Source organism: Impatiens glandulifera, chromosome 1 (genome assembly GCF_907164915.1).
Source record: "Impatiens glandulifera chromosome 1, dImpGla2.1, whole genome shotgun sequence".
NCBI lineage: Eukaryota > Viridiplantae > Streptophyta > Magnoliopsida > Ericales > Balsaminaceae > Impatiens > Impatiens glandulifera.
The window spans coordinates 42,440,663-42,512,751 of NC_061862.1; the positions used below are offsets into that span (position 1 = coordinate 42,440,663).

General features: G+C 31.1%; 5 protein-coding genes across 6 annotated transcripts; 2 read left to right on the forward strand and 3 right to left on the reverse strand.

Annotated features, from left to right (window-relative positions):
• The first annotated feature begins 4,440 nt into the window (after positions 1–4,440).
• Positions 4,441–10,092, forward strand: LOC124922569. Of its 2 annotated transcripts, none has more exons than XM_047463293.1 (16): positions 4,441–4,761; positions 5,050–5,187; positions 5,278–5,394; positions 5,511–5,595; positions 5,761–5,869; positions 5,950–6,017; positions 6,103–6,228; positions 6,305–6,407; positions 6,758–7,382; positions 7,872–8,072; positions 8,173–8,233; positions 8,786–8,899; positions 8,980–9,093; positions 9,180–9,266; positions 9,556–9,616; positions 9,697–10,092. In XM_047463293.1, exons 1-15 carry the CDS (start codon positions 4,691–4,693, stop codon positions 9,580–9,582), a joined length of 2,046 nt encoding a protein of 681 aa, XP_047319249.1. In that variant the 5' UTR covers positions 4,441–4,690; the 3' UTR covers positions 9,583–9,616; positions 9,697–10,092. The 2 variants fall into 2 exon arrangements, with proteins under 2 accessions (XP_047319249.1, XP_047319248.1); XM_047463292.1 differs by having other exon boundaries at positions 4,442–4,761; positions 6,701–7,382.
• Positions 10,093–11,056: 964 nt separating this feature from the next.
• LOC124921481 (small acidic protein 1) lies at positions 11,057–11,484 on the reverse strand. The gene has a single exon (XM_047462149.1). It carries the CDS (start codon positions 11,422–11,424, stop codon positions 11,236–11,238), a length of 189 nt encoding a protein of 62 aa, XP_047318105.1. The 5' UTR covers positions 11,425–11,484; the 3' UTR covers positions 11,057–11,235.
• A 7,278-nt stretch (positions 11,485–18,762) lies between these two features.
• On the reverse strand, positions 18,763–19,831 carry LOC124925904 (secreted RxLR effector protein 161-like). Its single transcript, XM_047466034.1, has 2 exons — positions 19,295–19,831; positions 18,763–18,855 (listed from the first exon to the last, which is right to left on the reverse strand). The coding sequence occupies exons 1-2, from the start codon at positions 19,829–19,831 to the stop codon at positions 18,763–18,765; spliced, it is 630 nt and encodes a 209-aa protein (XP_047321990.1).
• Positions 19,832–36,756: 16,925 nt separating this feature from the next.
• On the forward strand, positions 36,757–37,810 carry LOC124921460 (MYB-like transcription factor EOBII). The gene is made up of 3 exons (XM_047462126.1): positions 36,757–36,954; positions 37,029–37,158; positions 37,233–37,810. Exons 1-3 carry the CDS (start codon positions 36,783–36,785, stop codon positions 37,597–37,599), a joined length of 669 nt encoding a protein of 222 aa, XP_047318082.1. The 5' UTR covers positions 36,757–36,782; the 3' UTR covers positions 37,600–37,810.
• Positions 37,811–40,336: 2,526 nt separating this feature from the next.
• On the reverse strand, positions 40,337–41,012 carry LOC124922374 (membrane protein PM19L). The gene is made up of 3 exons (XM_047463107.1): positions 40,862–41,012; positions 40,623–40,800; positions 40,337–40,559 (listed from the first exon to the last, which is right to left on the reverse strand). The coding sequence occupies exons 1-3, from the start codon at positions 40,986–40,988 to the stop codon at positions 40,337–40,339; spliced, it is 528 nt and encodes a 175-aa protein (XP_047319063.1). The 5' UTR covers positions 40,989–41,012.
• Between the last annotated feature and the right edge of the window lie 31,077 nt (positions 41,013–72,089).

Sequence of the window (72,089 nt, forward strand, 5' to 3'; positions counted from 1 at the left end):
ACATTTATAAGTAATAAAAACTAAAAAACTATTAATAAGTCAACAGAAAAAATAATAAGAAAAAGAAAAAAGAAAAAAGAAATAAAAAATATTTGATAAATAAAATAATTGAACATAAAAATAAAATAGTTAAATTCATAATTCAACTAAATTATAGGTAAAAGAGATATTAATTATGATTTAAGGTCTAGGTTTAGAATTTAGGTTTAACAAAAAAAAATTATTTAATAAATACACCTTATATTTTATTTAAATATATTATTAAAATATTTAATATGAGAGATTGTTTCAGTTATTTTTATTTTATGAGAGATAATAAATATTAAAGAAATGAGTGAAAAAAATTTATTTATTAATAATTAGTTATAAATAGAGAGAAAATAATTAATTGGTAAAGGTAAAGAGAGAATATTTTGGTATTTAAAGGGAATTCTCTATCATTACTCATAAAATATATATATATATATATATATTATATGATCAATGTAATTATATTATGAAATGAATAGTCGTTTAAGCACACAATGACAAAAGCATTCATTTGTGAAAAAGTTACACAAATAATACAAAATTAACGTATGCGAAGAGCTTCTAAAAGAAAAATGAGCTTTCCGAATGAATTTGTCGACTCCCTACATCGAATCTCATATGATGTTAGGATAATAGCATTATGAAAGATTCGCAATGGTTGTTTGAGATTGTTGAAAGTTCTACGATTTCTTTCCAACTAAATTACTCTCAAAAAAATAATGGTGATATAAACCCATTGTTTCAGGCCCGCGAATTTAGCTGCCTCAATCCACGTTTCCCAATACGCACTAATGGTTCCCGACATAACCTAATGAATACCCGTAATACTCCAAATCCTACAAATGTAAAAGAAGATGAGGGGTCGTCTCAACATCATTAAGACACAGACGACATCGACTAATTAAGATAGGACCATGGAAGCGATGGTCGTACATACCTTTGATTGTGGCATCTCTACAAATAGTAATAGAGGCCGACACGGGGAAGAGAACAACATAAATCTTACTCCCCACACCATGCATCTTCCCCAAAATGGATAGATGAACTATCACTCACGGTAACAAATAATGTTCATGATAACTTTTCCACATGATTGATATGGCACGCCATATGCTACATCTCACGGGGCGATTGGATATTTTTGTAAACCAACCATACCAATCCAACTCATATTTGCTTCTGATCATATTTACCCACAGACTTCCCTATTCCGAACCAAAACGAGCACACCACTTTAATAATAAGGCCTTACTAAAAGCACATAGGTCACGGAAATTCAAACCTCCTTCATATTTGAGCATTTTTATTTTGTCCCAACTAACAAAATGTGAAAATGAAGACTCAGAAGACCCCCATAAAAACTTACACATCAATCTCTCCATTTTTACTACCACGCTTTTTAGGAATCACAAATAATGACATCATATAAGTATGCATAGATTCCAACGCGCTCTTGATGAGAACTATACGACCTCCATTAGAGATCAACTTGTTTGTCCATATAAGGAGTTTTTTTCCATCTAAGAGATAATTGGATCCCAAGATATTTTAGATCGAGCATTTGCATCTAGTGGAAGACAAAGATACATGACCGGAAAACATCTAATATCAAATCCCAAAATACCCGCCGAATGAGATCTTCTCCTAGCCAACACAGAATTAGAGAAGAATATTTTTGACTTACCAAGATATAAATATTTATAAAACGAGTTACTCAAACTAAAAATATAAAGCTCAAACTCAAGCTCGATTACAAAATCGAGCTACTCGAATTCGACTCGAGCTCGATCAAATCGAGTTCGAGTCAAGTTTTGACCGAGTTACTCACGAGCAACTTGACTCGTTTACACCTCTAGGTCCAATTATTAAAATAAAAAATATATATTTGACTTAATTTGAATTGTGAGTTTGTCGGGTCGAGAAATGTGGTTAATTTAGATATATATGTGAGAGTAAATGGATACTTGGTCGGATCGTGAGTTGACCCGTCCATTAATTTGAAACGGTTAAAATTAAAATTAAAAATGCTATATGTATATTTTAAACTTGCAACCTAACAAAACAACAACTTTTTAACCAATCAAGTTAATAAGGCTTTATATTTAAATTTAACACCAAATTTGATGAACGTGCGACATTCTTAACCATATAAGTTAATTTTTTTTAACTAACTAATATATATATAGTAATAATGCTTAATTTGAATTTGTTTAGTTTGTCGGGTCGAGAGTTGTAGTTAATTTAAATATATACGTGAGATTAAATTGATATTTGGGTCGGCTCGTGAGTTGACCCGCCTATAAATTTGAAACGGTTAAAAATAAAATAAAAAATGTTATATATATGTTTCGAACTTATAACCTAACAAAACAAGTACAACTCTTTAACCAACTAAGCTAATGTGCGTGAGGTCACGAGATTAAATGTTGATTGTGATATGTGGGTGATTTTCGAGAGGAATATGAAAAAGTGTGAGTTACAAGATAAGAGTTTGATTAGTGATAAAAGATGTCGCGGTAAGAGTAAAAATCATGAGATGAGATGTGGGATTTGTGGGGATAAGAGGACAATAATAAATGAGATATCGATGGTTAAAAATAATATGAATGAAATTTTGATTGACTGAAATGTGAAAATATGTGAGCTCACGATACTAAATGTCGATTGAGATTGGTGATTTATCGAGTGTGATAAGAGACATGTGAAAATGTGAGGTCATGATATGAGAGATCGATTGAGATTGATAATTAATTTGACGAGAGATGATATATGTGTGAAAGTGTGTGAGATCACGATATGAGACTTGGATTGTATGAGACTTGGATTTGTCGAAATAGTGGTAAAAAGATCGCGATAATATATAAGAGGTCGGTCTAACATTACTTTAGATAAGAACAAAATATATGATACAACATTAAATAAAAATTTTGGATATCTATATTAACTATAAATTGTATAATTAACTTGATTTTTACTAAGATAAAATATACATTTCTTTATAAGTGTTTTTTAAAATTATAAATTTTGTTTTATTTTAAATATTTAATTAATTTTAAAATATATGCTAACATTAAATTTTGAATGAAATTTAATTTTTACAAATTAAAATTAATTTTAAATTAATTAAATTATTTTAAATACTTATAAATAAATAATATTTTATTTATACTGTTACCGTGTCAAATAAACAAGATACTTAATAAGGACAATCAAAAGTCACTTGAAATATTTATAAAAAATAATACATTTTAAAAAATTGTCATAAACTTTTATTATAATGAATTGTAAAAAAAAAAATTTATTGTTTTTTATTTTAATTAGTTTGACATTTTGTTAGTTTCATAAAATTTAATATATTTATTTTATTTTATTAATATATAATAAAATAAAATATAAATAATATAATAAATATAAAATTAATATACATTTCAACTAAATTTATAAATTAAAAATTAATTTTCAATTAGATTAGTTCATATTAAATGTACCATAAATACATAAAAAAAAAATTATATTTTGAATTCTCAAAAGAGCCACCTCATATTTAAACACACATACATTTCAAACCGGACCAATTTAATGATAAAAATACGTTTATTTCAAATAAGTAAAAATGAAAAGAGATGAAGGTGACTTCATTAAACTTTTTTGAGACATGATTATTTGTCGAAGATAGGTAATATTTTAATGTTAAAGTTAAGAAATAATAATAATAATTTAATGTTAAAGTTAAGAAAAAATTAATATTTTAATGTAAAAGTTAATAATAAATAATAATATTTTAATGTTAAAGTTAAGAAAAAAAACATTTTAATGTAAAAGTTAATAAAAAATAATAATATTTTAATGTTAAAGTTAATAAAAAAAAATAATAATAGTATATGTAAGAGGTTCAAACTTTAAAAAAAATTATTTTATTTTTTATTTAAATGACTTTCAAAGCAATGACAAGTCATAAATACATTTTCAATAAAACAAGTATATAATACATATTTTTTTAAATAATATTTAATCAAATTTTACTATAACTAATTTTAAATATATTTTTTTATTAGGTTACATAAAACCGATCAAAGCTTGACTTCAGTATGACTTTGATCAATTTCGAATCGAGCTCAAGCTCATTTAATAATGTTCAATAATTCGTCGAGTTTTTTCGAGTCAAATAATAAATAATATATATTTTTTTATTTTTTTTTATATTAAAATCTAAAATTTTATAAACTCGTTTGAGTTCGAGCTAATAAATATTTAATAGAGTCGAGTTCGAATCGAGTCAATAATTTAAAAGAGAAAAAGTTAAAGTGCCCAAACCAAAATAGAGATAGAAATGAGGACAAAAATACCAAATATGATCTAAGATGCAAAAAGAACTCCGGCGAAGGGTATTTTGGGGCGTGTAGGGTGTAAACACAAAATTCAGGTAGGAGGGATAATTGGCCGGTGGAGGGGACGGACGATCCAGTAAGTAAATCAGACCTCCTCCTCCTCCTTCTTCCCTCCACCTTATCGCGGTGCTATTTTGTGTTCCCGTTTTGCCCTCTCCGACCAGGCTACCTAGAGATCTCCAGCAAGAGCCACAATTTTCCTTCGAAACTGTGAAAACTGAGGTCGTCGTCGTTCTCGATTTCTGTGCTTTTCTTTATCCTGATAAGTCAAAATGAGGCCGTCTCAATGGAGCGAGGTTCCTAATGCAGTGTCAACCTCAAAACATCCGAATCATAAGCACAGGTCACCTGTTTATTTCTTCATAATATAATGGAAAAAAATACATACTTTATCTGTATATATAGTGAAGATCTTGAATTCTTCCATGTTTTCATGTAATTTAGCTTTTATTCTCGATCTTGTTCCCTTATTCTATAGGACGTTTAGATTACTTTGAATTCAAAATTTCACGAGGTCTATATAGATAGATCCCGAACGATCCCATTTAGGTGGATTTGGAATATAAAGCTTTATCCTCTTTGAAGCATGTTTGATACTCTACTGATGCTTCCATTCATGTTGTTTTGTCAGTGGAAGCAATGTTTTCCGATTGCTAGTGCAAAGGGAGGTATCACCCAGGACAAGGCATTTGAGAAAAAGTTTATCAGTTGATACCTATAGGTTAAAATGTGGTGCCAAAAAGGATGCAAGAAGTGGTCTTGCCTCATGGTAATTAATATTGGTTGATTGATCAGAATTTCTTTAGTATTCCTAGCCTTCTTTTTTCTTGGACTTGAAAATTCCTTTTTCTTGTATCAGGTTGGAGGCTGAGTCAATGCTGCATTTAACGGCCAAGTATTGCCCTCTCGCCCCTCCTCCTAGGTCAACTATTGCTGCCGCCTTCAGCCCTGATGGGAAGACACTTGCATCAACACAGTATGTTACCATGTGCTTCTCTGTTTATATGATTTACGCTTAATTATTTGAATTCATTGAATCTGTATCTTAACATTTTAATTTCTGCAACTGACATCCTTTTCTTTGATTGACAGTGGTGATCATACTGTCAAGATAATTGATTTCCAAACTGGGAAATGCTTAAAGGTGTTGACAGGTCACCGGAGGACACCTTGGGTGGTAAGTTTGTGGCTGTAGATTAATTTGCTAGATTATCTATCCCCTTTGATTTTTCTTGTTTGTCTGGTTGTAATCATTGCAAACTATAGCAAACCTGGGGTCTTTTTTACCTCATTGTTTCATTTCAATTACTTCTTTTGAATCTGTACTGTGATGAAATTGCAGGTCAGATTTCATCCTTTATATCCTCAGATACTAGCAAGTGGAAGTTTAGATCATGAAGTTCGGCTATGGAACGCACATACTGCAGAATGCATTGGATCGCGTGACTTCTGTGAGTTCTATGGGCATTTCCTAAGCAATCATCTTTGACAATGCTAAAATATTCTTATTCACCAATGTTACTCCGTGCAGATCGACCTATTGCATCTATTGCTTTCCATGCTCAAGGGGAACTTTTGGCTGTAGCCTCAGGCCACAAAGTAAGGAATCTACATTGAGGACAATAAATAAAATCATATTCTTATTTTCGTATAATCAATAACTTACTCTTTGAGTCCGTGTTAGCTTTATATGTGGTACTACAACAGGCAAGGAGACGCATCATCACCTACAATTGTATTAAAGACACGTCGATCACTACGGGCTGTCCATTTTCATCCTCATGGTGCCCCCTTTCTTTTAACTGCTGAGGTACATTATGATTATTATGGTTACCACTGCTTCAAAACCAACATTTTTGTTTTACTTTAATTTTGTTGATTTGCAGGTCAATGATTTGGATTCTTCAGATTCGTCAATGTCATCAGCTACTTCTGCTGGTTATTCTAACTATCCTCCCCCTACTCTATTTCTGGCAGATGCTCACTCTGGTAATTTTTCTAACTTGACAGTTGCACCATCTCTTGGGCCTGTTTAAGTTGAGGTGGTCTTGAATTACTTGGATTTAATCCAACATCACCTCTTATAAAATCCATAGTCCAAAAACATTATCTAGACACTTTATGTTTGATTATATTTCAAAATATTATAACATAACAAAATCACCTGAAATCACAACTATTATCCACACTAAACAAGGCTCTAATTCTTTTTTCATTTATATATTGTTCTCAATTTCTTTAGTAGCAGAATTCTGACCACGTAATTGGTTGAATTAGTACAGTGCAGAGAGTAGAGGCTGCTTCCTCAGTGCGGCTCCTCACATATTCTACTCCCTCAGGGCAATATGAACTTATACTGTCTCCTATTGAACTTGGTCACTCTCTTGCACAAAGTGAGCCTCAGACTAATTCCTTTCCTGGAGAAATGGACAATGGTGTAGCCCAGCCTGCAATGGATATGATGGACACTACTGGAGCACATCCTGAAGAGAGGAGCAATCAGTTTCTTCCTTACGTCGATCCAGCCTATTGGGAATTGAGGTTCTTACATGGCTGGTTGGTTGGCCATAGCCAAGCTGGCCAAGGAACAAACCATCTTCCCATTGGTGGTCATCATGAAGGTTCATCTGCATTTGGTCACCTAGAAAATCATACTTCAGGCATTCCAGTCGGCATGCCATCCAACTTGGGCCAATCTAGACTCCAAGGAAGATCTGGCTTTGTCTCAGCAACTAGAATTGGTGAATCTCATGTTTCAAATAACAACATACGCAATGAAAGTGATGCTGCTCATTTCTTTGTCAGCCGAATTCATTCTGAGCTTGCCACATCACTTGCAGCAACTCCTTCCGAGTTACCTTGTACTGTAAAACTTAGAATTTGGAAACATGATATAAGAAATACTTGTGCACCTCTTGATGCTGGGAAATGCCTCTTAACCATTCCACATGCTGTACTTTGTAGGTATGGATCCATGCAAATCCATCTCTCTGCCTCCCCCACTTTCATTATTCCTTAGTTGATTTGTATAGATCATATAAAAATATGATTCGCTCACTATATTATTTGTGTTTTAAATTCCTGTGAGTAACGACACCTATATCATTTTAACATTTTTTCTTACTACCTGTCAAACTAAGAATCAATGTAGACTTGGAGCTCGTTTGAAGTAGTCGTTTTTCTTTTCTTTTCTAAATAAACCATTTTTTTGGAAAATAAAATCTTGTTTGATTTGATGAAGTGAATTATTTGGAGTTACTTAGGTTGAATGATTTAAATATTCTTTGTATTTAATATCTTAAACTGATTTAGTTGATTATTTCATTAAGGACATTTTAGTTAATGATTTGATTGATGATAGGATAAGGGGTTATTTAAATTAAATTCAAATAACCCTTCATCAAACTAGGCTTTATTTCGCCAAATTTCCTTAGATGTGGGATTCTCTTGCAGTGAGATGGGTGCCCATTTCTCACCTTGTGGCAGATATCTAGCAGCTTGTGTTGCATGCATGTTGCCTCATGTAGAAGTTGATCCTGGACTACTTAACCAGGCCAACCAGGAGACTGGGGCTTCAACATCCCCAACAAGACATCCGATCACGGCTCATCAAGTCATGTATGAGCTTCGTATATATTCCCTTGAAAAAGCAACGTAAGTTGAAAACCAACTTTACATTGGGTACAAATATTTATCATGATTTATTTTATGATTCTAATTAGGCTCTATCTCTGTTTGTTGTTTCTAAATTCAGATTTGGTTCAGTACTTGTGTCAAGGGCCATCAGGGCTGCTCATTGCTTAACATCGATTCAGGTTACTATTTACTGGCACTTTCTTGTGCTTGCTACTTTTAGCATTTAGAGTAACTATAACATCATGTTCCAATGTGATTCAAGTTATGCATTTGAACCATGTGGAACTCTATTCAGCATAGAACTATTTCTGCACGGACACCATTCTTGTTGTTTCCTGCATCTGATTTGTTGTTTTTTTGTATAGTATGGTTGGATATTATTAATCAATGCCAAAGTATCACCTTTGGCTTTAGATATAGCGAGTCATGCTAAATGTGTTATGTTTGGTTGAATGTTATAAAATAATTTGATATACTGTAAATAGTGACATTTGATAGTTAGAGAAGCGTCTAGAGATTGAAGCTAGAGAGGTAGGTCCTTGGCAAAAGCTTATTATTATTCCCTTTTCTCTTCTACCAGTCAAGGAGTGGCATGCGATAAAAGTTGTATGATAAGATCAAAATTTTAAAAACGAATTATAGAAGTAGATGATGTCTGGTTTACATTTGATAGGACGCAAACAACATATATTGAGCATATATCAAATGCATATTTGGTTTTATGTTGACAGTTTTCACCCACGTCCGAACATTTGCTACTTGCCTATGGCCGTCGTCATTGTTCACTTCTTAAGAGTGTTGTGATTGATGGAGAAATGACAATACCTATCTACACAATTCTAGAGGTAAGCATATTTCATTCTTATTTATACTAGTTTCTTATATTTCTCTATTAGTTTACATTATCATTATCACCCATACTCAGGTCTACAGAGTTTCGGATATGGAACTTGTGAGAGTCCTTCCAAGTGCCGAGGATGAAGTTAATGTAGCTTGTTTTCATCCCTCAGTTGGTAACGGCCTTGTATACGGAACAAAGGTAAACATAGACCGACTTGAATAAATCTCTTATTTTATAAGGAGGGGCAAAACTTCACTTGTATATTTGTCTTCTACATATTACAGGAAGGGAAGCTTCGAATCCTCCATTGTGAACGTTCTCATAGCATAATTCATGAGAGATCCAGTGATATTGATGAGAACATGCTTGAGGTATAATATCAATTTTCTGGTTAGAAGTGTGAGATTGTTGTTTGCTAAGACATTCTCTTTGTTTGTTTGAAAAGAACTCATTTTTATGAATTATGCCCCTATTTGGAAACCCTTTTTATTTATTTATTTTTGTATTTGGATACATACATGATTGAAAGCTAAACTTAGTCAAAGATTGATTCAGAAATTTATGGGTTGTTTCTCATTTATTTAGTAATATAGTAACTAGATTAATAGTTGTTTTTCATTTACTCTGTTAACTGGATTGCTCTTGCTTTGCTGCTTCTAGGTCCCAAGATATGCACTTGAATGCTAGTTAACAAATAGCTGACGGATGATGATGACATGAGGTGCTAGTCTTTACTCGAGAATTAGGTTTACAAGTTCTTATTGTGTGTGGATAGTCAATTTGTTTAACTGTTACTTTCAGGTCTACATCAAGAACTTAGTGATGGGCAATCATGGACATTGACAAAAATACAATCAGATCAAAATGAAAAAAAAAATTAAAAAATTTGCTTGACATTGATGACTTGGAAGAAGAGGGAGGGTATTTGCTTCAAGTAGAGGAGCTGCTGGATGAAGTCAATTGAGGGTTTATTATTTATCAAGTACATATACATACAAGAAGTAAGATTATGAAACTTGAAATTATAAGTTCAAAGTACAAAACCCATCGTCCAAAATGCTGCTTCTACCCTGGCTTTGTGCAGACTTGTGTAGTTGTAAATTGGGTTAGTGTTAAATCGATACAAGCATGAAGCAACTTATTGTATGGATATATTGTTATTATTCTATGAAGAGAAAAACTTGAAGCTGGTTATAAACAATCTATCCTCTGTTGTTGATTATCTTTCTTTTTTTATATGTAGTTTTCTTCTTCACCAATTTTTGTTATGAAACTTGATGATGGATGAATCTCAATATTTTGCATAGACTATTCTCAATCATGTTATGTACATTCTTCAATTTTCAAAGGAAGATTCAATAGAGGTTGATAATAAAAAATGCAAAGGGATAAAGCTAATTAAAACAAAAAATCTTGGGAATGAGTTTTAAAGACTTACAATCTTCAAACTTAGTTTTTTGAAAACATCATATGGATTCATGTTGGGTCAAAATTGTACAAAAATTTCTAGAAGAATAGGATTCTTTTAAGTGGTAACATAAGCCGATATGGTTCTTGGTGTTGGCATAACCTCATCTTTGTTAGAGATTTTATTGGTAAGCATAAAAAATCTTTCACCCATTGCCACAAATGAAAGTGATCTCATGAATCCGGAATGATAGTGCTATTCGGCCACATATGAAAAAGACGAGTTACCATTAAATCGATCAGCCGTGATCTTTCAACATCTTTGGTGAGTTTTTGGAAAGGAATTTATCAACTTTGATGTCTGCCTAAAATGTTGGAAAACAGTTTGAAAATCCGATGAGAGATTTCAAAATCAAATGTGTTTTGGATTAGAGTAAAAACCTTGACAACTTGGTTACAAGAACCACCTATTCAGGATTCAAACCACCACAATCTTAACATTTCATGAATGGTATTGTTACTTCTTGGTTTATCTAGAACAATATGGTAATAATCAAGCAACTATGGCAACTCAAGATTGAAATCAAAACAATCAAGGTCACAAGAGAACAATCCTCCCATCCATTAGGAAGGCTTCATCAAAATCAATACAACTTGATAAAACAATGATGGTAATCTTGAATCTGAACCAATATGTAGGAAAGATGATGGTAAATTGGTATTTGATCAAATGATTTTTACTTGTATATTTGAATGGCAGAAGAAACAAAGCTGAACATACGAATTAAAACCCTAGACGAGAAGAAGATAATATCCCAAAATGGAACAGTTAGAATAAAATGCCCTAATTTGATAGAGAGGACAACAAATCCAAAACAAGATGGAATTTTATAGGAAAGCAATCCCACACATACAGAGATGGAAAATGGAAGTTCAACTGATGTCGGAGTCGTCAAAGTCGTCCTCGAAGGCGTTGAAGAAGTCGGCGTCAGCGAGCTTGTTGTCGATGGCGATAGATCCGTCTCCGAAAAACTCAAGCGCATCGATATCATCGACGTCCATGGCCATCGTTGAATTAGGATCGTCAAATTCTCCAAAGTAGTCCACCGGCGATGGCTTCATCTTCTTTCTTTTTTTCCCTTCTTCAACCTCGATCGATCGATCAATTCTATCTTCAGGACACGATACTAAAAGTGCTACTACTGTATATATAAATAAACGAACCAAAACCTAATTTTCTCTTCAAATTCAGTTTTTTCTAAATTCATTATTTTATATATTATTTACATTTCAATTATTAATTTGTACCACTTGAAAAATCAATAAGTTCATTTACTATTTTCACATATTTTTTAAAAAGACATTCTATGTGGCCATAACAATATATGGAAATTGTTTTTCAAAAAAAAAACATAATATATTTAAATTATGAAAAAGTATTTAGTCAATACAATTTGTTTATTACAAGGAATTTAGTCTAACTTTTTCTGTGTCGTTTATTCATAAGTATTCTAATTAATTTTTATTGTATTTCCTTTCTACAATTTTTTATATTAGTATTACTATTAATCCAGTCTATTTTTTTTTATTAAAATTATATTTTGAATAGTCTAATGTAACTTTTTCATTTTATTGTATTTTCCCAACCAATATTTATTATGAATAATTTAGTCTAACTTTTTTATTTTAATATCTTTTCACAATAAATTTTGTCACGTTGTCAAGAAAAATCAACGATATCAAAGTCAGCATATAAATGTGGTCAAAAAGGTCATAAAAGACATAATGAACGAACCATTTTCAGTTCTATCCACATTTCAAACAAATTTTCCTAAACTACCCACTTTTTCATTTTCATTTCTAAACTGGCCATTTTGCTCTCTACAATATTAATTAACTCATTAATTAACTCACTCTCTCTTAACTCACTAATTAACTCTCTCTCTAAACCTATTAATTAACCCATTAATTAACTCACTCTCTCTTAACCCGCTAATTAACTCTCTCTCTAAACCTATTAATTAACCCCCTTCTCTCTCAATTATTAATTAATATCCTCACTTTTAAACTATTAATTAATTCATTCTATTTCAATCAAATAATTAAAATATATTATATAAATATTAAAATAAAATAACACATAAATATTAGAAGTTTATATTAATTATATCAAGAGTATGATTAACAAATCACTATAAATATAATATTGAATTGACAAATCACTAACTCAAAAGTTAGATGAAAAGTCATTAAAAGATAAGACCAATGTTGTAGAAAATAAATTGAATTATAAAGATAAAATATGCATTTTATTGTATATTGAATGTGATTAATATTTATTATGTATTTTATTTTATTGTGATGTAATGTATTTTATTTTAAGTTTCAAGTTTTCGTATTCTATTTTATTTTAATTTATAATAGTTATTTAAATTATTTAATTTAATGTATTTATTTTGAAATATATATATATATATATATATATATATATATATATATATATATATATATATATATAGATTTAAATAAAAATAAAATATATGTGTTATTTTATTTTAATATTTATATAATATATTTTAATTATTTTATTGAGATATAATGAATTAATTAATAGTTTAAAAGTGAAGATATTAATTAATAATTGAGAGAGGAGGATTAATTAATGAGTTTAGGGAAAGAGGGAGTTAATTAGTGAGTTAATTAATGGGTTAATTAATATTGTAGAGAGGGAATGTGGGTAATTTGGGAATAAGAATGAAAATGTGGGTAGTTTGGGAAAATTTGTTTGAAATATGGGTAGGACAGGAAAAGGGTTCCATAATGAACCATGTAATCGTTAATAATTCAGAGAAGGATGATTGTAATCATTTTTGTGAATGATTAAATTATTATATTGTTATAATTAAGATATTTTAAATTTGAGAAATGATTAGGTGAGAAAATTTGGTGAGTGAATGCATTGACATAATGTTATTCACTGAAAAAATCAAATAATTTCTCTATTTTCTCTCTTTCCTCCAACTTTTACATTTTCCGGACCAATGAAGGTGATGCCAAGTCATTCCCTCACCAAATTTCCTCACCAAAATTCTGTCTATCACTCCTCTTTTAAATTTATTAGTATTTATCAATTATTTATGAGAATGGTAAAATTTACCTTTATTCACTAGTTTTATTCAGATTTTTTTTGTTATTTTTTTAAGTCCACTCTAATTTTTTTTTAAGCCAACCCCAATCCTATTTCCTAGTTCCGTCCCTGTCACCTTAATTTCTTTAGACTTCATCATTTTTAATAGTTGCAATTTCTTGCTTTATGACTTCTATTGGGGTTTGGGCTCATATTTATTAGAGTTTATATATTGTAATTGGGCTTGAAGCCTTTATTGGGCCTTAGAAGTAGTAGTTTAATATTTTGGTTTTTGATATAGTCTTATAAATAGAGACATTGTAACCTAATGTTACTTGGACCATTATTCTATGGAAAATCAATAAAATAGACGACTCCCAAAAATGTAGGCATTGTTGGCAGAACCTCATTATATCTTTTGTTTTTTATTATTCTTTACCACTATAGAGACGAATACAGCGTAAGGCTGCCTTGGGCTTAAGCCCACCCTAAGTTCACCATATGTTATTTTTTTTATGTGAGAGATGGAAGAGGGAGATATTGAGAGTGTTTGACATTTGGTATTTTCTTTTTTTTCTTTTTTTGAAATTTAATTATTATTTTATTTATTTACTCTCTTTTATTATTAAAAATATAGATTTTATATAATTTTTTGAAATTAATTTTTATTCTAGATAGATATAAAGAAATTAAGAGTATTTTAATCCTTAATTAAGGACCAAACAAAAAAATTATTTTTTTAAAACTCTTATAAAATAGGTTCTTTTAGAAAAAAAAAACTCAAAAAATACCAGCTCTTTGATTAATTTTTATTTTATTTATTTGGAGGGTTTGTTTGATATGGTCATTTGAGTTTTTTTAAGTATGTTTTATCTCTCAAAATTTGTTTACTCAATATTTAAATATAATTTTAAATAAATAAATAATTTTATAATAATTAACATTAAAGTAGCAATTTACCCAATCTAAACTTTTAAAAATAATAATAGTAATTCATTTCACCTATATATTATTTATTTATATTTTATTTTTTGAAGTAAATCTAAAATGTTTTTTTAAGTCCACCCTAACTCTAATTTCTCCCTGACCACTTTATATTTTTTTTATCATGTATTTAGATTAGATATTTTCTCAACAAGTGGTATTAGAACATATTTTGAAAATATTTATCCTAATCTATTTATGAAGATATGATAGAAACTCTAACCACCATTGAAGAAGTTGTTGGATATTTGTGTTTTTGTTGAAAATTGTTGGCTATTTGAGAAAACGACATTTGTTGCAAAAAAATTAGCCACTGTGAGATTTGAGTCGAAATCTTCAATTGCTAAGGAGATGTCAACGGTCGTTAAAATATTTCTTAGTTTTGGGTGACGCTCTATTGAGAAGAATAGAGAAGAAGACAATGGATCTTTTGTTCGTCTCGAAGGCACCAATGGGTACAGGTGATGAAAGGTCGTGTAGGCATCGACACCAGAATAAAGAAGATGAGGTATATTCTTTTCACTTATTTTAATTTGGGACATATGGTCTATTAAAATATATAAAAAAATATATATCTTCATATATATTCCATATATATCTCTCAATATATTCCATATATATAGATATTATATTATGATATAATATAATATATAGAGAGAGGAGCCAAAAATCTTTGAAGCAGTCAATAACTACGACTTTTTCAACTAAGACTTTTTATTTAAGTATCGTTTGATTTCATAAAATAGGTTTAAGACCTATTTGATTCCAATTTTCACAAGTAAAGTCTTGTTTGATTTTAATCAAACTCTCAAAGCTTTGTATGCTTTGATCTTGGATTTGTATTGAGACTTGTTTGACTTGAATTTCTCAAAGATGGAGATTTGTAATTTATCTACTAAGAGATTTGATATTCGTCAATATGGAGATTGAAAATTGGAGTTGAAAAAGAAGGTGGAATGCTTATTCGATGTTGCATATTATGGAAGACAATTGATGCAACATGTAAAATGTTTTCTAATTAAAACGGGTGGTTTTAATGTTTGTTTTCAAGAGTGTAGTTTGATATGTATGTATTAAGGCGAATTTGGATTTGCATCAAACCTTGTGAGTATGTTTTGATTGGCAATATTCGGTAAATGCTGGTGTAAAGTTGTCAAGTGGGTGTTGATGCCTCAAGGGTTCTACCAAGAATGATAATTTCTAAGGTTTGAGTTGAGGGTGCACTAATCATATACATGGTTTGTTAGATTTTTTCTATGCAAGATTTGGCTAGAAGAATGTGGAGAACAAACGATATATCTTCATGCTTGTTGAAAATTAGTTGGAGGTTTTATTATAACCAATGTTGTCTTGGCATACATTAGTGATATTATTCACTATATCGAGGGCTTTGACTTGAAGAAATTCTCGGCTAAAATAAGTTTGGAAAGATTTTTCTTTGGAAAACGGTTATTGAAGAAGTCAAAATTAAAAGAGAGGTGGAGAGAAAATCTAGTAGTAGATTTTCGCCTACAGCTGCGCAGGGTTCATTAAACTGACGATCAGAGTTTCAAAAGGAGTCCGATTGCACTGAGATTTTGTCGAGAGGGTTGGTAACTCATTCCTCTACATTTTCAACAGTCGGATCAGGTTTTGGACATCTCGAAGTTTATTTTTCTGGGGCTTAAAGTATCTGCCTAATTTTCGTTTTATTTGACTCGTTTGAAACAAAAAAAAGTTTGTATCTTTTTGGTTATGACCTTTTATCTTATTGGAAGAGCTAATAAAGATGAATATGGTAGTGAGATTATGTGCTTTTACACTTGACAAAAACATGATCGAGTATGGAAAGTTATTATCAAAATGGTGTTTACCGATGATAACATTGTCGACATGTTGTAGGGAAATTCGGCCGAATTGCAAGATTGCATTGGGTTGGCGGTTGATTAAGGATTGACACAATTCCAGTTAACACACAATATAAATGAAAGACCAGGAAGATGAAGACTAGTGAAAGACACTTATAAGTTGAGGTAGAGACATCTTGAGAGCAACTCTCAAACGACCGAGAAGAAATCATTGCATTATCTTCTAATATGAGAAGATAAATAAAAACCTTGAGTGGGATTCCTAGTAATGAAAAAGAGGCTAGATGGGAGACTCGGTTCATTCGAAGGTGATGATTTTGTTACTTATTTTGTTCTATCTTAATTGTCTATATATTGGGGATCATAGTTTAGATAATGAGATGATTAATTTGTCATCTTATTGATGAGATGATTGAGACCTTGAATGAGATTCCTAGTCATAAAAAAGGGGCTAGATGAGAGGTTCGAACAATTCAAATGGAAGGATATTCGCAATTTCTTTTGGAGAAACTATAGATGATCATTTGAAGCATTGGTGAAGACAATTGAAGAGAGATAGTAAATCTTGAAATAATATTCTTGGATTGTTAGGCGTTTTTGGATTCAAGAAACTAGCATATTGCAAGCTAATTTGGTCAATGAGAAGTATGAGGTTCAAGTTGGTTGAGTATGCAATGTTCAAGGCAAGATGGGTGACAAATACTTTGTCAGATCTTGAGCTAGAGAAAAGAGATGTCGTGATAGCCTAATTTATTTGTTATGAAGTAGATGATAAAGGTTCGTCTTAGGTCTTCTTGTTTTTCGATCAATATCTTATTTTGAGGAAGTAGACGATGAAAGTTTATTTTGTGTGTCCTCAATTTTCGATAGATATCTGATTTTGATAAAGTAAATGATGAAAGTTCGTCTTGGGTCTATTCGTTAATTTGGTTTCAGTCGATTGTTGGACTTGAAAAATAAGACACTCGGTTTGTGGCAAATAAAGGTAAAGATTATTTTGACATAATAAATTAAGAATTGTTAATTCTAGTTTCCGCATATGTCAACGGGTATGAAAAAAGATTGGGAAGAGTTGTTGAATGTCTCTGGTCGCTGAAGTATCGTAGTTGTTAAAATTACTTGGTATTATAAACTCTATGATTTTATCTTCTTAGGGGTTTTTGACCAGAAATGGAGGTATACTGATTTATCTCATGAATGGTTCGAGTAGTGAAGATTGATGTGTGGCTCATAACCTTTTAATGGTGCGATATGCGTGATGGTGGAGATTGTTATTCTTCTAAGGGCTCTTGAGTGGAAGTGAGGGTACGAAAAGTTATCTGATAATGGCTCGAGCAAAGGTGAATATTGAAGTGTTGAACCCACTTATTTTTTGATGGCTTGACTTTTGTCAAGATGGAAATTGATGGGTACGGCTCGTGTATTTCCTAAGGGACGTGAAATTCATCAAGGTGGAGATTGTTGAATTTGTAATTTATTCATCACTTCTCAATAAGTGTGGTATTCTCCCAAGGTGGAGATGGTTGGGTTTTGAGCTCATATTTTATTAGAGTTTATATATTGTAATTGGTTTTAATCCTTTATTGGGCCTTAGGAGTAATAGTTCAGTCTTTTGGTTTTTAATGTACTCCTATAAATAGAGACATTGTAACATAGGGTTACTCGAACCATTATTCCATGAAAAATCAATAGAATGGACGACTCCCCGAGGATGTAGGTATTGTCGGTCGAACCTCGTTATATCTTGTATTCTTTATTATTCTTTATTACTATATCTTTATATATTCTTTTATCGTGTGTTTAGATTATATATTTTCTCAATAGCTTTAAAGTTCCGCCACCAAACTGCAGTACGGAATCATCCCCAAAGATCTCAGTCAGGGCAGGCATATGCCAAACGTGAATACCTCCTGAAGCCACGGGCAGAACACCTGGTAGAGAGACCCAATCTTGAGTGAAATAAATACCGCGGCTTCCCATTAAAATTCTTCAAATGATACAGGATCAGAGTCTACACACTGACACACATTGTTATTCCCCCTTCATCTTCATCTATCACCAACTCATCAGTGACATAGTCCCTAAACCACACGTGCCCTTCTATTTGTTCTTTCTAACCGTGGACATTTTGTCACAGTTAAAGATAATATATTCTAAGTGTTGGGTGTGAATGCGATTGGAGTTTGTCTTAGTCCTCTTGTTTATCGATTCTGTTGCACCACTATCTCACATAAAGGAGGCAACCCTCTCACTAGCATCCAAACACCACAAATGAATTTGACCTCTACCTCCCACCAAGAGAGTAGTATCTATTTATATTATTAGGTCAAGTCCAATAAGCGGGTTACTAGAGAATGGGCCACAATGTTAGGCCAACCAATACCCAACAATCTCCACATTTGGCCCAAAACAGTGCAAAACACAATCACGGAATCACAAGACACATCATCGCCAATTTATTACCATTGAGGCAATAAAGAGAATACTCAAGGTAAACTCGTGTCACAAAGACCAGGGGAAAGAGCACAAAGCATGCGAAAAATCACAAAGATCAACCGCAAGAGCATAAAGCATGCGAAAATCACAAGGATCAAACTCAATAGCACAAAGAATGGGAAAATCACAAAGATCAAACGCAAGAGCACAAAGCATGCGAAAATCACAAAGATCAAATGCAAGAGCACAAAACATGCGAAAATCACAAAGATCAAACGCAAGAACACAAAGCATGTGAAATCACAAAAATTGAAGGCAAAATCACAAAGCATTCCATGTCCACAAAGGACTAACCTCAGAGAGTTTTCCCTAAGTCAAAGTCTAACATCCGTTGACATGAAATGATTTTTTCAGCAGGTAGACACTTAGTACCCATATCAGCAGGATTAAATTCTGAAGGAATTTTCTCTAACTTAACAATGCCATTTTCAACAATATCCCGAATGTAATGAAACCTAACATCAATGTATTTAGTTCTATCATGAAAAACATGTTTTTTACACAGTTGAATAGTAGATTGACTATCATAAAACACAACCATATTTTTGTCAAGAAAATCAATTTTAGACAAAACAACTCTAAGCCAAATTGTTTCCTTAAAAGCTTCAGTGGCAGCTACATACTCAGATTTTGTAGTAGATAAAGCAACAATGGGTTGAAGTTGAGACTTCCAACTTATGCAAGAGCCACACAAAATAAACACATAGGAAGTAGTAGACTTTCTATTATTCCTATCATTAGCATAATTGGAATCCACATAACCAACCAACCTAGTACCTAGAGAAAACTTAGAGAAAGTCAAGCCAACATCAATAGTGGTTTTTAGATATCTCAAAAGCCATTTCAAAGCATTCCAATGAGGCATACTAAAGTTAGACATAAATCTACTCAAGAAACTATCTGTATATGCAATATCAGGCCTAGTGCTAATCATGAGATACATAACAGACCTTATAGCATTGGAATGAGGCACATTCTTCATTTCAGTTATTTCAGTTTCAGTCTTAGGATATTGATCCTTACTTAACACAAAGTGGGAAGCAGGAGCCACATTCACAGATTTAGCATCAGACATAGAAAATTTACTCAAAATTTTAGCAACATATGCACTTTGATTCAACACAAGAGAAATTTTTCTATCTCTAATGATATTCATGCCCAAAATCTTCTTAGCATCACCTAAGTCTTTCATGTCAAAATTTTCACAAAGCGATTTTTGCACATGCATAACAGACTTCAGACATGGGCTAACAATCAACATGTCATCCACATACAATAAAAGAAATACATGCACATAATTTATATTCTTGAAGTAAATGCAATGATCATAAGAACTTCTTTTAAACATCAAAGATTGCATGCACTTATCAAACTTGATATTCCATTGCCTATGAGATTGTTTTAAACCATACAACGCTTTTTTTAACAAACAAACATGATCAGGCAATTAGGGGTCAACAAACCCCTCAAGTTGATGCATTTAAATATTATTATCAAGTTCACCATGTAAGAAAGAAGTAGTAACATCCATTTTCTTCATTTCCCAATCAAAGTGAGCAACTAAAGCAAGCATAATTTTAACAATAGTGAATTTGACAACAAGAGCGAAAATTTCAGCATAATATATTCCCTCCTTTTGAGTAAATCCCTTGGCTACTAACCTAGCATTGAATATAACTTTTTCAGACTCTTGCTTCACCTTATACAACCACTTGCAATCCACTAAGGAGCAATTATGAGGTTTAGGAACAAGTTTCCAAGTATCATTGATTCTTAGGGAATTCATCTCATTACTCATAACAACAATCCATTTAGTAGAAAACTTAGACCTCAAAACTTTTTTGTAAGATCTAGGCTCATTACAGTCTAAGGATTCATACATGTTAAAAGCAAATTCAGACATATTGCAATTATTCAAATTATCATCCCTAAATCTAGCAGGCATTCTAATAGTTCTTCTACTTTTATCCTTAGCAAGTTGATAGTCATGCAAATCATCAGATAAATCATGTGAATCAGACAAAACATTTTAATCATGTAAATCATCAATATAATGCACATTATCATGCTCCACCTCATTGAGAACATTCACATCATGTTCAGCAGGTTGATCAACAACTACAGACACATGCTCCACCTTATTAGGAGCATCATTAATAGGAGTGGGGGACATAGACAAGCAAAGAAAATCATTCTCATTAAAGACAACATCTTTATTTATCACAATCCTAAGATCAGGCTCACTCCTATCCCAAAGCCTATAACCTTTTACCCCTTTAGGGTAGCATAAGAACACACATTTCTTGGACCTAGGCTCCAACTTGTCAACCTTCTGATACACATAGCCAACACAACCAAAAACTTTCAAGTTGCTCAAATCAAGAGGTTTACCTAAAAACACATATTCAGGACATTTCCCTCCTAAAGGAACACTAGGGGACCTATTTATTACATAAGAAGCACTATGCAAAGCATCCCCCAAAACTTCTTAGACAACCCAAATGACGCTAACATAGATCTCACCCTCTCTAGAAGTGTCATATTCATCCTCTCAGCAACACCATTCTGCTGTGGTATGTACGACACATACCTAGGCCTTTTAATACCCCAGGTAGCACATAAATTATTCATCTATTTCTTACAGAACTCAAGACCATTATCTGTTCTAAGATTTTTGATTCTCTTACCTGTTTGATTCTCAGTCAAAATCGTCCACTCCTTAAACTTTTCAAAAACATCAGACTTATATTTTAATAGTAACACTCAAACTTTCTTAGAATAATCATCAATGATGGACAGAAAATATTGGTTCCCTCTATGTGTAGCAACACTAGAGGGACCCCACACATCAGCATGTAAATATTCAAGGATATTAGTACACTTAGACACATTTGGGTAGGAGGAGATGGGAAAACTCACCTTATGTTGTTTTCCTAGCACACATGATTTATATAAAGGGATGGGGGACAATTTATCACTACCAAAGTGACCACCTTTATGCAAAATTTCTAGACCTTTGTTACTCATGTGACCGAATCTATTATGCCAAAAACAAGATTTATCACCAATCACAGAGTTCACAGAGTCACAAGCAGTCTCAGCATGACACACATACAAATTATTCATCTTTTTAGTAGTAGAGATAACAAAAGACCTACGTAAAATTTTCATAACACCCTTCCCCCACCTTCCCTCTAAACCATCATTCTCAAGAGATGCACAAGACAACAAATTATAACGCAAATCATGAACATGCCTCACATTCTTCAAAGTAAACACAGAACCACAAGAGAACCTTAGGCATACATCACCTATTCCTAACACCTTTCAATTTTTCGAATTTGCCATAGACACAAAACCATGTTCAATCTCTTTATAGTTAGAAAATAAATCTCTAAATGGAGTCACATGAAAAGTACAACCAGAGTCAACTAGCCAATTAGATTTGCACAAAGAATCAGATAACACAGAGTTCAAGCTAGCATAATCACATAGATTAGTAATCATAAAAATATCACCCATATTTCCCTCACAAACAGTCACATTAGCATTTTCAACATGCTGATTTTTCTTAGGCTTAGGACAGTCCTTGATAAAATGACCAGACTCATGACAATTATAACAATTTCTAGCACTAGACCTAGACTTAGATCTGCTTTTACTCGCAGGATGAGATTTCTTACCAGAACTTTCATTACTGACATTCTTTTGGGCACTCGACCTACCCTGATCTACCCCTCACATGCATGACTTCCCCACCAGATTGTTTACCCCTCTTAGAGTGTCTCAAATCTAATTCCTTACTCTTAAGACCATTGACAACAATATCAAGAGTGACATTGTCTCTACCATACTTAATGGAAGACTTCACATCATTAAAAAAATCAAGAATAACATTCAACAAGACAATGGGGGCATACTCATTAATGTTCTTATCACCACACAACTTAATATCATAAATAAGTTTAGTAAAAATATCTAGATTATCTTTAATGTCCTTGGACATATCCAATCTAAATTTAAAAAAAAATTCAAGTAAAAACATTTTATTAGGCAGAGAAGTTTCAGTATAAAGTTCAGACAATTTATCCCACAAGGTTTTTGCACACTCTAAATTATCAATTTTTCTCATCATAGAATCAGATAAGTTCAAGTATATTGAGGCACATGCATTTTCATTCATTTCACTATTTTTCTCAACGGTATCAGTAACATCATAAACCTGACTAACAACTTTAAAACATTTTTTTTGAATCAAAACACATTTCATTTTTTATTTCCAAATGCTAAAATCAGTTTTTCCGTCAAACAGAACCATACCATATTGATTAACACCAAACATGCTATCAAACAAATTAAAAGCAATCAAAAATCAATTGGAAGAAATTAATAGGAGGGTTCAAGCTATGATACCTTGCGAAACTCAAAGTAAGTTTTGACTTACCCACCCACTCGGGAATTTGCTGCTTTTTCTTCCCAGCAGCGGGCACAGCAGCGACTTTGATTTTCAACGGTCGCGACAAATGCGACACCGACAACGGTTGAACATGACAGCAACGACTTCTTCTCCAGAGGCGGTGATGTTGGAATTGGGAAGCCTCAAGAAGTCAAAAAGATAAGATCAAATTAATGAAGTGTGGTGGAATTCAAATAGTCACTTTTGGAGATCGACCGTCATAATATTTAATTATCTAGTAGTAAAGTTTATTTACTTCTTTTTGGAGAGTTGTTCCAACTTCTTAGTTTTGCCTATTTGTAGGCCTTTTTATAATTGTGAAAGAACTCACTTTTGATATAATAATTACTTTGAGATTTAAGCTTGTTTAGAATTTTATCTTCTATTTATCTTTCTCTAAACTCTTTTGGTGGATTCTTAGAGTAAAGAGTGTCGATTGATTTCTTGTGTTACTTTATATCTCTCTAATTTCTCGGTGTCAAAGTGGTATCAGAGCTTTGGTTTACAATGGTTGGTCGGAGAAGAAGAGGACCAAACGATGATGAACCTAAACCTCGTCAAAGAGACCTTCGTGATATTGAGTTAGAAGATTTAAGGAGACAAGTGCAGCAACTCGAACAACGCCTTGCGCGTGGCGAATATCGTGAACATGATGTTGATGGTCATGATTCAGATGATGATTCAAGAATTAATGATGAGGATTTCAATCCATTTTATGATGATAATGACGCAAGTGACCGTGCATCTCGTGGTCAACGGTTCCAAAGAAACAATGTCCGCCACAGGTTTTTGGATTTTAAAGTTGATATTCCAGATTTTGAAGGAAGAAATAATCCTGATGAATTCATTGACTGACTCAATACCGTTGAGAGAATTTTTGAGTTCAAAGATGTTCAAGAAGATAACAAGGTGAAGTTAGTGGTTATCAAATTAAAAAAATATGCGTCCATTTGGTGGGAACACCTTAAGAAGCAACGTGTGCGTGATGGCAAGAAAAAGATCAAAACATGGGACAAAATGAAGAAGGAGTTAAGGAGGAAATTTTTGCCGAATAATTATCGCCAAGATGCTTTTCTCAAATATCACAACTTCAGGCAGAAGGATCTATCTGTGGAAGACTACATGGCTGAATTTGAAAATTTTATGATGCGATGCGATGTTTTGGAGCCGAAAGAACAAACTATTGCTCGTTTTTTTGGAGGGCTACGATATGAAATTGGAAATATGGTCCAATTGCAGCAATATTTGACATATAATGATGTATGTCAGTTGGCTCTCAAAGTTGAAAAACAACAAAAAAAATCGAGTCATTTTGGGGGACGTTTCTCATCGGGTGGTGGTGCCTATAACCAAGGAAGTGCTTCTACTTCCAAGAACAGTCCAGCTGTAAAAGACGTAAAACATAAATCTTTTACAAGTAAGGATGGTGGTGCTAGTTTTGAAAAATCAAGTGGTCCAACTAATCAAAAAACTTGTTTCAAGTGCAAAGGGTTCGGACATTTTGCCGCTAATTGTCCAAATCGAAGAATCATTACTCTCGTTGAGGAAGAGTATGAAGAAGAGAATGAAGAGACAACACCAATTTACGATGAATGTAACGAGGAGGGAGATATCACTTATGAAGATTATGGGGAAGCTTTAGTAATACGGCGTATCCTCAACACCACTTATGTTCAAGATGATTCATGGCTTCGTAATAATATTTTTCACACTGGATGCACGTCAAATGGCAAGGTGTGTGACATCATTGTCGATGGAGGAAGCTGCGAAAATGTTGTGGCTACAGCTGTGGTGGAGAAGCTGCAATTAAAAACCGAAAATCATCCTCGACCTTACAAATTATCATGGCTTCGAAAAGGTAATGAAGTAAAGGTAAATAATCGATGTCTCGTTCAATTTTCTATTGGAGAAAAGTACAAAGATGAAGTTTGGTGTGATGTTATCCCTATGGATGTTTGTCATTTGCTTCTTGGAAGACCTTGGCAATTTGATAGGAAAACGCAACATGATGGATTCAAAAATACCTATACTTTTGTAAAAGATGGCGAGAAAATAATTTTGGGACCTTCAAGAATGAAGGACATTGTTAAACCATCAAAGGAAGAAGGAAATAATTTGCTCGCCAAATCACAATTTGAGGATGTAATGAATGAATCATTAGGGGCATTTGCATTGGTGGTTTTGGAAGAAAACAAGGAAGATAATATTATTCCTCTACAAGTGCGGCCTCTTTTACAAGAATTTGTTGATGTCTTACCTGAAGAGATTCCTACGGGTCTTCCTCCCATGCGAAATATTCAACATTGTGTTGATCTAATCCATGGTGCGTCAATCCCAAATAAAGCTGCTTATAGAATGAATCCTAAGGAATATGAAGAGTTGCAGCTACAAGTTGAAGACTTGCTGGCAAGAGGTCTTATACAAGAAAGTAAGAGTCCTTGTGCTGTGACAGCATTTCTTGTGCCAAAAAAAGATGGTTCGTGGCGTATGTGTGTTGATAGTAGGGCGGTGAATAAAATCACAATCAAATACCGTTTTCCTATTCCTCGCCTCGATGATCTCTTTGATCAACTTCACGGCTTCAAAATTGGTTCTAAGATTGATTTACGGAGTGGCTATCATCAAATTCAAATGCGGCCTGGAGATGAGTGGAAACCCGCTTTCAAGACCAGAGATGGTCTTTACGAGTGGCTGGTTATGCCATTTGGACTTTCTAATGCACCCTCTACATTTATGCGACTTATGAATCACATGTTTAAACCATTTCTTGGGAAATTTGTTGTTGTCTATTTTGACGATATTCTTGTGTACAGCTCTAGTCCAGAAGAGCATTTAAATCATCTTCGACAAGTTTTTAGGGTGCTAAGAGAACAGAAGTTATATGCCAATTTGAAGAAATGTCACTTCTTCACTGACAGCCTCGTCTTTTTGGGCTACAATATTTCTTCTGACGGTATCAAGATGGATCGAGACAAGATTGAAGCTATCTTAAGTTGGACAATTCCTAAGACTATTCATGATATTCGGAGTTTTCATGGCTTGGCTTCATTTTACCGCATGTTTATCAAAAACTTTAGCACTATCATTGCTCCTATAACTGAATGTTTGAAAGGTGGTAGTTTCAAGTGGACGGAGGAAGCATTAAAAAGCTTTGAACTTCTCAAGAAAAAAATCACGGAAGCTCCAATTTTGCAACTTCCAGATTTCGGAAGGGTATTTGAAGTAGATTGTGATGCTTCTAACGTGGGGATCGGAGGAGTTCTTAGCCAAGAAGGCAGACCCATTGCTTTCTTTAGTGAGATGATGAATAACTCCCGATGCAATTATTCAACATACGACAAGGAGTTTTTTGCCCTTGTTCGTACCTTGGATCATTGGCAACATTATCTACTACACAAGGAGTTTGTTCTCTTCTCGGATCATGAAGCATTGAAGTACTTGAACTCACAACAAAAGTTGAACCCGCGACATGGAAAATGGGTCGAGTTTCTGCAAGCATTCAATTTTATGATCAAGCACAAGTCTGGCGTGCTAAATCGAGTGGCGAATGCTCTTAGTCAAAGACATTCTTTGTTGTCTACGTTGTAGTTACAAGTGCTTGGATTTGAGGTGATAAAAGATCTCTACAAAGATGATTTGTACTTCGGCAGAATTTGGGAGGAATCTTTAAAAGCTCCATTCAAGTTTTTCTTGATTGATGATGATTATCTCTTTAAAGGTACATTATTATGTATTCCAGATTGTTCATTAAGGTTAACAATTATCGATGAGGCACACAACGGAGGTCTTGCGGGACACTTTGGAAGAGAAAAGACTCTTACACTCGTACAAGAAAATTTTTATTGGCCACGTATGGATCGAGATGTCAAGAAGTACATAGAGAGGTGTAGAGTGTGTCATATTGCTAAAAGTCATGGGCAAAATACGGGTTTGTACACACCTTTACCGACACCATTATGTCCATGGGAAGATGTGAGTATGGACTTTGTTGTTGGGCTGCCACGCACTCAAAGGAACAAAGATTCGATTATGGTGGTCGTTGATCAGTTTTCAAAAATGGTGCACTTTATTCCTTGCATCAAAACAATGGATGCCACTCACGTAGCTATTCTTTATTTTAAAGAGATTCTGAGGCTTCATGGCATTCCAAAGACAATAACCTCTGATCGGGATTCAAAATTTATGAGTCATTTCTGGCGAACGCTTTGGAAGAAACTTGGAACTAAACTTCAATTTAGTTCTTCTCACCATCCACAAACTGATGGACAGACAGAGGTTGTAAATCGGAGCTTGGGAAACCTTTTGAGAAGTTTGATTGGAAAGAATCCTCGCCAATGGGATGAGGTTTTGGCTCAAGCAGAGTTTGCTTACAATCGATCATCGAGTCAAACTACCGGGTCGAGTCCGTTCGAGGTTGTTTATGGTAAGAATCCCATCACTCCCATAGATCTAGCTCCAATACCTATTACTCATCATATAAGCAAGGATGGAGAAGATCGTGCTAAGGATATTAAGCAATTGCATGAGAAAGTTCGTCAAGAAATTATCAAGCACAATGAGAAATATCAAAGGGTGGCGAACAAGCATAGAAAGCGTTATGTTTTCAATAAAGGAGACTTGGTCTGGATTCACTTAAGAAAGGAGCATTTTCCTCGAGGTCGACATGGAAAATTACAGCCTAGAGCTGATGGTCCTTTTAGAATTTTGAAGAAGATTGGTGATAATGCTTACAAGGTGGAGTTACCAGGAAACTATGATGTCTCAACCACGTTCAATGTTTCTGATCTTTCACCATACATTGATGATGAACAAGTTCCAGATTCGATGTCGAATCTTCTCCAACCGGGGGAGAATGATGCTGGAATTGGGAAGCCTCAAGAAGTCAAAAAGATAAGATCAAATTAAAGAAGTGTGGTGAAATTCAAATAGTCACTTTTGGAGATCGACCGTCATAATATTTAATTATCTAGTAGTAAAGTTTATTCACTTCTTTTTGGAGAGTTGTTCTAACTTCTTAGTTTTGCCTATTTGTAGGCCTTTTATAATCGTGAAAGAACTCACTTTTGATATAATAATTACTTTAAGCTTTAAGCTTGTTAAGAAGTTTATCTTCTATTTATCTTGCTCTAAACTCTTTTGGTGGATTCCTAGAGTGAAGAGTATCGATTGATTTCTTGTGTTACTTCATATCTCTCTAATTTCTCGGTATCAGGCGGCAACGACTTTCTTCTTCCTCCAGTAGCATCAAAATTAGAGAATAAAAGCAAGAGGATTAAAGAAGAAACAAAAGACAGATCTACGCTTATTGGTGAAGATAACTTATATCCTCCAACATAATCTCAAACTCCAATTACAAACCCTAAACCCTAGCTCTGATACCACTGTTGGGTGTGAATGCGATTGGAGTTTGACTTAGTCCTCTTGTTTATCAATTCTGTTGCACTAATATCTCACACAAAGGAGGCAACCCTCTCACTAGCATCCAAACACCACAAAGGAATTTGACATCTACCTCCCACCAAGAGAGTAGTATCTATTTATATTATTAGGTCAAGTCCAATAAGCGGGTTACTAGAGATTGAACCAACCAATACCCAACACTAAGTAAACGTTTATATTTAGGGTTGAGCATATCTTGGGTTGAATCAAACTTCAACCCTAATCCAAAATATTAATTTTAGTAAGTTAGTTTGGTTTGAGTTGAGTTTGGGTTGGGTTGAATTTATTTTGGTTTGGGTTAGAGTTACCTAAATTAACTCAAATTAACCATAACCTAACCCAAATAAAATAAATTTAATTATTATCTATTTAATTAGTCTACAGAATTCACGCTTTTCTTATCACTATATTGTTATTTGACCTTCTCATTACTTAGGAAAAAGAAACAATCGGTGAAACTTACACTCAAATGAGGATAAAAAAATAATTTTTTATAAGTTATTAATAATATATTTATTGTATAAAGTTCAGTAATAGAAAAAACAAATCACAATGTAAAAGCATATAGACTATCAATAACACATCTCTTTAATATCTAGTTTAGTTTTAAAAATAAATAAAGTTGACCATAATCCAGACATTGTTTATTCATTCCACATATTATTTCATCGATTAATTTATTAATTAAAATATCAAACGGATAAAAAACATATTAAACATTTCATAAACGTGTTAAATAAATCAAAACGTGGTAAATGTCTCAAAAGTATATTAAACGGGTCAATGACGTATTAAACAAGTCAAAACAAATTAAATAATTGTTAAACGAGTCAAAAAGAGATAAATATTTGTTAAACGGGTTTAAAAATGTTAACCAAATAAAAAACGTATTAAACTGAGAAAATAAATCAAATAATTGTTAAACGGTAAAAATGTGTTAAACGAACCAAAAATATTTTAAATGAGTCAAAAATGTAATAAATATATTAAAAGTCAAAATTTAATTTTGGTTACCCTAAACCATACTCCATCCAACCCATATTAATAAATAATATAAGTTAAATAATGATTTAACTAAATTTACATTTGCATATAATTTGGGTAAAACGAGTTAGATTTATCCGTTTGCTTACAAATAATTATATTCAAATCATTATACATATATTCTCTTGAAAAAAAAACTGATAAGTGCTGTATACTAATGCTGATTGGCCATTATGACAAGAAATGGCAAGAAAATTTGGGCTAATATGTACCTATAATACCTTCAAATCTGCTGTTTGTTTCAAATGATATGTTTTATGATGTATTTACCTTCACAAAAATTAATTATTTTAAAGAATAAGTCAAAATTAATAAAGAGAAAGAAAAATACACATATTTTATAAAAGTGGTATAAAGTGATCATTAATTTTGGAAGAGTAGATCTTATCTCATATAATACACACCTCCAAAAATTACCAATTCATAGGCAAAAATTATTCTTGAAATGGGGGCAGTTATTCAAAAGAAAAAAGAAAAAGAAAAAAAAAAGCAAGCAACCCATGTTGGTTGTGACTTGTGAATATCTCAAAGTTGTTCATCTTTCATTCATTAGTTGAATGTACATTGTGTTCAATCAAATCTGATAGCAAGACATGTGTTGGGTTCCTCCAATGCTTCAATGGATGCATTCCGTCGAACTCCTTGCGGGCATGTGTTAGAGATGAAGACAGACTGAGACACACATCCAGCCAAAAGCCTCCTAGCACTAAGCCATCAACGTCTTTGCTTCAGTGTTTCTATCGAACACCTTGTGAACTTGAAGGACCTTCAACAAGTAAAAAACAGAAGCCACGACCAAAGATCTGAATTATGAGAACGACCCTCTACAGTCAGTTCAAATAAGGTCTATATATAGTGTTTGAATAATTTATGCAGTTAACACTTAAAAGAGATGTCGAGACACATTCAAGAACTTTCAAAAGGAAAATAGAATGGGGTGATCTCCAAGGAAGAAGATACAATTTGTTCAATTGAGTCCTTGGATTAATTGTCTAGTAAGTGCAAATTGGGTCCTTATCTTGTTAAAAGTATCGTGCCTATTTGGTTAGTTAAAATTTTCATTATTATATATTTTTTATTTTTTGAAAAAACAACTTAACTCGTTATTTCATAAAAATGTCTAAAAGTTAAAAAAAAATGTCAAAATCAAAGCTTGACAGTCTATACATTTGATTAAAAGATGACAAACAATGACCTTAAAATATCTAATTAGAAACAAACAAACAAAAACTAAAATAACAAACAACAAAAGTATACCTGACCTATAATTTTAAAATTCTCATCCTATTACGAGTTTTCTCAACTATTACATATAATTATGTATGTTTGTGAATTGTGTTAACTTTCTTTACTTAGTTAACTTTGCAATCATTTTATCTTAATTACCATCAAAATTTATTTTTTTTAAAAACTTTTTATAACAAGATTTATAAATTTATCAAATTTTCTTTTATTTATATTTTCTATCTAAAATAATTTTAATTAATTCAATTACATTATTTTATATCAAATAAAAAATATAATAATTTTAATTAATTCAATTACATTATTTTATATCAAATAAAAATATTTTTTTATTTTTAAAATTTTTAAAATTATAATTTGTAATGATAACTATAGATATCATAATTTTAATTTTTTAAATATTAATTTTTAAAAAGTAGTTAAAAGTTAATTGAACTTATAGTAAGCCACCTAAAGTACAAAATCACTAATATATAATGATGGGTCTCTCTCAGCTAGCACTTAGTACATGCTCAAAAACTTCTAGAAACATTTGAAAAAATAAAGTATATATGTACTATCTTATTACAAAATACTTTAGATTCTTCTAGTGTTCACTCAAATAAAATATGTGACAATGAAGATATAATTTATTATATGTTATATCAAATATTATGATTAGAAACTTGGGATGTATATATAAAAAAACATAGACAAGCATCTCCATGCTACCTTAATCCAATTTCTTTCCATCTCATCAAAAATTAAAAAAAAAAAACATAGAGACTCATTAAAGATATTGGATTTATTCCTTCAGGATGTGTTTGTTAGATAGTATTAAACTGTAATACGAATGGTAAATTTAGTTAATTGTTTGATTGATTATTTTATATATCTTTATATAAATAGTGTTTGAAAATCATATAATTTGTATTTCAAACTAGTTACAAGTTTGTACCTAGTAAAACCTATTACCTATATAAATAAATATATTTCATATTTACCCTTATATTTTTACTTTTATTATTTTCTTTATTTGAAAGCCCTATTTTTACATTTACCCTTATATTTTAATTATATTTGTTATTTACATTTTTGTAATTACAGTTTGATGAATCTATATAAAAAGTTAATGTATTGATAATTTACTCCCTCAATTTTAAAAATGTTAAAATTATTTTAAAAAAGTATTATATATAGATTCTATTTAAATATATATAATATTAAATAAATACATTTTTAAATAAGTTATTGGTGCTATAAAATATATAAGATAATTTAATATATTATGGTAATTTTATTAATTATGTGAGTAGTGTGAATAGTTTGATTCTCAATTATTTTCCTTATCAATTAGATATATTCTTAAATTAGGTAAATGAAAATTAGTTATTACTAAGTTAAATGAAAAATACTTATTACTAAGGTCATGATTTAATATATTGGTAATAAAGTTGATTATTAAATTAGATCTAGAGAGTTTAATATTTTTTCATGAACAAAAAAATAAGAAAATTATAAGTAATAAACAAAGTTTCAATAACACAAAATATATTTAAAATAATAAAAAAATACATGAATGAAAATATAATAATATAATTAAAATTAAATAAATATTAATTTAACAATTAAATTTATATAAATATAAAGGATAAAATTGTCTTTTACATTTTATACAACATTTTTATACTACCAACCAAACACAAAATTATAAAATCTATACAATTTATAACTCTCTTATACTTACAACCAAATACAAATAACATATATAATTTATACCTTTTAATACCCCTTTACAACTTATACCCCTTATAACTAATACATATATAACTAATACCATATAACAAACGCTACCTCGACACATATAAGTAATAGGAATATTTTATAATATATATCTTTAGCAAAAACGTAAATAAATAAATAAATAATTAACAAAAAAAAAAAAAAAAAAAATCCACCCTCAAATCAAAAGCTTCTAGAAACGAAACATGAACTAATTCTCTTTAGCTTGAATGAAACAAAAGAATTATTGAAATGCTTATACATAATGAATAATATCATATATATAATTTCAGAGCTTAAATTAATCTTATCCTAATCCTTTCTTTTGAATGATACAACAAATACTATTTATTTTATAATAAGTCGTGACACGACACAAGATTAATTAGGGATCTAACAATAATAATACTAATAATAATATCTTTTTGCTACTTCTGACAACTGGATAATAACTAATCATACTTTATATATATCATTAAGCATTTTTTCTTATGTACGGAACATTAGTTACTGCGTTGAATGAGTAATTAAGCTTCATCCTAAATTTAACTTTGATGTTAGGGTTAAAAGAAATAATAATAAGTTTTCATCAATCACTCAAGTCGTCCTATATAAATAGATCTTGTTTGGATTGAGTTATTCAAATAAACAAATTATTTAAAAAATAATAATCGGTGACTATTTTGGAAAAGAGATGATTTTTTGGGTAGAAAAATATTTACAAAAGTATTATATATAATAATAAATATTAAAATAGAGAATATTTTATTATTTTGAATAATGAATTAAATAATGTAATAAAAAATTAAGAAATGATACAATATTTTAAAGTTATTTTTATTTAAATAATTTATACCAAAAATCCTTAACTACACTAATTTAAACCGATTCCAACCATCAACCGATTGTACGACACCATTTAAGCCAAATATAAGATGTATTCAAATGACCGAATTCATAATATATTAATTAATGTTATATTTTTAAATTTTTTATAAATATATCAACTCAATTTTACGTATTCTTTTTCATTTGAAAATTTATTTGAAATTATTATTATTAATAATTTTTACTCGATTTTGTTTTCTTAATTTTTTTAAGAATATATTGAATATTCGAATAATTTATAAAAACCGACTAAGATTAATATTCAAATTAATTATTAATTACTCCATCATCTATTACTTTAATAATTAAGTATATACACCACCTGGTTAAGGTCCATTGGACCTTTACTGGCTTCCAAAGATGAGCCAGCACCAACATGCCACTTATATTATTATATAAATATATTCCATAAGATATGAATAATAATATTCATGGGCAATGTTTTTGTTTTAGAATATAAAAATCCCTACCTCAATACGTGGCCTTTTTTCTCTTTTATTTTTTCAAGGACTCATTATTATTTATTTATTTTTAATTAGATATCCCAATATTTTTTTATTATAGTTTTGACTAATTAATTGAAAAAGGACTAAACAGTGAACTTAGAAGATCTCATTATATCCGAGCTTTTAATTATAATCAAATTTATAGTACTGAACTAAAACTTCAGTAGTTAAAAATATTATTTCACTTTATCATAAATCAAAATACTAATATATTTTATTTAAATTATTATTTTTTATTTTATTTATATATATCAAAATATTTAAAGTTTTTTACCAAAAAAATTAACAAATTCTTTAAATCATCACTAATTATTAAATTTTTTCTCTTCTTTCTATGTTTTTCAAATAACTCCATTCAAACAAGCCCTTGATTATTTCAATAACCCAAATCTAAATAACATAATTTTACTCTCTCACTCTCGTTTATCACATCACTAAATTTATTAACTAAAATACTAAAATGTCATATATTTTAAATTATTATTTATTATTTTATTAATATATATTTACATATTTTAAGTCTTTTTACGAAAATAATTTTTTTCCTCCTTAAAATCATTCAAAATTATTATTTTTTAAATAACTCAAACTTATTCGTACAAACTTTGGTCTAAATATTTTACTTTTAACTGCTAGCGTAGTCGGGAAATTTGAGTAAATGACCCCAGTAATAGGCTTAAATGGAGAAAGTGTCGGCGCATAAATTAAATAGCGCTGGTGACTCTCTTTTTTTTCTGACGAAAATGCCCTTATTGCGTCACGCAACCTGAGGTTGCGTGACGCAATTTTTTATTTTTTTATTTTTAAAAAATTTTAATTATGAATTTTTTTTTGGAAGAAAATGACTCAGTTGCGTCACGCAACCTCGGTTGCGTCACGCAACCTCAGTTGCGTCACGTAATCGCGTCACACAACCTCAGTTACGTCACGTAATCGCGTCACGCAACCCCAGTTGCGAGACGAAAAAATTCATATCGCGATTCCGATTACGTCACGCAACCTCCGACATAGACAAAATCGTTCAAAAACAGTAAAAGGGATCACCAGCGATTTTTTTAACCTCTGCACTTTCCGCATTAAACATCTTTTTGAAGGTCATCTCCTCAAATTTCCTAGCGTAGCCTAGGTTTATGTTTCTTTGGAGCTTCAAAGTTTTTTTTATAAATATTCAACTATAATCAAATAAAAAAATTTTATCTATCAGAATTACACCACTTAATTCATTATCAAAATATTTAATAAGTTTTGAATAATTTTTTTGTTTTACTTAAATTTTTTAAAAATCAGTTTTTTAAAACTTAATAATTATTTGGATAAATAAAAAGGTGTCGGTGAAATGAAAAATATTTGATATTCAACCCAAATACCTATTCTCAAACCCAAAATGCAGTAAACATCCCATCAAACAGTAATTCATCTCTAACCCAAAAACCCAAACTCAAACTCAAAAGAATATATTCTCAGAATAATTCCTTTTTATAATAATTTTTAATTTTTTCAATATTATCTATATATTTATCTAAAATTACAAATTGAACCCATAACTTTACAACAACTTACTAATTACTTTTAAATTCTAATTATAAATCAATTATTTATACAACTGCATCAAACAAATTAAACATTATTAAATAAACACAAATTACATTTCACAAAAAAAAAATACAACAAAACAAACCTTTTAGATTATTGTACTTTTTCGATTTTTCTACGTGTTTTATTTTATTAAAATTGTTTTTATTATTTATTATTTTTTTTTATCAATATGGTTTATTATTATAAATTTATAATACTTTAAAAAATATAAATATAAACAAATTTAAATATAAGTTAATCATATAAACAAATTAAAATTATCATTAATTAAACATATAAATAAAGTAAAATATAAATAAATTAAAATATAAATAAATTATATAAATAAATTAAAATATAAATAAATAAAATAGGTAAACAAATTAAAATATAAATAAGTTATGTAAATTAATTAAAAACAAACTAAAAGGACTAAAATAAAAGTTTTGAAAACTTTTGAGTATGTGAACAGTGTCCCTGCAAATTTGGGTATGGAGGAGAGAGAGAATTTGAAGGAAAACTCAAAATGCAGTTGAATTTGCAGGTAGGTTGGAGGGCTAAAACCTATTATGGAGATGGGTTTGCAGGTGGGTTGGAGATAATCTTAGGGTAAAAACTACACAAACACAATATCAAACAAAATTGCCGTTTGATCTTTGTTTTTTTTTTGTTTTCCTAGTTTTTTCTTAAAAAATCTGTTTGATTAAATTTTATAAAAAAATAATTATTTTTATGGTTTATAAACAATTACCCCTTAATTTTTCTCCTACATTGAATGATAAATTATTTTTAAATAATTAAATAAAAGGTAATTTTAATATTTTGATTAGGTGGTTGGGTTTTAGATAAAAATTCCTATAAAAAAAAACCCAAAAATCCAAATATCAAACAAGGCCTTAGAGAGACGTGTGTGACTTGTATATTCTGGTTGAGGACAAAATAATGATTCGAAAGGACATGTAAATATGTAATTAAGTGATAGGAATGTAATATATAGTTAGGACTTGGGACATGTGGACATATTATTATTATAAATATGAAGAGACAACATTCACAGTTTGAGTGTCTAACATATGAAGGCAAATAGCATCATTAATTTAAGCTAGAGAGAAATGGCAGAAGAAGAAGAAGAGAAACATACAAGGTTTGTGGGAGTCATGATAGAAAAAGAAGAAGAAAAAGGGTGGAGAAAAGGACCTTGGACTGCAGAGGAAGACAAGCTTCTCATTGAATATATCAATCTAAATGGTGAAGGAAGATGGAACTCTGTGTCTAAGCTTGCAGGTATAATTAATATATAACCAAAATCAATATCTTCATCTTCTTCTTCTTAATTAAATTTGCTTTCTCATAAACAGGGTTGAAAAGGAATGGAAAAAGTTGCAGGTTGAGATGGGTGAATTACTTGAGGCCAGATCTTAAAAGAGGCCAAATCACCCCACAAGAGGAAAACATCATCTTGGAGCTTCATGCTAGGTGGGGAAACAGGTAACTAGCTAGTTAAGGAATTTAATTTATGGATAACATTTTGATTACTCAAACTAATATACATATATATATAGGTGGTCCACGATAGCTAGAAGTTTGCCTGGTAGAACTGATAACGAGATTAAGAACTATTGGAGGACACATTTCAAGAAGAAGCCCAAAGAATCTACAAATAATTACGACGAATTACATTTTCAACAACATCAACAATATGTCAACCAAATGAACATGAAGAGGATGATGTTTTTACTCGACCAGAATTATAACACGGAGACTGAGACATATGTGTCCCAAAACCAAGACACAACCACAAGTTACCAGAATATTACTTGCCAAGAAAATGGCTTGCCAATAATAACAACACTAACTGATCAGACAAACTTTGAGGAAAGCATCTTCTGGGAGTTGAACGATGTTTTTAGTCCAATAAAGCTGGTTTAGCGATTGTGTGATGTAGGGCGATTTTGTTATTTGATCGGATTTCAGTTGTTTTGATCATCTTACTTTTTTGCTCTAAAATATTATTAACTAGAACATAAAGATTCACATTTCCCACACCAGTGTGATTGTTTGAAAGCCTTTGAGAATTGTAAACTATATCAGAATATATATGGGAAATCGATTATGTGATGTAGCAATTTTGTTGTGTTGTCAATGCCTTTCTATTCATCATGATTAAAATGTTTACTAGTAAAGAAAATGAGAACATATCAAGTTAAAGTTGTTTTGGTCCTAATTCTTTATTTTCCGTAAAGAAAGTAATACAAGTAACAATTTGTCCCACATTTCTCAGAAATTATTTATTCTTACTCTATATATAGAGTTAGTTAAACAAAAACACTCATGACCTTACTTGAACCTGATCTATTTTATATATGATTGAACAAAAAAATTGTTATCTGTTTTTCTTTTGACTATTTATATAACCAGACCAGTTATTTTATCCTTGCAATCCAACACATGTTTTTCTTTTTGCTCACAATGGTGTTCGAGGAATGCAGCTATTGAATGATTATGTTTTTTTACTTGTTGAAGAGCCCACGTGTTCACGGAATGCACCATGGCTGGAGCCCTGGACGGATCTATCTATAAGTTCGGGTGGGTTGAAGCCCATTCCGAGAAAAAAAAAATATATATATTTTTTTACAATAAAAATTATGTGATATTACACTAATATTGTTAAAATGTTCGGTGCTTATTTAATTTTGTGTTAATTTAAAATATAAAATGTTATTTGTTTAGTTGTAAGTTCGAAATATATGTACATATAGTGTTTTAAATTAACACAAAATTAAATAAGCACGGAACATTTTAACAATATTAGTGTAATATTACATAATTTTTATTGTAAAAAAAAATATATATATATCCAAATTAAACACTGCTCTCGACCGACAATCCGGACACTTTAAAAATTAAGCATCATTATATATATATATATATATTTCTTAAAATTTTATACAAATATTACTTCTTTTGACTTTATATATAAAAAGACGAGTTATTGAATCATTTCAATTCAACACATTTTTTTTTTCTGCCCACAAGATGTTCTACAGAATGTAGTTATTGAAAGTTGAAATCAAACACATGTATTTTTTACTTGTTGAAGAGCCCACAAAGTGTTCGACGGAATGCACCATGGCTGGACGGATCTATCTATATTACACCTAATTTCTTAAAAAAAATTCTACAAAATTATGTGATTTTACTCCTTTGGGCTTTTTATATAACAAGACAAGTTATTGAATCATTGCAATCCAATAGATTTTTTTCTTTCTGCCCACAATATGTTCGACTAAATGTAGCTATTGAACGTTGAAATCAAACACATGTTTTTTACTTGTTGATGTTTAAGAGCCCACAAGGTGTTCGACGGAATGCACCATGACTGGATGGATCAACCTATGGGTTAAGCCCATCTCGAGAATTTATTTTTTATAAAAATGATGTGATATTATCCCTAATTTTTTAAATTTATTTTATAAAATCATGTGATATTCCTTTTGGCTCTTTATGAGTTATTGAATCATTGCAATCCAACACATGTTTTTCTTTTTGCCCACAAGATGTTCGATGGAATGCAGCTATTGAACGTTGAAATTAAACACATGTTTTTTTTTTACTTTGTGATGTTGAAGAGCTCACAAGGTGTTCGACGGAATGTACCATGGCTGGACAGATCTATCTATGGGTTCAGCTCATCCTAATAATTTTTGTTTTCGATAAAAATGATGTGATATTATCCCTAATTTCTTAATTTTTTTCTACAAAATCAGGTAATATTACATTATTACTCATTTTGGCTCTTTATATAATTAACAAGACGAGTTAGTGAATCATTGCAAATTTGCAATATGCAGCTATATATTGAAAGTTGAAATCAAACATTTTTTTTTACTGCCGGATCTATATATGGGTTCATCCCATCCCGAGAAAAAAAAAAATTGATAAAAATTATGTGCTTAAAAAGTTTTTACAAAATTATCAGTTAGAGATTTTTTTATGTGATATTACCCTAATTCTTAAAAAAAATCTACAAAATTATGTGATTTTATGAGTTATTGAATTATTGCAATCTAACACAGAATTTTTTTATTTTCTTAAAAATTTTCTACAAAATTATGTGATATTACTCCTTTTGACTCAATCCAACACGCAATCGGGCTTCAATAATGTCTCATCCTTTATGATGATTATCTTACAGCTTCCTAGATGAGAATGTTGTAACTGTAATTATTATCATAATCATTGAAACTGTGCTGCTGTTAAATTCATTAAAAGCTCATTTGAAAACACTTATTAAGAAAAGTATGTGGTACTGGTGAGTTCAAGTTCACATATAGTACTTTTTCAACTCATAAGTTTGCTAGCTTGCATCTTCACACATATCTGATTTTTTTTCACAAGATAAACAAGCAAGGACTCCTGCACAATCCCAAGGGTAGTGAAAAATGTGAGAGAAGATGAGATTCTAAATTTGCACCACAACATATATTAATACAAACACACTGACAGACAAAACACGATTTACAACACCCAAAAGTAAAAATACAAACATATAAAAGAGTAAAAACACAGTAGAGTTACTCAGATTGTTCGTTCACTAAAAGAAAACATCAAAAGCACTACAAACAAATCACATAAAATTGGTTTGTTCGACACAACATTGTCAAAGTCAGACCCTTACCCCAGTCACACCCTTAGGTTCTCCACCGCCTACTCCGGTGCCTGCACCATAATCATCTCTGTAACCCGGTCCATACCTACTGCTAAAGGTACCAGCATGAAGCACAAGCAGTTCAAGAAACTGGGTAATTGCCAAAATTATTATAAACGCCTCCAATATCTTTAACCTCCATCCTCTCCATCCTCCCACACTTATTTCCTTGCATGCCAATCTATGTACAATTTTTTGTTATGTTTTTCACAATATTAATGAATCAATGCAAACAAATACTTACCCAAACGCAAGCATGGTGACGGCCCAAGCAACCAAAGAAGAGGATCCAGCGGCGGCGAGACTGTCATTCCTCCAAGCCCTGATATGTGCTCCTCCAGCCATTTTAGAAACTATTCCGACCACCGCCGCCAACATTGCAAACGTCAGGAAGAATGGAGTAGCTCCGTTGCCACCGAAACCTGCATTTATTTTAATTAATAATTGTTCATAAAGAGAGAAATATAATAAATATATACTTACTGGGATGGTTAGTTTGGCCATTGATGTAACGATTGATACACCAACTGGCGAAACCCAAGACGATGAAATACATAACTAGGTTGAGAAAAAGTAATGGTGCCGCCATGTTCCTTCCCATTGTCGCCATGATCGATTTTGTAATTTAGATTTAGGTTTAGATTTAGAACAGAAGCAATATGATGAAACGGTGGTGATAAGAATAATCTTTATAGTAGAGAGCTGGTTACAATTAAAGAAATGGACATATGATACGTGTCATTTTTTCCTTCTTACTGCATGCCTTATGCTAACATGTGGCGGGACACGTGTTCTCTTCTCTTCAAAATGAAAACAAAAATTATAATCTAAATCGGCGGGTGTTGTTGTATATCCAAACAAATAGATATTTTTACCATTTTATTATTTATTTATTTATTTAACTAGGCCAAACCAATTTGATTTACCCGGTCGGCTATACGTAAGTTTTAGAGATATCCCACATTTTTTTTTTAGACGGTTGTATATCACAACATTAATTCATATATTTCATATGAATAAATTATACACCCAACTCTAATATATTAATAATTTTTTATTATATAGAATTCTATTGGATGAATTAAATATGTATATATATTTGTTTGGATTGAGTTGGTATAATAATTTAACAGTTTAGTTTGAATGTTTATAAAAAATGTGAAAAAATTGAATCAAAATAAATAATTATAAATCGAACAAACAAAACCTGACCGATTTAATTGACAATTTAGGTATAAAAAATCAATGGTTTAACCGACGATCAATTGGATATTAATTATTTGTTAGTATTGATAAAAGATAGGTATTAGTTTCATTTTAATTTTGGTAAGTTAGATTTGGTAAATCAGATTCGCTCATTTTCGCTACAAAATTTATTTATTGTTTAATTTATTTTATATAAAATTTAATTTATTAATTCTTCTTAACTATTATAAAACTAAGAAAATATATTATATTATTAATATATATTTTTTTTGATGATACGTGAAGTCTAACTAATTTATATATTTTTATTTTTTTTAAATATTTTGTATCTAAAAAATTATAAATTAATCTTATAATTAATTATTTTAAAAATAATATAATATTATTTTAAATAATAAAATATAAATAAAATGAAGAGATATAAATGTTTAAATTTTTGTTTTTAGATAAATATTTATTTTTGTTAAAAATAAAATGTTAAAATTTATATTTATTATTATAATTAAATAAAATTATATAAGTAAGAAAAGAAAAAATAAGAAAAAAGGAAAAAAAATTAAAAAATAGTTGAGAACGTATCCTTAAATGAACTAATCCTTATTATTATTTCTCAATTTAACAAATTAACCTACTTCATTTATTCCTAGTTTATTTTTAAATTTTAAACTAATTTTTTTATATTTATTTATTACATTTAAACTCATTATATATATATATATATATATATATATATATATATATATATATATATTTAAATTATTATTTTTATAAATTTGATATATTTAAATTATTATTTGTATAAATTAAATTATTTATATTTTGATATATATTTAAATTATTATTTTTATAAATTTAATTATTTATATTTTAATATATATACATATATATTTATATTTCAATTATTAATTTATATAATTTTTTAATAAAAAATCAATAAATTCACCGATTACTTCAACAATTTTAAAAAAAAAATAATCTCTATCACTCTAACAATATATTTAAATTATCATTTTTCATAAATATTTACTCAAAATAATATTTTATATGAGTATTTTAATTTAACTTTTTACTTTTGTTGTTTATTCACAACAAATTTATATTTTAGTTAATTTTTTTATTATAATGTCTTCATCTCAAATTCTTATTAGAATCTAGTTCAAATTTCTTTTATTATGTTATATTTTTATAACAAAAAATTATTATTAGTAAACTAATATAACTTTTTCATTGAGTTATCTTTTCTTAACAAATTTTAATTATGATTAATTTAGTCTACGAGATAGTCAACGATGTCATACAAAACATAGTCAACGATGTCCAGAGTAAAATCGTCAATAATTTAGAGAAAGAGAATTATAGTTGTTTTTATGAATAATTAATTATTATATGATTATGGTTAAGGTATTTTAAATTTATTAGTATTTATCAATTATTTATGAGAATGATAAAGTAAATATTTATTATATTATATAAAAAATAATTAATATATATATATTAAAATATAAATAATTAAATTTATAAAAAAATATAATTTAATTAAAATATATATCAAAATATAAATAATCAAATTTATAAAAATAATAATTTAAAATATATATCCAAATATAAATAATTTAATTTATATAAATAATTTAATTTATATAAATAATAATTTAAATATATCAAATTTATAAAAAAAAATAATAATTAAATATATATATATATATATATATATATATATAATAATTTGAGTAATAAATGAGTTTGAATAGTAAAATATATTAGTTTGAGAATAAATGAACGTACATATTGAGAATTGGTTCTCTAAAGTGTATGAATCTCTACATATATTAATTAAGTGTATGAATCTCTACATATATTAATTAAGTGAAAACCTACAAAGTAGCAAAGGTAGAAAGGCACGATCGGCACGGGCGACATGATATTGTCCTGCATCGTAAATTATTAAATCGGCGTTGAAATCACCATTAATTAAAGAAAGCACGATTGGTACAAGCGGCCTGATCATCAAGTGTCTCTAGTCTAAGGTTTCTTGTGCATTTGTAAGCGCCACTGGAATTTGCCATCGATTGCGTTTATTTGTGATCATCTTTTAAGGTTTATGCAATTACTTTATTTCTGCCATTATGGAGAAGGGGAAAACAAAAGTAATAAATCTAAAGAAGCTAGGGAGTTTGTACTAGAAGGAATTAAGGAAGCAGTAGTCAAAGAAATTGAAAGAATTGTTGAAGAAGTCAACAAAGAACAACATGATAACAACACAAGTAACAATCTACTCCAACTACTACTGGGAAAATTCCTATAAAAAAAATGCAGGAAAATAGGGGGATAATGAAAAAGATTGGAAGATATGTTATAATGAAAGAACTCATTTGTTTGACTCAAGAATTAGATTACAAATCTCCTTATGCATGCCAAAAGGGAAGAATTTGTCATTAATAAGGAGAAAGCACAACAAATTACAATTTAACTCAACATCCACTATCTTCAAAACTAGAATCTGCTGAAAAAAGAAGAATATGAATAAATTTTTCAATGGTCAGTTGCTACAATGAAGGAGATGATGAAGACTCCCAAATCTAAGTCATATACTATCAGGAGCAACTCGACATAAAAAACTAATGAAGTCTGGAAGAACAAAAATGCAAAAAAGTAAGAAGATCATGCCTATAAAGAGAAAATTTATTTTGGGCAATACACAGACAAAAATGGAGGTACAAAATTCTCCATTTGAATTTATATTGTCTACTGAAGTAGTGGAAAACTATATAAAGTAATGAGAAATATAGTTGTCGGAAACTACATAGGGAAAAACAGAGTATCCTTCCCAATTACTAAAGAGGCATGGTTGAAGTAATGGGAAGGAAAAAGGTTGGAGAAGATTTCAGCAAATGTCTGTGATTTAAATTTAATAAATTTAAGAAGTGATCTAATTTGGAGAAAATTTTAAGAAATAAACATATTGAGTAAGGCAAAAGAAACTGCACATATATGGTTCTAGAATATACTCTAGAATATACATGAACATATGTACAATTATGAAGCTCTTAATCATTTTGCAGGTTTATTAGGTAAACCATTATACATGGACTCAGTTATTTTTTGGAAAAAAAAATGGGACAACGGATTAAGTATGTAGCTCGCAAATACACTTAACTATTTAACTAGACACATAACTTTTCGCTTGACGGGCTCGAACGCAGGAACTTTGGGTTAGTATCCACCTCTTTCATGGACTCAATTATTGAAGGAGGAAGATCAACATGTCAGTCCAAAATTTTATTTGGCTAAGGAAGGAGATCAAAAAATTCATAAAGGTCAGAAACTAAAGATGCGGAAAAATGAGAGGTGCCTATAATCAAAGAGTAAAATATGGTTAAAGAACATGAAATAAAAAATAAAGAAAATTATGTACAAGAAAAAAACAGTACAAAGAAAGAAGTGGAACCTCAACCTAATCATGCTCAATAGATAGTTGATGAATCGCAATCAAATCAAGTTGAAGTGGTTGTTGATGAAAATAGAGAGGAGAATACTTAAACTAGTCAAGAGAAAGAAGAGAGTTTAAAGGTTGATACAGAGGACTACAAAGTTGTTGAGGATTTCAAAGTTGAAGCTGAAGGAAATGAATACAATAATCTAGAAATTCAAGTTGAGAACAACAAGGTGAAGAGCCCAAAAATTTTGAAAAATAATTCTTTCTATCAAATAAGAATGAGTTCATATAAAAAAAATCAAAATGAGAATATGCAGTATTCATCAACCTCTTGAGTTCATCCATTTTTCATTGTAAGAGAAAGACATGAGGAAGAGGAAGACAACATATTGATATAATAGGTTGATATGGAAATAAAATTATGATTTGATACAATTTATAATCTCTGTTTGTATGTTTGATTACTAATAATCAGGTTCTTTAGGGTTGTTTAATTGTTATCCTTTAATCCTAGCTAGAGTTTGTCTATATTTGATCCGTGACTCTCTCTCACTTTTGGAATTTTAATGAAATGTTTTTAACAGTTTTTTTATAAAATAAATCTCCAAATTTATTATTTATTATTATTTTATACTTCATTTTTAGCTATTTTAGTTTAATTAATAGTCTAATTATTATTATTATTATTTTTTTTGTATAAAATTAAATAAATATTTTAAATTTAGTGATTTAGAAATAAATTTATTATAATTTTATTTATAATAATTAATTTTTTATTCTTTAGTTTTATTGTATTATATATTTCTCTTTTTTATGGGTTCATTCTTGAACAATTAAACTGAAGAAATAACCGAATTAATTTATAACAGATTAAATTCAATCGACCTATATATGAAAATTTTGAAAAACCGATACCAAAAGTTGAGATCAATTTTTCTGTAAATTTATTTCATTTTATAAAAAAAAGTAATTAATAATTATTAAACTTAGCCACTAATTAAAAATTGATCTCAACTTTTTCTTTGTTTTGTCTTATATTTTTTAATAAAAACTCTCTAACCTTTAATTTCACATCATCAGAAACACTAATACAAGGGTCAGCATCTTATAATTGCATTTAACTTTCTTAAATCTGCATTTAGAGCAAAATTTGCATTTAACTTTCTTATAATTGCTATCAACATCAATTCCATACTCCCAACCAATATCATATCTATTTCCCGGTTTATTCTTACTTAACTTATGAGCAACATAACCCGATAATGACATTGTTTTATAAGTTAGACTAACTCTGCAAAATATAAAACAATAATATTTTAATAAATTAGATATGCCAAATATATTTGTCATCTAATTATAACTAAAATGTTTAACTAAATTAGGATAAGAATAGTTGAAGTAACTAAACTAGGATTTATTATTAATAAAATAATACTATATATATAGATAATAGGACAATAGATAATAGGACAATGTCTAGGACAATGTTGAAAAGACAACACTCTCTGATTCATTGACTCTTGTGATACGTGTGAGTTGGAACTTATCACCATCTAATCTAACGGTAAAAAAACAAAAAAAAAGTAAAGATACAATCAAGAACGAAAGAAGATAGATATTACCTGGTATTAGAAGAAGAAAAGAAGAATAAGGTCCGGTGGTAGTGTTTTAGAGAGAGAAACCTTTAAGTTCTTTATTAATGAAAAAAAAGAAATATACTTTCGATTTGCTTAGATTCAAACAAAAGATCAATTATTTTGAAGAAGTTGAGGAGTCTTCATTAATACGAAGTAGTTGAGGTAATATTGGTTTAAATTTTGATATTTGAAAATGAGAAAAAGTAGAAATAATAAAATTTATCGATTTTTTCGTTTTTAACGTTTTCAACGGCTTGACCGAGTCAACACGCGAGTTAGCGTCGATTTTACACTTTTACGATTTTTTGTGACTCGTGACTCGATTTCTTTAGGTAAAAACGCAAACTCGGACGAATTTACGAGTTGACTCGCGATTTTGACGGCACTAGTTTAAATACCAATATATCATCAAATTTATAAAAAATAATAATTTAAATTTCTATAACAAAAAAAGAATAAAGTAAATTCAAAATTTTAGTATTAGCAATGCCAATTTGCATAAATAATTTAGGAAGTGTGATTAATTAACTTATTATGATATTATTTAAATAATTATATGATTAACTTTGATATTAAATTAAAACTTAGTCTTTTAAATTTAGACAATGTATTTTATTTTTAGTACAATCTATATAGTTAACTTTCCAATTATTAAAATTGAATTATTTAAAATTAATTTGTTCGAACAAACAATAAAACTAATTAAATTAACGAAAATAATGTCAAACTAATTATATTTAGGTTATTTGCATGTTAAACAATTTAATATTTTATATATTAATAACGGTCAGATACATACGATTACGTTCAAATAAGAAATAAATTAATTTTAAATTAATAACGGTTAGATACATACGATCCGACGCAAGGATCACGAGAGGCCCACAAAAAGTTCTAGCTAGATAAAGGAAAACAAAGAAAGAAAGAAAAAGGCAGAGAACGAAGAGGGATGGAGCTCAGAACAGAGAACAAAGATCCAAATCGACTCAGACTTTCCTCCATCGTCGCCCATAGGCTTCTAACGGTTTTATTTGCGGTTCAGATTTAGGGTTCGATTTTGATAGTTGTTCTTTTATATATTTGGTAATATGAGTCACGACTAATATTTCAAATCGGATTTCATCGATTGATTTCTTAATTTCTAAAATATGCTGAAGTCCTAAATCTTTAGTTTTGTTTCTTTGAATTCCAATATGGTTTTTGATTAATTGACTAAGTTGGGTATTAGTTGAGAATTTCATCTCCCTAACATTTTCCAATGGTTTAGAACTTATGTTTATTATAGCATTCTTTCACAAGTAATTTCATTGTTAAAAAAAATTACTTATTCAATTTATTTTCGACCATTATTTGTAAATCTGAGCAGAAGGGAGTTTCCAAATGAATAGGGTGACGGTCGACGCCTATGATCATACCCATATTTCAAAAGCTTAATGTAGAGATCGCCATTCGATGGGCACATGAGATATATCGTCAATGCATTTTCTCACGTGTAACCAAACATCAAACTAAGAATAGAATATCTAAAATGCGCTTGAACACACGAAATATTTTTCTTTCCTAATTTCTCGAGAATCAATTAGGTGGTGATTCTAAAAAAGTTAAAGTTAATCTAAATCGACGTTTTTAAATGCACTATAGTCAAGTCTGCCATTTTGGTTCCTTGTCTCACTCGAGCCTCGAAAGAATGTGAATTATGGGCACAACTATCGAGTAACAAAAACTACTTTTCTGAAAATGTCAATTTTTGGCATTACAACATTTCTAGCAACTCTAATGGGGAGTAGTCAATGCTTAACTTAAATAAACTTTTAGCCATTGTTATGAATAATATTTGTACACCTTCAAAAAAAAAATCTAAAACATAAAATATCCAAAAAGACAAAAATAATAATCAAAAGCGAAAAATCGTACATCACCCAACTTCACCTTTCTACGTGCACTAGTTCTAATATTGGGCACATCTCTCTTTGTTTTTAGGTAGTACATGATGTGCATTGTGCAATGCCATCTATTTATCTATATTATTATGTGCAAAGATTAGTCAATGAGGAATGACAATCTGTTTCAAATGCTTGAGTGATGTTCTGTGAGCTTTGACCTAGATCTCGGGATTGATTCCCACTTCCACATTTAACGTGTTTTCCTTTTAAAGGTAACACTAAAGCAGGGGGAGAAACTCTCAATTGAGGTATGATCTCTTACATCAATGAATTTGTTTGATATATCGGGGTCTAACCTTCTCTTATGATTTAATTAGACGAAAACCTGGATCACTATCATTCATCGATTGTCACGTCGAATGTTTGATTATGTGCCTACTATATTTATGTAAAAAATATGTGTACATATAGTTAGATAAGTTGCCATGAGTATATTATGTATTTATAAAAAATCGATTGTTTGTCTTGGGTGTTTGTTTAATAGGTAGGTTTACATCATAAACTTAGTTAGTTGGATAGCCCATTACAGAAATAGTGGTATGAACCAAGAGAAGTTCAAACTAGACGAGATGCCATCTTTCGAGGACGATACCTTAGCTATGAAGGCCATTATCAACCATAAGTCATATGCCCCATTTCTTTCAAGTGGAGCGACACAAAGACGATGACGGCCTCGACAAGAAAGATTTGATCTTTGTGGTTGATTTTCTACGATGAGAAAATCAAGCGAACGGAAAATTGCTAAAGGTCAAATGACGAGGAAATGAGGAGCTCAAAGAAGACTTGATTTCATTTTCATATCCTTTATTTTATTCGTAATGTACTGAACATAAAACATTTCTTATATTTTGAAAAACATCATGAATTCGTAAGATAAAGATAAGGCGTCAATTTTTGTAACGATTCTTATGATTTATGACTAACCCCCTAATTTGATACTTATATTTTAAATAAAAACGACGAGTTGGAAAGTGTGCGCCTATTCCCCTTAGATATTAATAAATGACATCTCGAGTCGTCATATGATTGATGTGACTTCTCTTCTCAACCATCTTTCCAGATCTACAAGTTCTTCATGGTAAACCACAAATGAGATCCATTGATTGAAAGTATCACAAAACCAACATAGTTGATTAGAATTCAAATACATGACATTTGCATTGTATGTAGGCATTGAATGGTCATTATTTCAAATGACACTCTCATGATATTTGTTTTTTCCTTGCTTCGAGACAAGGATGATCATGTCATATAGATAAAGAAATTTCTCGATCCACGCAACGACCATGAGAAATGCAAGAACGAGAATGTAAATCGTTAACTCAAAGTCTTATAAATTAGTATATTATACATGATAGATGTAAACTCATTTTATCCTTTTGAAAAATCTTTGAATTCATTCAAACAAAATGAGTAACTAAAAAATTTAACCACGCGGTAATGGAGAAATGAATTGTGGAAATACGAGTATTCGAAAAATGCTAACTCAATATTAAAAATTGAGAGATGGCGCACTCCATTAATGGGATGCCTATTATAGTTTGATGGATCATTGACAAACTACCGTGTGTATAAACGATGACATCTCGAAACAACTCAAATATGGGAAGATGTTAAGGACTAATACACGATATAGGATGATCATGCTTATTCATTAACCTTTAATCCATGACATGATCTTTTGATCATAACCCATCTTTAGATCCCAAGAGCTTAGTTGAAGATAAAATATCAGGAGGAGAATGAACGTCACTCCTCAATGCTTTATACATTAGTATTCTCAACAATTCAAAACAACTTCGTTATATCTTTGTAGGAATATTTTATTCTGTTTAACCGAAAATGATAGCTAGAACAGCCAACCATGTAAATGGAGTAATGCATTACGGATAAGTAACATGCAAGAAAAAAAAGAATATTTAATTATGAAAGATAATGAAGAAACTTCAACTAAAAATAATATTGGATTACGGAAAATAATCAAGAACAACCAATCATGAAAAAAGAATCACAACGTCTACTCGAATTGGTGAGTCAAACAACTAAAGTAAATCACAAAAGATAAGGAAGAAACTCCCAGAAAACCTGAGCACAAGATTCCTTCTCATATTTGATTGGCGGTGCACTTGAAATTCTAAAAAATACCATGAATGAAGAATTTGGAAACGATTGACCCGTAGGATTGCATTTGCATATGCATGCATTAACATCGTTTGTAATGAAAATATTCGCATCAACATTATTAATTAAAAAGAAAAAATGATAACAACAACGACAATAATAAAACTCTAGTTTTTACACTAAAAGCACTAAAAAACGATGAATGAAAAATAATAATAAATTAATGGTAATAAAACCATAGTTCTCATGCTAAGTGATTTTTTTAATAAAATAAAATGCTAGTTTTTACATTAGGACAATTTCAAAATAAAACTGGAATAAATAAAAGAAAAAAAGATTCTCATGGTTATGAACTACGTCATGACCTTAATCTTTGTCAAAAGATACGTAGCTCGTCTATTCACCAGGCTCAATCATAATCATCGTTTCTTTTAAATAGAAAAAAAAAACACAAATAATTATAAGACATTGATCTTTGCTAAGAAAGAAAAAAAAAATATTTATGTCAAGACTATGGGAACTCTTCGTAAAACACGAATAAAAGGTCAAATCCTAAAAAAACAAGAATAAGAGTAACGACAAAGAAAATTAGTTTGAAATCAAGCTCTTTTATAGCATTCTAACCAACCCTCAAGTTTCTTTTTTGGACAAATAACCTATATTTGTATGCCAAAGATTTTATATGCAAAGAGATTCACTCTCATCCTCTTGCCTCCAAACGAGATTGTTGCCACAAGGGGTTCCCTTCATCTAACTATAGAGACCAAGATGTGTTGGGTTAAAATGCGTTATTCATCTTTAGATGTGTTCAAACACAATCGATTTGTCAAGAAGGCGCGGACGTTTAGGGCATTGGCTTAACAACAAATTTAATCCAAGTCATGTTGGCAAACTTTTGGATTTGGGAAGCCAAGTGAGAAAGACTGCGGGTCAGATCTTGCAATGGGAGATGACGAAAATAGTACGACAACCAAATTGGGAGATTCATAATCTTTAGATGCAACCCTTCAAATCTAAAAGAGACAAAATTAAAATGAGTGGTCATTTTCCTATTCAAGCAATGATGTTGTATAAGACGTATATCCTCAATGATGTATCATCAATAAATAAAAAGATACGATGTAAGATGTATATCCTCAATAATGTGTTATAAGCCATCTAAAACAAAATAAACACAAGTATCATTAAATGTAACTCTTTTATCACAAGTAGCGCATTATAAACAATTCAAGCAAAAAACGACGAAAAAATACAATGATAATGAATTGTAAACCGTTTATCGCAAGAAACACATTCTAAATTATTCAAAAAAAAAATATTAGTTCACATTGGGACATTTATAAAGAAACAAAACTAAAGGCAAGAAAAAAAAGAATAAAACACTAATTCATACTATGGGTATTTCCAAAATAAAATCGAAACTTTTGCACTTTGAACTATGTTTTAACATGATTCCTCTTTCAAGAGAATACGTATGCAAGAGAATACGTATGCAGCCTTGTCTCAATGCCCAGTTTTAATCATTTTTATTTCTAAAAATGTGAGGAAATGCCACCTAGATCCATTTCTCAAAAAAAGAGAAAAATAAATTAAAAAATGGACATTAAAAAATGAGTACGAGTCAAGATTAGAGTGTTCCTTCAATGATCATTTAAAAGGACCTCAATAATTTACTCAAATGTTCGAGCAAATGATACCCGATTGCATCTTTTCGTGTACCCTCGAATAATTTTTTTTTTAAAAAGGGAGGAAGCTTGTGGAAAAGATCAAAGTCTAAGCTTAAACCATGCAAATAAGGAAAATTGTTTCTCTTCTTAAAATGATTTAAAAAAGATCGAGAGATGACTTGAAACTCGAGACTTGAGAAAAAAAATGAATAAACCAAAGTAGTCATCAAGGTTGACACATTAACTATGTTAGGATCGGGATCGCCGAATGAGACTGGGGTCTCGCTAGGGTGAACGCTTACACAACACGTCGGTTGATACTAATCCTGTTAGAGGTTAATATCGGTCTCAATACTTCGCAAGTTGTCAAAAACTCTTGAACTAAGTTCAAGTGCGGAACTGTTCGTTTGAACTTGAAGCAACACAAGCACGGTTTAGACAGCAACAAGAGAACACAGAGTAAAAGAGAAACACAACACCGAATTTATGGATGTTCGGAGATAAAGCTCATATGTCACCCCTTCTTCTTAAACGTTGAGAAGGATATATTCACTCAGAATATTCAAACTGTTTATAAATGTTACACTAGTAGAATTTGCACTTTTACCGAGAACAATCACCGAGAATTGTCTTCTACTCTAGGAAATATTTTTATCGTCGAAAGCATTATTATGCCTACGATGATAATAAAAATATTATCGAAAGCATTCATTGATCCTCGGAAATAAAAATTATTGCCGAGAGAATTTGCATCCCGCTCTTGCTAATATTCTTTTTCAAGGGTTTTCTGGGATGCTTTCGACAAAAGATTATAATATTAAGCCCTAATCACATCCAACTCTTTCTTCCTCCCTTCCTCTCCGACGATTGACAGCTCTATGATCGAACCCACTAAGCAGACGGCTACAAGAGGAGTCAATCCGATTAGCAACGAAGTCTCATTTACCTGAAGAAATCATTTCTTTCTCTCACCCGAAGTCAATCAGGCGAGTGTCGGCGTAGTCGAGAAGTGGGGACGATTCGAGAGATTAATAGAGCTAGGTTTTCACTTATTCAATCCTCTCGCCGGTTAGTGTCTCACCTCAATTCTCTCCATAAGGATCAACTCTCTCGATGTTCGCATCGAGACCAAAATCAAGGTCGCTTCAATTTCCCTTCTAGATAAATGGTTATGCATCAATTAACAAGAAATTTGAAAGAGATATTAGTGACATAATCGGTGAATAGACATTGTGTATTATTGAATCATATAATGATTGAATTTCCTTTATCTGAAGAAGATTATTTGATTTGAAGTGTATTTTATTTATGTAACAAAGAGGAAAGAAATAAACTGATACTACAGCAGATTAAATCAAATATAGGGGCATATTTTCATCCTTAGATATCTTCAACTTATGAAAGTGGAGAAATTTATCGCAATAGTTAGCTCCTTTGTAAGTAACAGAGGAAATGGGAGCCTTATTTAAAGGATCTTTAGCAAAAGGCTAAAAGGAGGATATATAGGAGGGATTTAACATATGATTCTTTAGTCTTTTTGTCTGTAATTTGAGTATTTATGGATGAAATCCCTGCATAATCTTTTCGTGTTTTTTCTTTGAGTTCTTTTCACCATAGAAATGTGATTTTCATGTGAATGTGACTTTCCAGAAGAATTTTCACATCTAAAGCTAACTAACATATGTGTTTTCTACCGGTGGAAACTCTCCTCGATGAGATTTGCGATACATAATCAATTGCGGAGTTTGAGTTAAAAGTAAGAAGTTGTAAATTATTATGCATCACTTCTTTCTGCATTTGTTATATAACAATGTAAAATTTATTCTCTCCCTTGTTTATTATTATCTTGGTGGGTTTCAGTTATATGTGATGAGAGACTTGAAGGAGAAAATTGAACCGCCATCACTGCCAGTAATAGTCACTCGTGTCAGTAAATATGGCCAGTGAGGTGAAACCCGAGCCAAACGGTTTTGTCTTTTCAACTTCTTCAACCATCACCAAGACAGAACAACACCTTCTTCAAGTGAGATTCACACTCTACTGAACACAACTGCAGATGAAAGATTATTCATATTTCCATCTCCTAGGATTTGTTCAACACACAGTTTCTCTCTTTTGAAGATGATATGATGGAGGATCTTTCTTTCAAAGGTCAATATGTTGAAACCATATTGTATCAAATTAAATGCATGTTGGATATTTTAGGAGATCTCAAACTATAAAAGGAAAATGTGTCCCACCTTCTTGCAAAGAGGTAAACGTTTGTGTTGATGATCAAATACGAAGTTTGTCACTTGTTAATATCTTGTATTACTGAATTACAGAAGCAAAGTGTGAAGGAAGGTCAAGTCCTATGTTACATTGTACAACTTGGTGGGGAGATCCCTATTGAGGTACAACATTATTACTGAAAATTTTCAAATATTTTATTTTAGTTACTTTAATCATTCTATAAGCACTTCGGTTTTGACAGTCTGATGTATTTGGAGAGATTATCAAGATATTGCGCAAGGATGGGGTAAGTTTATTAGTTTATTTACTATCAACAAAGAAGTTGTGTGGTGTTTGATTGTTTAAATATGTGAGAGTTATATGTCATGTCCAATTAGAATCATTTGCAAATTAACACAAATAGAAATCCTGCTTTCGAATAGCTAATTATGTATTTTTTGTTTGTTTCAAATGCAAGATTTCTCATAATTTATTTCTCAAACTCTATGCAGGAACTTACAGCACACAAATATCTTCCTTCGTTGTTCTTTTATCAAACATGTTCGTATATAGCCAGGTTTGAACTGCTTTAAATGGTTTCATTTAATTGAATTGCATGTAGGCATGATCCTATTACACTAATAATTGTGATTTGTTGGACTTCTATTTAGACTTGGATAACAGGAGGATAAACAACCCAATTGAGTCTTTTTTAATCAATTGTTAGTGTCAGTATGTAGATATCATGTTGTTAGATAGGCAGGTGAGTGTTATCAGTAGTCTTGTGTACATATTTTAATCATTTTAATCAAATTGTCAGTCTCATTCTGTAGATATATACATATTATAATCATTTGTCATGTATATATACCTATTTTAATCATATTTTAGTCTTTAATGTATATATATTAATCATATTTTAGTCTGTCATGGCATGGTGGGTGGGTAATCATCTCTTGAAGAGAAATCAATTTTAAAAAAAAACTATCACCGAGAGCAAAGCCAATGCCCTCGGTAAATATTTAACGCTTTCGCTCTCGGTGATTTATAAACGCTTTTTCCGAGAACAGAGCTAAAGCTCTCGGTAATTGTTTATCTCTGAGAGCTACAAATGCTCTCGTAAATACTTTTTTTCTTTCACCGACAGCCATATCACCGAGACGCTGCGAGAGCATTTTCCGTCCTCGTTGAACACTATCACCGAAAGAGTTTTCTCTTTTTCCGAGGGTTTTGCTCTCCATAAAAATCAATTTTTTACTAGTGTTACGTCAAACACTCGAGGCTTATTTACTGCTCATTTTCGACTTCTCACTAAGCTTACTCTATTGAATAAAAAGAAATTATGTCAACTTACAATACTCACTACTCACAAAGAATAGATGAACTTGTAATACACGTGAAGTTCTAACACACACTGATTTAAACACTTAAGCAATATGTGAGCAAGGATGGTTATAAAGTTCTCAGTTCGTAAGATATTCAGAAGGTTTTAAGGTTGTTTAGTTCAGGCAGATTCTTAAGGTTGTAGCATTGTCAAAAAGTTTTGTTATCCGATTTCGTTTTGGTCACTTAAATATGGAATATGACAACGGTCATATTCTTCTTCAACGGATATATTTCCTTGATAGTATATCATCTCTTGAATCTGATTGGTTGAAGATCGTTGTTGTACATTCTTGGGATATCTTCTAATCTTGTTTGATAAGAAGTCAACATGGCCATTAATTGGGTTAATGATATCCGAGGAGCAGATCATCATGCAAATTTGTCTTCTAATGATTTGGTTATCTGGGATAATGTGATAGATATCTGCTTCTAGTTGGTTGTTTTGGACTTATACCAAAATGGTAGTCTGATCTTCTTTAGCAGGCTTCTGCTTCCCAAAAGGGTTTCATCAGACTTATATTAAAATGACAATGTTCCCTTAGCATAAAACCGGTTCTGCCTCTTGGATTTGACCGATTGAGCTACCGATCATTTTACCGATTTACCCTTTTGTAAATAAACGATGAAGTTACCGTTGCGTGGATTTTATTGATTCCGTGTCTTGTATAATAATCGAGGATTTTATTGAATAAATTACCGGACAAATTACCGAAATAATTTACCGGACAAAGATTTTACCGAAAGAATTATCGGTTCTACTTTGAGAATAACTGTTTAGTTTTACCGATCTTACTGAGCGGTAAAACCGAATTCTTCAACCGAACCGATCATATAGCCGATTGAAAAAACAATTGCGCAACCTTTGTGAAACCGAAGATATTATCAGTTAAACTGCTGGTCGATTTACCAATTCCGCTTCATAACATATATCCAATATTTTTACCAGTCAGTTGACTGAACGGTAAAACCGATTTCTTATTACTGAACCAATTACTACTGATTTCGGTTTTTGACATATTGTTGATAATTTTACCGAACATCCTATAAATCAGTAAAACCGATTTCTTTCACCGAATCCGATCCATTATCGGTTCCGTTTCTTGTATAGATAGCCAAAGATAAAGTTGATTTGCGTCGTCTTTATAACATTGGTCAACCGGATTGAACGGTAAAACTGATTTCCATTACCGAACCGAACATATAACTGGTTGTTCCTTTTGATAGATATCCGAGCATAATACCAATTTGTAAAGCCGAAGGAATAGAATCCCGATTTCGATTTTACCGATTCCTACATTTCCGGTTTTGATAGAAACCGAACTTTTTGGCTTTCCAGTTTCTTTTTATCTTGCACATATGATGAATTTGGTTAAGTTCTTTAGATAGTTAATGACTTACTAATTGACTATTTAAATTTTCTAACAAACTGTGTGTTCAATTAGACTTGTATTTTTATTGCACAAAAGAAAGAACGAAAGTGTATCGGTTCTATCAAATATATCAATGCTACTAAAAAAGAAAAAGAAAAAAAGAGTTTCCTTTATGGTTGAGATATTGAAATGACCACATATTTCTATATTAGACTCTCGTTCTAATTGTTAAAACATAGGTCTACCGATTCTATAAGATATACGGGTCGCCATAAAACAAATAAATATATGTAATAATATTCAAGTTGGATGAGACATTAAAATTACCATTCGATGTTGTTGAGACTCGTTTCTTGATTTGCCTAAACGTAACACGAGTGTACCGATTATGTTAGATAATACTCTGAGTAAAAAAGAGTTCTCTCAAGAAAAGATTAATGAAGAATCTCTCAAATAAAAAAAATAATAAAGGAAGCAGGACAAAATTCTATAGCACGTGGTGCAAAACGTAAGTTTGATTTAAGACATCAAAAATGATGTTTGAGCATCAAATTCCGAACATGTTTTCCAAAAATGAAAAAAAAACCTCCCACAAGTCATACACTAAGACATTTTCTAAAAAAGTAAAGCGGGGAAGTCTTTAAAACAAAAAAAATAAGAGAAGAGAAGCCCCTCATAGTCATGCACTAAATAAATTTTCTAAACAAATTAAACGTTGAAGCCTTTAAAACGAAAAAAAGAGAGAACTCCCCAAACTAATTCACTAGAGGCATTTTAAAAAAAAAGTGAAGCATCGAAGTCTTCATACAAAAAGAGAAACCTAAAATCATGATAAAAAAATGTTTTCTCAAAAACGAAACAAAAAACTCAAAGTGGTCATGACCCAAAATTGGAAAATTAAAAAAAAATTGTTGAAACGATCTAAGATAATCTTCTTAGGATTATACTTTCTAGGTTCCCAATTTTTAAGCCTCTATGAGATATGTATGTCTAACAAGTATTAATAAGATGTATTTGCACATAAGTATTACATCGAAGCATAAAGTAGTTGCACAGATTAAGCAATGAGTCGCTCATTGTGCAAATGACGCAACCTAAACCATCCTTGTGTGACTAGGCGTCTATATCTCTAAACTACGCAATCACAAGATTAGTAAAATTATGCAGACGTCATTCTACCAAGCTAACCCAAACCTTTGACTATTTCAAGAATTTTATCACGTAACTCGGACTAATTAAACACGTACACTTGAACTAATTAGATACGCTCTTGGGACTAGGATCATAAGGTTAAGATGATCCAGTCGCGCACTTGAGTAAGGGCGACAACCTTTTGGTTGTCTACGCTGCTTGTTTGTGGACTATAGTGACGTAAGATTATTGTATCAAGTTTTTCACTCGATTCGAAAGACAATATAAACTCCACTGTTATTTCATGCAGCTGCTGGTTTACGGACTATAATAGCATGAAATTAATGTATATGTAAGACATCCACCCGCACAAGGATACAAAAATCTTCAGTATCTCGAATAGTTGGTCTTCAGACCATACAAGCTTGATATCAATACAACATGTTCATCGATCCGCAGAATCATGAAAATATTTTAACTATCTCACATAACTAGTCTTCAGACCATAATATCTTGAGTTTAATACACTATAGTCATAAATCATAAAGATTATGCAAATTATTGTATAATATTTCGTAATGTCACGATATCCATGCTTAGATTAGATACTTGTGTCACCACTCAACGTCTTGGCCAGAGTTAAAAATCAATCCTATCACGTTTCATAGATGAAGCAAGACGAGCATCTTTCAATATCCAAACTCTCCTATAAGGTAATGAGCACCAGAATCAGAGTATCATCGATCATGTGATCGCTAGGTTTTATTTATCCATCTTTTTAATGTGAGTCTAAGTGAGATTATAAATCATGTTATTTACAAATGTGATGTCTATAGTGTCATATTTGGACATTCGTTTTCCAAAACTTGGTCGTAATTTACAAACTTTGACCAAGAGAGGAATTTTGTAGACACCCACGTGCTATATCATATGTTTATAATTCAAATATGTTAAATGGCTATAAAATAAGAATCATATCTATTTTATTTATTAATGTTTTTTTTTTATTTTGAAGAAAAAATACAAATGTGTCAAAGAAGGACTAGGCGCCAACAAAGCACCCATATCTGTTTTTTTTTCTTCCCCAAATGACAACAAAAGGCATAAAAACGACTAATGTTTTTGTTGGAAATTTTGAAACGAAGAATACTTTTATACTGTAATCAATCAATGTGAGATGGGTAAATACACAGGTTATCTAAATCTAAAATAGGAGATCAAGCACACAACAAAACAACACCAGATTTACATGGAAAACCCTCTCAACCTGGAGGGTAAAAAACCATGGGGCCAACCGGCAAATTTCACTATAAACAAGAAACAGATACAAATGTTCTTCTCAACCTTAAACCCAAAGTTAAGGTATAAAAACAGAGAAACCCAATTTCATTTAGACTCAATCTAGTCTAGATATACAACAAGAAATTGGAACCTGAAGTAACACAGATCTTCCTTGGTTCTCTAGTACCAATGACTCAAAATAGTCAAATTTCTTGCACCACTGTCTCGGATCTTGTTTCAAACAATATAGACTCTTCTTCAATTTGCAAACCATGTTCTCATTTTCTTTCACTTCAAATCCCTTTAGTTGCACCATGTTGATCTCTTCTTCCAAGTTACGATGAAGAAATGCAATTTTTACATCAAGTTGCTCAAGCTCAATGTCTAAGTTAGCTACTAGACCTAACATTGTACGAATGGAAGTCATCTTTACCACTGGTGAAAAAATCTCCTCAAAGTCGATGCCATGTTTCTGTCCAAAACCTTTACAATAAGTCGATCTTTGTACTTCATAATTTCTCCATTTTCATCTCTTTTTAGCTTGAACACCCATTTGTTTTTCAATGTCTTTCGGCCCTTAGGAAGTTCCACCAGCTCATATGTGCCCATTTCTTGCAATTACTTCATCTCATCTTTCATTTCATTCTGCCACTTAGCTTTGTCTTTATGAACTTATGTCTCTTGAAAACATTTGGGCTCTCCTTCTCTCAATAGAATATACTCTAAAGAAGGGTACCTTTTAGAAGGTCGGTGTTCTCTTTCAGACCTTTTTAATAGGGGCTCTTATGGCTCCTCTTGATGATGTTGCTCCCCCTGCTTAGGAACATCATAAACAATCTCATCATCATTACTACTATTTATGTCAGATATTTCCACAGTTGTTCTTCATTATGTTCATCTTCATATGTTACTATTGATTGTACATGTGAAGGAATTTGTATGAGTTCTATAGACTCATCAACTCTCTTTGACTTCTCGTTGATTTCTAGATTTATCCCATTTTGACCCTCAAAGAACACAACATCTCTGCATCTAACAATTCTTTTCTTTTCTGGATCCCATAATATGTACCCAAATTCCTCATTCCCATATCCAAGGAAAATACATGGAATTGCTTTATCGTCCAACTTGAATATTTGCTCCTTTGAAATATACACATATGTTTTGCATCCAAACACCCTTGGATGCGAGTATGAAATATTCTTCTTAGACCATACTCTTTCTGGTATTTTAAACTTCAAAGGAACAGAGGGTGACCTGTTTATGAGATAACAAGTTGTGTGAACTGCTTCTGCCCAAAACTATTTTGGCAACTTTTTCATCTTCAGCATGCATCTCACCTTTTCTACAATGGTGTGATTCATTTTCTCAGCCACACCATTGTGTTGTGGAGTTCTAGGCACTGTTTCTTATGTCTAATTCCATATTTTACACAATATGTTTTAAACTCCTTGGAGGTATACTCTCCCCCGTTATCAGAGCGAAGATATTTTAGCTTATTTTTTGTCTCTCTTTCTACCATGAAATGGAACTCTTGAAATTAATTAAATATCTGATCTTTCGTTCTCATGAAATAAACTCACATCTTTCTAGATGCATCATCAATAAATGTTAGAAAGTATCGATTTCCACCCAATGACTCCTCCTCAAAAGAACTACACATCAGAATAAACCAAGTCTAGCACATTATGTTTCCTTCTTGATGTTTGACTAAAATAGACTCTATGTTGCTTACCAAATGGGAAGTAGTCGCATAGATCCAGAACCTCGTCTTTGGCTGAGGGGATGTGAAGTTTCCTCACCAGAATTCGCAACCCTTTTTCACACATGTGATTGAGACATTGATGCCATAGATTTAGAGAGTTTTCAGTTTGTACTGCATTCAACTCATTCTTGAGTACTTTCACATGGGTTTGGTATAAGGAGTTCCACGGCTTCCTTTTTGCTACAATCATTGATCCCTTGCTGAGCTTCCATTCTCCACTACCAAGGTAATGCTTGAATCCGTCTTTGTCCAATGCATCACCTAATATCAAGTTTAGACGCAAATTAAGAATATGTCACACATCTTTCAGTGTTAACTGATGTCCCAGCTCTGTCTACAAACAAATATCATCAATACCCACAATGCTCGAGTGACTAGGATTACCCATCTTCACTATACCAAGATCTTCAGCCTTGTAAGTCGTGAAGAACTTTCTATTTGGTGTAGCATGATAACAAGCATCTATATCAACTATCCACTCCATTCCTTAATGACTTTCTACATATAGATATTGTTCTTTTTCACAAGAAAGAATCGCTACATCATCTACAGTTACTGTGGATGTGGTATTTATGATCTCATCATCTTTCTTCTGATTTTTGTCTTCATTCTGCAGACTTTTCCAAACTCTACAATTTTTCTTCATGTGACCTTCTTTACCACAATGATAACATTGTCTTCCCTTAGATTTTGATTTGCCTCTAGACTTGCTATGGCCTCTTGATTGTTGTCGGTATTCAAGTTTTCCCATGTTCTCTATGATTAAGGTCTGTGCACTATTTGTATTAGTTTACTTCCTTCTTGTCTCCTCATTGAACAAGCTGCTAGTAACTATACTCATAGTAAGAACACCATTCGGAGCTGCATTACTGACTGTCACAACCAATGTCTCACAACTATCGGGCAATGATCCCAAGAGCAATAAGGCTTGCAGCTCATCTTTTAAGGTCATCTCCATCACTGATAATTGATTAATCAAGCTCTAGAACTCATTTAAATGCTCATCAACACCCACATCTTCTCTGAATTTCTGATTTACTAACTTTCGAATCAGAAACGCTTTGTTACCTGATGTTTTCTTCTCATACAATGACTTCAACTTCTTCCACAACTCATGTGCACTCTTTTCACTTGCTACATGGTGGTACACATTATCATCAAGCCACTGTCTAATTTTGTAAACTGCTTTCCGGTTCAATTTTGTTCAATCACCGTCAAACATATATTTTGGCTTCGTACTATCTCTTTCAACCGGCTCATACAAGTCTTTACAGTAAATAATATCCTCCATTTTGGATTTCCAAATCTTCCAGTTATTATTTGTCAACCTGATCATTGTGCTATTGTCTTCCATCTCAACCTACAAAAGCACTCTTCAAAAATAAACAACACAGCTCTGATACCACTTGTTGGGAATTTTAAAACGAATAATACTTTTATATTGTAATCAATCGATGTGAGATGGGTAAATGCACAGGTTATCCAAATCTAAAATAGGAGATCAAACACACAACAAAACAACACCAGGTTTACGTGGAAGCTCCTCTCAACCTGGAAGGTAAAAAACCACAGGGCCAACTCACAAATTTCACTATAAACAAGAAACGAGTACAAATGTTCTTCTCAACTTTAAACCCAAAGTCGAGTTATACAAACAGAGAAAACCAATTTCATTTAGAATCAAGCTAGTCTAGATATACAACAAGAAATTGGAACCTGAAAGTGATAAATGTAAGGAGATCTCTACTACCTCATCTCTTCTTCTTCCTCCTCTGTTTCTTCTCTTCATAGTAGAATGTTCTCCCTCTAACAGTAATAAAATGAACAACATTCTTAGAGTTTGCTTGTTTAATTAAATAACTGATTGGGTTGGATCCAAAGGCCCAACAATTTTGTTCTTCCCCAAGGAAAACAAAGAAAGAGAAGTCAGAGGACGGAGCTTAGGGAAGTGAACAGAAATCGATATTGACTATTTCTCTCTTCCATAGTCGGCCATAGGTTTCCATGGCTTCATTTGTGGTTCGATTTTGATATTAGTCGACCATAGGTTTCCATGGCTTCATTTGTGGTTCGATTTTGATATTTGTCCTACTATTTGATAATACGACTAATGTTTCAAATCCGATTTGATTGAATGATTTCTTCATTCTTAATATATGCTTTCCTAAATCTCTAGTTTTGTTTCTTTGAATTCCAATATGATTTTTGATCTATTGACTAGCGGTATAATGAATTATTGAAAGTTGTGTATTAGTAGAGAATTCCATTTCTTAATCTTCTTAACAATTAAATTTGAATCAGTTTATATTCAACTTATTAGTTTCAGCTTATCTACTTATCTACATATGTATTTTTGATACTTTATTCATCTTATACTTAGTTTGTTTGTTCCAACTTATTCATCAAAGTAGGAAGATATAAAAAATTACGTTTAAAAACAAAGTATTTTTAATTATAATTTTTTTACGATATCTTATTGTAATTATTGCAACAAAATTTTCGTAAACGATATAAGTTCGGATTAAATTAAATGTTCAATAGAACATGACCATATGTGATATTAAATACGGTGAGGATGATGTTGGTAATGTGAGAGATGAGCTTTTGTTGTAGAAATCGAATAATAGCACCTGTTTAGCAATTCAGAAATAAACAAGCTACAACAAGGCCTAACAATTCTTTTTCCCTTTTGTGTAATCAAATAGGCAGCCAAAACAATTGAGCATCAAACAATCAAACAATCAAAGAAACAGAGAGCATGACACCAAGATTTTATGTGGAAAACCCAAATTAGGTAAAAACTACGGGACACTTCGGCCACTTAAATCATCCACTATATCAAATGGGTATACAATGTAGTTCAATACAAGCCTAGAGGTAATCTAACAAAAGTTATCAATTGACCTCATCCTAACTTGTCATTCACATACATTATCATCATCACTAAAGATGGCTAACTAAATGGAGAAGAGATAAAAGAAATCAGAAGAAGAACCTGCTGCTACAATGGAGGAATTTCTGCTTCAATGGAGGAAGAACTGCTGGAAGAGGGAGAGAGAAAAAAACCAACTCAAAAAACTACTGTGTTTTTTTTTCTTAATTAAATATGCCCTAATGGGCTTTATTAATTTGTTAGGCCCAGCTGCCAAATGAGCTGACCCAACAAATCTCCCCCGTCAGCGCAACTTCGCGGGCTCCAATAAACCCGCTCTCTCCCGACAATCTTCAAACTTGTCCTTAGGCAAGGATTTCGTAAACATATCGGCACCATTCTCACTTGTATGAATCTTCTCCAAGTTCATCTCTTTTGCCTCAAGCACATCACGTATCCAATGATATTTCACGTCGATGTGTTTGGATCTCGAATGAAAAGCTGAATTCTTTGAGAGATGAATGGCACTTTGACTGTCGCAAAACAAAGTGAACTTCTCTTGCTTTTGGCCCAACTCTTGTAGGAACTTCTTCATCTATAACACCTCTTTACATGCCTCAGTAGCTGCAATATACTCAGCTTCTGTAGTAGACAAAGCAACACACTTTTGTAACCTTGACTGCCACAAAACAGCATCGCCTGCAAAGGTAACCAAAAAACCTGATACAGATTTTCTTGAATCAACATCACCCACCATATCAGAATCTATAAAGCTTTCCAAAATAGGAGTATCACTTCCGAAGCATAAACGTGCTTTCGAAGAGCCTCGAAGATATCTGAGAATTCACTAAACAGCCAACCAATGTTCTTCTCCCGGGTTGGAGAGATACCGACTAACAACACCAACTGCGTGTGCTATGTCCGGTCTTGTACATACCATGGCATACATAAGACTACCAACTGTAGAGGCATAAGGTACATTCTTCATTTCATCTTTCTCTTTCTCACTTGTAGGACATTGTTTAGAACTCAACTTGAAATGACCTGCAAGTGGAACTGAAACCGTTTTGCATTTTCATTGCAAACCTCTCAAGTACCTTCTCAATGTACTTCTCCTGTGATAGCCAAAGTGTTCTATTCTTTCTGTCTCTTATGATTTCCATGCCTATGATCTGCTTCACTGAACCCAAATCTTTCATTGCAAAAGACTTGTTCAAATCCCTTTTGAGCTTCTCAATTTTCGCAATATCTTGCCCAACAATCAGCATATCATCAACATAGAGTAGAAGAATAACATAATCATCAACACTGTATCTCTTGATGAAAACACAATGATCAGAAGTAGTCTTACTGTACCCATTTGCTTCCATAAAGGAGTTAAATTTCTTGTACCATTGTCTAGGCGCTTGCTTGAGCCCATACAAGCTTTTCCTCAACCTGCAGACAAGATCTTCTTTACCTTTAACTTTGAAACACTCGGGTTGTTCCATATAGATCTCTTCCTCTAAGTCACCATGGAGAAATGCAGTCTTCACATCTAGTTGTTCAATTTCCAAATCTTGACTAGCAGCCAATGCTAACACAACTCTGATGGATGACCTCTTCACAATCGGTGAGAAGATCTCTTCAAAATCAATCCACTTTTTCTGTCCAAAGCCCTTCACAACCAGTCTTGCTTTGTATCGAGGTTGTGAGCTATTCTCTTGGTGCTTCAACTTGAATACCCACTTGTTCTTCAAAGTCTTCTTTCCTTTCGGAAGTTTCACCAAGTCATAAGTCTCGTTCTCTTGCAAGGAATTTATCTCTTCTTGCATTGCCACCGATCACTTGTTCTTGTTTTCATGAGACAATACTTCTTGATAGGTTTCTGGTTCTCCCCCGTCAGTCAACATCACATACTCATTGGGAGGATACCTACTAGAAGGTTGTCGCTGCCTACTAGATCTTCTAATATGCTGATCATCGGATGGCTTTAGAAAACTATCATCATCTTGTTCAGCTTCCTTTGTTGGCTCAGCATCAACTAGAGGAGTCTCATCAACCTCAACTTGGGCATTTTCCACATCATTGGGCTGTGATTGTGGTGTATGAATCCTATCATTATCGGGCAATTCTTTCTCCGTAAACTTTGGCTTTTCTTTTTTCTCAAAGTCTTCAATGGTCTGATCTTCAAAGAATACCACATCTCTGTTTCTAATGAGTTTCTTGTTAACCAGAACCCAACATCGGTACCCAAATTCTTTATGACCATACCCAATAAAGATACATTGTCTCGTCTTACTATCAAGCTTAGCTCTCTCATCTCGAGGAACATGAACAAACACTTTATAACCAAAAACTCTCAAGTGATCATAAGAGACGTATTTACCTCTCCAAACTCTTTCTGGAACGTCGTCATCTAAAGGAGTTGAGGGTGAAAGGTTTATCAGATCAACCGCTGTCTTCATTGCCTCTCCCCAAAAGGATTTTGGCAACTTAGCATGAGACAACATACACAAAATTCTCTCATTTATAGACCTGTTCATCCTCTTTGCAACTCCATTCTGTTGAGGTGTTTTTGGCACAGTCTTCAAAAGCTTGATCCCATGACTTTTACAGTATTCCACAAATGGTCCTCTGTATTCGCCACTATTGTCCGAACGAACACATTTCAACTTCTTCCCAGTTTCTCTCTCCACTTCAGCATGAAACAACTTGAAGTAATCCAATGCTTGATCCTTAGTATTCAAGCAATATGCCCACACCTTCCTTGAGCAATCATCGATAAAAGTGATGTAATAATGAGCACCACCTAAAGTCAAGGAATCCATAAAACATATGTCTGTGTGAACCATATCTAGGATATTGGACTTCCTAGATGGAGAGAAACTTTTGAAGGAAACTCTATGTTGCTTACCAACTAAGCAATATGTGCATGTCTTCAAATTTGTGGACTTTAAATCCTGAAGATCGATTGTCTTGGAGAGAACTTGCATTCCATTCTGACTTAAGTGACCAAGTATCTTATGCCAAAGTTGTGCTGAACAATCATTAACTGCATTTGCTTCTCCCCCATAAGACTTAGTCTTTGTCACATAAAGAGAACCGACCTTCTTTCCTTTAGCTATCACCAAAGACCCCTTAGTGAGTTTCCATTTTCCTTCACCAAAGTAACTATGATAGCCCTCATCATCAAGAATACCAGTAGAGATCAAATTCATCCGAATACCAGGAACATGTCGAACATTCTTCAAAAGTAGCTTGCACGAAGTGTTAGTATCCAAACAGACATCTCATTTTCCAACAATCTTACACGTAACATGGTTTCCCAACGTCACTGAACCAAACTGTCCACTAGTGTAAGAAGAAAATATATCACAACGATTGGTGACATGATAAGAAGCACCTGAGTCTACCACCCATTGTGTATCTTGAGAAACAAGGTTGATACTATCATTGTCGTAAACAATATCGATGTTGTTACCACCCACATCTGCAACCTTACTACTTCCATCTTGCTTATTCTCCTTTTGATCCCGCTTTAAAGATCTGCACTGATACTTCTTGTGTCCTGGCTTGCCACAATGATAACATGTAATCTCTTTTCTCGAGCTGGATGTTCCCCGTGACCTGTCTGAACTTCCATTGAGATTCTTTGGAGTTTTACTTTTACTTCTACCCCTTTTCTCAGTCACGAACACCTGACTTGGAGTCGAGAAGCCCTGCTCTTTTCTTCTAGCCTCTTCATTCAGTACACTCTCTTTCATCATTTTTAAAGTGAGCTTACCTTGTGGAACAGAATTGGTAATTGAAACCACAAGTGTTTCCCAACTATCAGGCAGGGAATTAATCAAACACATAACATGAAGCTCATCATCAAATTTCATTCTTATCGCAGCCAACTCATTTAGAATCCCTTAAAAAGCATTTAGATGCTCAGACATAGAAGATCCATCTTGATATTTCAACGAGCAAAGCATCCTAAATAAAAATGTTTTGTTTTGAGTGTTGTTCTTCTCATACAGCTCACTTAAAATAGTCCACACTTTATGAGCATTAACCTCAGTAGCCACATGTTGATACACACTGTTGTCAACCCATTATCTGATTTTACCAACTGCCTTTTTGTTCAGCTTCGTCCAATCTCCATCTGTCATAGCCTCTGATTTGCCTTTATCACCCAAAATAGTGTCTTCATAATCATAATTACACAATAAGTCCTCCATCCGTGACTTCCAGATGTTGTAATTGGTAGCTGTGAGTTTGATCATCGTTCCATTACTGCTCAACGATTATTCCATTTGAATTATACAAGAATCACCACCAAACGAACTCAGCTTTGATACCACTTGTTGTAGAAATCGAATAATAGCACTTATTTAGCAATTCAGAAATAAACAAGCTACAACAAGGTCTAACAATTCTTTTTCCCTTTTGTGTAATCAAATAGGCAGCCAAAACAATTGAGCATCAAACAATCAAACAATCAAAGAAACAGAGAGCAGGACACCAAGATTTTACGTGGAAAACCCAAATTAGGTAAAACCACAGGACACTTCGGCCACTTAAATCATCCACTATATCAAATGGGTATACAATGTAGTTCAATACAAGCCTAGAGGTAATCTAACAAAAGTTATCAATTGACCTCATCCTAACTTGTCATTCACATACATTATTATCATCACTAAAGATGGCTAACTAAATGGAGAAGAGATAAAGAAAATCATAAGAAGAACCTGTTGCTACAATGGAGGAATTACTGCTTCAATAGAGGAAGAACTGATAGAAGAGGGAGAGAAAAAAAACCAACTCAAAAAACTACTGTGTTTTTTTTCTTAATTAAATATGGTCTAATAGACTATATTAATTTCTTAGGTACAACTGCTAAATGAGATGACCCAATAGTTTTTAATACTTTGAAGTGATGACCCAACAGCTTTAAAGTGATGCGTGGGTGAGGTGTAGGTGATTGTAATGATGAAATATATTATATTATATATAATTATCCTGTATAATGTATACATGAAAATAATATAATATATATATATATATATTTAATTCTAATTTAATATAAAAATAATAAATTATTATTAAATTATAAATTGTAATACAAATATTTGGAAAGATTGTTTATTATATATATATATATATATATATATATATATATATATATATATTAGATTTTTATTTCATTTACTATTTTTATTTTTAATGGTACTATAACAACGCAGACATGTTTCGTTACAAACCTGAGTAACATGTTTATGTTTCAATTTACTTTAGAAGTATGTATTATGTTAAATGAACATATAAGGGTTAAAATAATAATTTTTTAAATAGCCAAAAGTTGAATGTGGAGATTATTGTCAACCAATTATAATAAAATCTCTAAAATTCGTTTAAACATACGATTTTTTCCCTTAATTTTTATAGAAATAAATTATGTGGCGACTCTAAAAAAATCAAAACTCGTATAAATGGACGTTTTTAAATGCATTTTAGTCGGATTATTATTTCAATTTATCGTCTCACTTAATACTCGAGAAAAATGAGAGTCAATAGAATACGACTATCAGGTCAGAAATCTATTTTCAGAAAGGCTTAATTTTTAGCTTTACAAACTTTGTTATTTTTTTTTTAATTTTTTTAATTTTTTTTATAAATTTATAATTTATTATTAAATATATTTTAATTTAGTTACTTATATTTTGATATGTATATTTGATGTAACTAAATTATTATTTTTATATAATATAATTATTCATAACTTAAATTTTATTTTTATTTTTATATTTATTATTTGTGAAATTTAAATATATAATTTTAAATTTTAAATGTTATTTTAAATATATTCGTATTATAAAATTAATAATTTGGTGGGAGAAAATTAAAAATAAACACTTATTCAAATTAAAATAGATAATACAAACCTTCCTTAAAATAAAATAATTATAATAGTTTTTATTCATTATTACGTTATAATATTATAATTATTAAAATATTTTAAATTAATTATGTATTAGGTAAATGTTTATAAAAATATTAAGTAATAATAATCTTTATTATATTAAACTAAGACGGTCAAATCAAAGTTTATTAATTATTATTATATTATAATTATTAAAATATTTTATATTATTTATGTAGTAAGTAATCATTTTTTAAAATATTAATTGCCAATTATAATTATTATATTATATAAATAAAATAATTTAAATATATGAAAATATAAAATTAAATTTAAAATGTATTTAATAATAAAATATAATATTAATAATGATTTTAAAATAAATATATATAATAAATGAGTTTAAATATGCAAATTAGATTGTTTTAAAAAAATTGAAAAAAAAAGGTAAGTTAGTTTTAAAAAATAACATTGAAAGCAGGAGTTAGAACAAGTTTAACTTAACGTGAGTTAGAATTTGTTTTAGATTATTTAAATAATTGAGTTATTTCGAAAATAATAATATATAAAAAAATTAAAAATGTGATTAAAAAATTATTAAAAAAAACTTAAAATATATCAATATAAAATAATTAAATAAAAAATATTTTAAATAATAAATTAAATAATACAATGTTTTTAAGTTTAATTTATTTAAATAAGTTCTACCTCCGAAATAGTCAACTCAATCAATTGTCACATTGATCTCCACGCTAGATCCAACGGTTGTTAGGCTTATCCTCAGATGTTATGATCTCGACTGCATAAAATCTGTGACGTGATCTTAACAGTCTCCAAAATGTGATTTACCTACTTACCAAATACTTCAGATAATCCCATATGCAACTACTTCTTGGCACTGTTTTTTAATTTTAACTTTTATATTATAGGATGGTTCTCCACTTCTTATAAACTAAGAAAATATTTTATTTAATTAAAAAAAAAATTAGAGATTATTATTTATGATTCGGGACTTAATTTCATTAAACAAAATAAGTTTTTTTGGTATACTCATTCGTGCCTTTCAGAATGACTCGTGCGGTCAGAATGACAGACTCTAACTTTAATTTTTGGTCAAAATTTTTTTTTTTTTTATTTCAGTCCAGTTGCAAAAATATTGAAATTTAATGATTTAAATTATATATTTATATATAAAAGATTGGACTAAATTTTAAAACCTAAAAAAAAAAAATAAGTTAGTTTTTAGATAGATCTCAATCAATTGCTATTTGTATGCATAAATACTAAGTGAAATATTTAAAAGGAACCAAACTGGTCATTCATAAAAACTTGTGTATTTTTTTTTAAAACATTTTTTTTCTGGAATTTTTAAAAATTTTTTAAATTTTAAAAGGCTAAAATATTAAGGATACTAAAACCGATATAATATTTGGTCTGAACCGAATATTCGACCGAATTTGAATTCAAATTTTATTTCCGATTTTCGAATCGATTCGAATTCAAATACGGTTTTCGAATTGATTTTCGATCTGGAGTTTCAACTCGAAAACTAACCCGAAAATCAAATTTATTTTTTATTATTTATTATATATAATATACAATTTATTATATATAATATGAGGAGTGATAGGGGAGGGAATTTAAGAGAGGGAATGAGGAGGGAATGATGTTTCACTACAATCATTGGTTGGAAAAAAAATAAAAGGTGAGGAGAGAAGAAAAAGAAATTTTGTTATTTTTTTGGCCACATCATTCTCTCTCAAATTCTCTCTACCAATCATTTCTCTATCATTTA

Bases quoted from the DNA above. Each gene is read 5' to 3' on its own strand.
- LOC124921481 (XM_047462149.1), bottom strand. From the start codon at position 11,424: ATGAAGCCATCGCCGGTGGACTACTTTGGAGAATTTGACGATCCTAAT.
- LOC124922569 (XM_047463292.1), top strand. From the start codon at position 4,691: ATGAGGCCGTCTCAATGGAGCGAGGTTCCTAATGCAGTGTCAACCTCA. The intron at 8,073-8,172 runs GTAAGTTGAAAA...TTCTAAATTCAG, and splicing joins TATTCCCTTGAAAAAGCAAC to ATTTGGTTCAGTACTTGTGT. The intron at 8,900-8,979 runs GTAAGCATATTT...ACCCATACTCAG, and splicing joins CTATCTACACAATTCTAGAG to GTCTACAGAGTTTCGGATAT.
- LOC124925904 (XM_047466034.1), bottom strand. From the start codon at position 19,831: ATGTCTGATGCTAAATCTGTGAATGTGGCTCCTGCTTCCCACTTTGTG. The intron at 18,856-19,294 runs GTTGTGTTTTAT...TGTGCTATTGAG, and splicing joins ATTTTCTTGACAAAAATATG to TTTGATCCTTGTGATTTTCG.
- LOC124921460 (XM_047462126.1), top strand. From the start codon at position 36,783: ATGGCAGAAGAAGAAGAAGAGAAACATACAAGGTTTGTGGGAGTCATG. The intron at 36,955-37,028 runs GTATAATTAATA...TCTCATAAACAG, and splicing joins CTCTGTGTCTAAGCTTGCAG to GGTTGAAAAGGAATGGAAAA. The intron at 37,159-37,232 runs GTAACTAGCTAG...ATATATATATAG, and splicing joins CATGCTAGGTGGGGAAACAG to GTGGTCCACGATAGCTAGAA.
- LOC124922374 (XM_047463107.1), bottom strand. From the start codon at position 40,988: ATGGCGACAATGGGAAGGAACATGGCGGCACCATTACTTTTTCTCAAC. The intron at 40,801-40,861 runs GTAAGTATATAT...AAATAAATGCAG, and splicing joins TGGCCAAACTAACCATCCCA to GTTTCGGTGGCAACGGAGCT. The intron at 40,560-40,622 runs GTAAGTATTTGT...AATTGTACATAG, and splicing joins GTCACCATGCTTGCGTTTGG to ATTGGCATGCAAGGAAATAA.